General features: G+C 46.4%; 1 protein-coding gene across 1 annotated transcript; it reads left to right on the top strand.

Annotated features, from left to right (window-relative positions):
- Positions 1–31385: 31385 nt before the first annotated feature.
- LOC123078890 (ABC transporter B family member 4) lies at positions 31386–38363 on the top strand. Its single transcript, XM_044501535.1, has 12 exons — positions 31386–31675; positions 32413–32467; positions 32903–33078; positions 33175–33396; positions 33514–33752; positions 33841–34366; positions 34453–34726; positions 34827–35457; positions 35547–35775; positions 36624–36890; positions 37021–37284; positions 37375–38363. Exons 1-12 carry the CDS (start codon positions 31433–31435, stop codon positions 38017–38019), a joined length of 3771 nt encoding a protein of 1256 aa, XP_044357470.1. The 5' UTR covers positions 31386–31432; the 3' UTR covers positions 38020–38363.
- Positions 38364–72089: the final 33726 nt, after the last annotated feature.

Below are 72089 nucleotides of genomic sequence, written 5' to 3'. Positions count from 1 at the left end.
GAGATAGGTGTAATGCGTCTGACAAAAAGACTAGTCTATAACTCGCCACGAGGCTATTCCTGTCGAACGCCCCAATAACCGTAAGATATGTATCCGATGGTGCCAGTTATTGCATGTACACAGCAGTAGAAAAAGAATTACCATGGCATATGCTACACCACGACCGAGAACACGTGCCCACGTTACGCCATCCGGGAATAGTTCGAAACCAGAACCGTCAATAAATTTTGAGCTTGCGTCTCGTCACATTCCAAATTACTACTACCACGCTATATTTAATTGCAAACCCGTTCACACTGATCACAACCTAAACGGTTTCCACTTAGGAGCATATTAGTACTCGGTTATAAATACTACTATGCCAAGATGACTGCACATTCCTCCTCAACTCCTCATCCACAAAAACAAACAAGTCATTCAGCATCCTTCCCTTGCGTCTGCCATGGCCGGCGTGAGTTCTGGGTCGAGAGATTACCACCAGGGAGAGGCGAGCATGGAAGCGGAAGCACGAGAGATGTCCCACCTCGCCGCGAAAGCAGCCGACATGTCCCGCCGCGTGGAAGTTGCAGCACAGAGGTCCTGCCGCGCCGTCGAAGCAGCATGGAGGTCCCGTCGTGCCGTTGATGCAGCAGAGATGTCCTGTCACACCGCGAATGCAGCAGAGATGTCCCGCCGCGCCACGGTGGCCTGGGAAAATGTCTCGCAGGCAGGCGACGACTTTTACAGGAGCATGCATGCGATCGTCCATAGCCAGATGCATTAGATCTCTGGCTGGGTGAGGTTGCAAGACAACATGAAAGCCTTGTTTGAACAGGCTACCGGCGTCATCCGGCAACTAAGGGAGGGCAATGAGAGGCCCCGGACCGAGTGCGACCTACCGAGGGCGAAGATCGTCCGAAGTGCAGAGCAGCAGGAGGAGACCAGTGCCTTGTTGAAGAGGACCGGCGTCATCGTCAAGAAACTTATGGACGAGAATGACATGCTCCGCATCGAGCGACAAAGGCCGGTGGAGGAATCAGTGGATTCTCTCAAGCAGCATCTTGAGGACACAACAAAGCACATCGCCGCTCACCGGGGAGACTAGTTCCCGCGGCTTGCAGCAACGCATCAAGAAAGTAGAGATCAGCGAGCCAGATCATTGTCTTCCTTCTTCTTTTGCCCTTGTGTATTTTGGGCGTAGCCGCATGTGGATTTTTTAATTATCTTCCTAATTATGTAAGACAATTATTATCCACTGTCGTCGTCCTTATATATTCTTCAGTCTTGCTATAAGTCGTAGTAGATACTATATAGGTCCGTCGGATCTTACATCAAGATCTATGCAAAATTTTATTTTTCTCTCTCTTAAACTCAGTCGAGTGAGACATAGCCATGCCATTAAACAGAGGCTCGGGCGCCATTAATGGAGACCTTGAGAGAGAGGTGGACGGCAGATGGAGGTCAAAGGGATCTCATCCTGATAAGCACGCGTAGGGGTCTGATAGCACGCCTCCCGTACTCAAATAGCTACCCTGCACGGCGCCTCCTAGCTAATAAAAAAAGGGGACGCGTGGCGGCACGTAAATGGTAAATAGAATGCCCACGGTTTCAATAATACTTGTGTTTCCAATTGTAACATGATAGCACTTGTTCCAAAATGACTTTGTTGATTGTTAATGTGTGCGCTTTCGCAAACCGGACAACAAAATTACCACAACATGTTGGTGCCTTGTCATGACACCAAGCCAAGTTTCATGATTTTCATGCGTGTTTTGAATTTACAGGAATTAAAAAACCAAGTTTCTCAATGTTTCCAGCCGAGCCACGACGCCCAGATGTTTGAATTTCATTCCCATTTCTTGCATGGGACCTAGAAATTTACCCGAGGACACACATGTGATTTTTCAACCAACTTTGGTGCACTAGAGCATGTGCTTGTATTTCAAATTTGAATTATGCACACAAAGGTGACACGTTCCCTCTCGGAACCACGAGCCTTCTTGAGAGAAGCTCCGGTTTGCAAGAAGCTTATACCAAAATTTGTTCCTATTCGGCCAATTTTTTTTACCACAGCATGGTAGTACCATGACATGACACCATGCCAAGTTTCATGATTTTCAGGCATGTTTAGGATTTACAAGAATTTTAAAACCAAGTTTCTCAATGTTCTCGGCCGAGCCACGATGCCCAGATGTTTGAATTTCATTCCCATTTCTTGCATGGGATCTAGAAATTCACCCGAGGACACACATGTGATTTTTCAACCAACTTTGGTGCACCGGAGCATGTGCTTGCAGTTCAAATTTGGATTATGCACATTAAATGTCCAGAAACTCAATTAATGTATAAAAAAGGCCAAACGAACCCGTAATAATTCCAAAATTTAACAGGGCACTCATATAGTTATATGTTGCCTCTGTAAGGAAAATCAGGGGGGAGGCAGCGTATATCGTTTCGCACACAAAGGTGACACGTTCCCTCTCGGAACCACGAGTCTTGTTGAGAGAATCTCCGGTTTTGCAAGAAGCTTATACCAAAACTTGTCCCAATTCAGCCAAAAATTATACATATGAAAACAGGGTTTAGATTATCCCGAACATCTTGCTACCTAGACCAATGTACTCTGATTTGAAATCAACATAAAATTGATACACATATTTGAATTGGAGATCGTATGGTACATGTAGTTCATAGTGAAATATGATTACTGCTATATGCATGTTTTTTGTAATCAAGATAATATTTAAATGATTGTATAACTTGACAACAACCGTATTCAAATAAGGAAAATTGATTCAAATTTAGTCCATATGGTAGATGACAATATATATGTTCATAGGGTGGAGTAAAATGTTCATATATGATGGAAGATCAAAATGTAGGACTACATCCATTATAAACCGCAAGGTCACCTAACGATATACTCGAATTCAACATAACGTGGATTCAAAAATTGAAATTCGAGATCCTGGCATTTGTAGTCATATAAATAGGGACATGACTCTTTTTTTGGTGGGAATTGATTTGTTTTTTGTTGTTGTTGAGGGAAGTGCGAATCTATTTGGTACTGTACAGGGTAATCTTGTTCGCCCGACTTTTTTTACATTTTTCTTGTAGTTTTTCAATGACATTTATAGAAATATAGTAAAAGGGGACATGACTCTCTTGTGTCATGTATGAATTGTTTTTTTGTACACGTTAAGTTTGTTCTGCCGAACAAGGAATCCGCGCCTTGTTATCCCGAAAATTTCAAGCTCGAGTATCTTTTGTCTCATCTGCTTTGAAACTCCCGCCTCTTCAACCCACGCCGCGCCTTGTTATCTTGAAACTTCGACGCGCACGAAAACTCCCTCCTCATCCGAAATCGGTCCCTCAGCCCAGAGACGCGAAATCCCCCTTCTACCCCTCAGCTGGAAATGTCGGCTTGACGTCGCGGTGTCAAAACCGGTGGGGGTACGCTGGTAACTTACCCTAAATTTCGGACAAGCACGTCCCTAAGTCATGGCTCCCCCCTACCTTCCCCTTCGCCCCCCCATTCGTACACCGAGGCCACCAAAACCCGCGAAACCCCACCCTCCTTCGTCGGCCTCCCGAACGCCGCCCAGCCAGAGACTCTTCCCCGACGACGTCGTCCACCGCAACAGCTCGTTGTCCCACATCCACCGCACCGGATGGGAATCCGTCGTTGATCTCTTCGTCCCGCCGGATCAGCCGCCCCGTCCTCTACCTCCAAGGAGCTGCCCCGACGTTCGCCTCGTCTATCACGCCACCTCCATCCCCACAGCCCCGTCTTGACCTGCCCCACCAGAACCGCAGCACCCTCACCAATTCCTCCGATGAAGTCGAGGCCAAGTCGGCGCCACCAAGGAGGTTCTGCACTCACCACTGCATTTTATCTTTTATTCGATCTCACGGGGCTGCTGGTGCTCGATACCGAGCAGCCATGGCGGGTCTCCATCGACGGTGCCGTCGCCGGCCACTTCATCCACGGCGTCTCTCCCCATGTCGTTGCTTCCTCGGCGATGACTTCCACACCGGGACTAGTTGCAGCTCCTCCGGCTCTCGCTCGCGCTACTGCTGCTTCGGCTCTCGCTCGCGTTGCGGCTTTGTTCTTGCTGTCGGTCGCGCTGCTGCACTGCTCTTGCTTTCGTTCATGCTGCTGCTTTGCTCTGCTATTGTTGTCGGTCGCGCTGCTGCTCCTCTCTTTCTCTCGTTCGTGTTGCTGCTCTGCTCTTGCTCTCGCTCGCGCTACTGTTGTTGCTGCACGACCTTCGGCAGCTACAGGAGTTGCTGCTTTAGCACTCGCTCGCGGTGCTGCTGCACGACTTGCTCTCTGCTAGTGTGTTCCCTGCTCGAGCGTCTACTGATTTAGATTACTACTTCTCTGCTACTAGTGCTCGAACGCCCTAAACATCTATTGCAATGCTCTGCTACTAGTTCAATCAGTTTCGACAGTAAAATTCAGTTTTGACTGTAAAGTTCAGTTTCTTCAGTTAAGTTCAGAGTGAACAGTATTTACAGCATCTGTCGGAGCGGCCATGGCACGGCTGATGCGTTTTACATCTAGCACTTTTTGGTGATGTATTTTACATCATCTATTGTAGATGATATTAGAATCCCACTTCAGATTAATGTTGTCTGTCTTGTCCTGCTTTAGCCTCACCGCCGTACACCTCACCGGAGCTGCTCCAACAACGGAACCGTCCATCATAGCGAAGCAGTACCCTCGGCGCCGTTTCCAGAGGCCTCGGATCTTCTTCCCCGCCTCCGAAAGTCACACCAGCATCACCATCCTCCACGTCCAACCCAATGATGTTGAGGTCGACAAGGCTATGCCAAAGAGGTTGTACACTCGTTGCATCACTTTGTTACTCTGCATTCATGTCGATCGCTCAGGGATTCTTTGCTATGGAACTACTATGGTACTACTATTCGTGCATTTGGTTAGAAGGAGTGGAGCAAAGAAAAACTGGAGGATATTTTTCCTTTGGTGTCTCTTTCAAAGAAAAAATGTAGGAATTTTAATATCCACTTGGGCGTCCTTTTCAAATTAATATGCATGAAGAACAGGACTAATTGCATTACTGGCATAATAAGATTCTTATTTTTTCATTTTCACGTGGTTTGACTTTAATTTGACCATGTTTCTCCATTCTTGTGTTCTTCCAATTCATGTGAACCAAACACCCAGGTTGACAGAAATCCTATGTTTCCAAATGCTCTGTTTTGCACGTGCATTCCTATCCTATTCATGTGTTTTTCATGTCCCTGCGTTTATAGACTCCTCCAACTCTAAGGAGACCTTACAGATTTACTTCATTTTCAGATAGGCGTCAAATAAAACTTTGTGTGTTATGTCCTGCTCATGTCGTGCCGTCATCCACCCCACCTGAGGTGCACCATCGACAGAAGCGTTCACTGCAGCAGAGATTCCCCCTGCAGACTTTCTTTCGCTGCCTCATATCATCTTCCCATTGCCGGCAGCCACGCCAACTGCATTACCATCATCGACTGAGCAGATGAACCTGCGGACTACACAGTTCCGGAAGAGAGGTCGCAGTCTTTCGTGTTTGCTTACGTTATACATCGGTTATTATTACCTGCTACTTTATCGTTCAAACTTGAGTTTTAAAATGCCCGTGGGTCCCATATCGAGGCAGCAACGAATAGTATATGTCTACTATCTGGTTCATCTGGGGTCTTCTATGTGGTTCATGTTGGGTGGGCAACAAACAGTAGATGATCCATTGTCTGTCTTTTTAAACTTAAGCTATAATCTACCTGCTATCATTAGTTATCCACTCGTTCGCTACCATCAGTCTTGATTTCTGCATGCACCCCTTAGGCCTTACAAAATCTAACTAATTTTTTTATTATGCATGTCAGTTATTGTACACAATTGTACTGAACATGTAGAGAAAAAGAGAAGACCGTTGCGTGGGAATATAATGTCATGCAGACACCGCTCCATGGTGGGCGTAGTGCCCCCCCTCCCGCCATTCCAGATTGTATTCCAGAGGAAGATAACTGTTCAGATGGGGATTCAGAGGGAGCCGACCACTCCTATTTACCACCTGAGGTGTTTGATCTAACCTAGCATGCTGATGTTGGTCATATCATGCATATGGCGCCTCGCATTGCTTACATTATACATCTTATATGTCATCAGCTTAGTTTATATTTGCTTTGTGTGAATGCCACCTGTTTGGTTTCTATATCATACTCCCACCATTCCTAAATATTTGTCTTTTTAAAGATTTCAACAAGTTACTACATACGGAGCAAAATGAGTGAATCTACACTCTAAAATATGTCTATATACATCGTGGTAGTCCATTTGAAATCACGGAGGGAGTATATGGGAATTATGCAATGACATCTTCTTTAGCCAGGCATCATATACGTGAATCATGCAATGCCATCCTGTTTAGCTAGTCATCGTATATATGAATTGTATTGTGCCATTTTTTTCATAATGTATTCCATTTGTCAACAATGTTTATACATTCATCTACTCTTCCTGTGCATCAGCCATTTGAGTTGGTCATGGGAAAATCTAGAGTGAAAACAAGGTCTTCTGAGTAGTCGGTGCTACCTGTCGATGCAGATTTCTTGCTGGTTACAGATAGCTCCTCAGAGGAGGATTCAGAGACAGATGATCAGTCGTATCCCCCCCTCCCCGAGGTGCATGCTCTAACTTGCCAGGGTTAAATTGCTCATATCATGCATATGGTGTCTTGCATTGCCATGCCATCTGCTTAGATTAGACATGCTTTGTGTGAATGCCTCCTGTTTGCTTTCTATATCAGATATGTGAATTATGCAATGCCATGTTTTTCAGCCAGTTATCATATATGTGAATTATGCACCGCCATGTAGCCAGGCATCATATATGTGAATTATCTCATGCCATCTTTTTTTTCATTACGTATTCCATTTGGACAATCTGTGTATATTGAACTACTCTTCATGTGTATCAGCCATTTGAGCCGGTTATGGAAAAAATCAGGAGTGAAAACAAGGTCTTCAGAGCAGGCAATGGTACCTGTTGAAGCATATATCTCTATGGTTACAGGGAGCTCCTCAGAGGAGGATTCAGAGACACATGACTGGTCATATATCCCACCTGACGTGTATGCTCTAAGTTGCAATGTTTATATTTCTCATATCCTGCATATGGTGTCTTGCATTGCTTAGTTTAGACATCATATGCACAATATTGAATTCCATCTCCTTAGTTTAGAGATCATACATGCGAGTGCCAGCTGCTTAGTATATGAATCAATTATGTCAATTATATCATGCCATCCTGTATACTTAGACAACATGTATGTGAATTATTTCATCCCAACCTATTTTAGAAAGACATCATATAGTTTTGTCATGTCATCCTGTTTAGATACTCATCATATGTTGAATTATGCCATTATATCCTGTTAAGTTATCCATCATATATCTGAAACTGTGTTATGCTATCCTGTTTAGTTAGGCATCATATATGTGAAACTGTGGCATGCTGTCCTGTATGGTTAGACAACATATATGTGAATTACCACATATGTCTATCATACAATGTCTGTACGTTCTATTTCTTTTCTTGTTTATCAGCCATTTGAATTGGACGTTGTGATGGCACTATCTAAGGGAGAAAAAACCCGTTCTTCACAAAAGACAGTGCTACCCGTCGATGCAGATAGAACCATGGTTGTACTGGCCCACAAACTAGCCCACCACACATAATCGAGACTCTTCGAGATTGCACACTTACACCATTGGGCAGAGAACCAGCTACAACCCATCTAACCCCAACCCCAGCGGATAGTAACCCACTTCTAGTTGACAAAGCACCATGTCCACCACAGAGTACCCCCACACGAGCAGTTTGTAAAGCAACTGTAGTGCCCAAAGCACGAAGACCACCACAGCGAACCCAAACTCCATGTTTAAAGCAGAAGAGCAATTGTTCTCAGGTCAAATTCTGTAGCTATGGTCCATACTCCTTTGCTGTTGCATCACTGTATTTACTCATACCAACTACTTTCGAATTTGAAGGATCTAATTGAAACTCCAATGGCGCAACAGGTATGTTTTAAACCTATTCCTTTAACTAGATTGTTGTTCTAACTTCTTGCTCTATGTTGATTTCAGTTTCAGTTGTGTAAACAGTTATGTTATCATGTGATGCACATTACAAGTGTTGCCAATCTGTGTAGTTTCTCACACTTATATTCTGTCTATGTTGCTGTGTCTTAAAAATATATGAGTTGAACTGTGTCTCTATCTTGATTTGGCAACATAAACTAGAACGATATGGACAATACAGTGACCATAGTACATAGATATATGTTTGTTTCATGCTGTTATCCTGTCCACCTTACTACTGAACCGGTTTACTAAAATGAGTTTCGTATACTACATGCTAAACATGTGATGTGTCTGCTTGTTTCTCTTGTAGTATGTGAACAGAATATTGGAGAAGAGCACTCCACTATGCAATAGAAAGTAATGCAGATAAGGTTCAAGATAGTGAGACAACCCTGTTGGTCTCCAAGAAAGGTGATAAAATGATCTTGTAGACAGTGAGAAAACCCCACAGTCCTGGGTTGATGTAGTGTTCGAGTTACTGGCCAGTACCATTGGCACAAGCTCTTCGAACTCGCTGCCTAAATCACTTCGGCTTCTTCAGTCTCAGCTACAAGCTGAAAGGCATCAGTCAGCTGTGCTGTGGCAAGAAGCCGAAGGACTGAGGAAGTCCCTGCAGAATTCAGATGCATACTTTCTTGTGCAACAACAAGTGCTGGAGGATTTAAGCGCCAAACAAGAGAAAGTTAATAAGCTTGCTAAGCATGTTGCCAACATATGGGTACCCAGGATATTGTTTCTTGAGCTCTTCTGAAGTGGTTTCAGTTCTGGACTTGTTTTGCTGCGGCGTTTATTTGCACTGGTCGCCAACTTTGACAACCAGTGTATATGATATGCTGCTTTGTTCCCTATATTTGCACTGGTGGCGAACTTTGATGCCTAGTGGATGTAATATGTGTAATAGCCGTGATAGCCTAGCGTAAGTTGCTTGCTTATTTATTTCCTTGTTGTCTTGTTTATTTGTTTGCTTGTAGTCAGTGCAGTTCTTTTTCCGCGGTTTGCTAGTGGCCGCAATAACCTATTTTTTAAAACTAGGCCACAATAACCATGGGCTACATATTTACTGTAGTTACCATGGGCCTCCTACGGGCCGTAGAAACAATGGGCCTTCTAAGGGCCGTAGAAACAATGGGCCTTCTACGGTCCGTAGCATCAATGCGCCTTCTACAGGCCGTATGATCGATCGGCCAAACATGGGCCAATAACGGACCGCATTATGGGCCTTAAACAGGCTAGAGTTGGAATCGTCCATTCATGGGCCGTCGTTAATCGATTGTATTTGATGACGCTATGAAAACGACCCAACAGATTAACGGGCCGCAAACGGGCCGATTGTAACCACGGTCTGAATTTGGCCCACAAGTAGAAAAGGCCACTAACAGGCCGTAAGTAACCGAATGCTGGAAATGAGCCCAAGAATAAATGGGCCCTGAGAAGGCCGAAAGATAACACGGGTTGGAAACGGCACAATGGAATAATGGGTCATTAATGGGTATAAGTGGTACACTGTTCATTGCGGGCCAGATTCACCACGGGCCGGTAATGGGCCAAGAGTTACAAATGGCCTCGTATGGGTCGAAAGACATCATGGGCCATACATGGGCCGGAAGTTACAACGGGCTGGAATCATATTGGACGGCCTAGATGAAGCTATTGGGCTTAATTTCGATAGGCCATAACGGGCCGTGAGTTAGCGAGCCGTAAATGGGCTATATACGAACAGGCCGTTAACAGGCTTTCCGTGGGCCGGCCCATTACCTTTTAACCAAGTCAAACGGGCTGGCCTTTTCACTGGAATGGGCCTCTGTTGGGCCGTGCCACATGTCTACGTATCATAGGTGCCTCCCGTCCAATGAATGGATGACATCTGTCCCAACGGTGAGTCAGCACGTGTTTCCTCCGGCCAATGAGAATTTTACACATGGAAAATCCTCATTGGTCCGGGCTGTTAGCGGGTTATCGAATCCACAACCGGACCCGATAGCTTAACGGCGACCCGTTACGGTGGATGCCACGTGTCAGTCACCCTTGACGAAAGCACTTCTATGACGTGTGATTTATCGTCATGGAAGTGTACACTTCCGTGATGATAATTTTGGTAATGTCATGGAACACTTCTACGACAGCACAGGTATGACTATCTTGGTTCTGTCATAAAATCGTCATGGATGTACATGCATGATAGAAAACGTGACCTACTGTGACAAACACGTATCATCACGGAAGTGTATTTTTTTTGTAGTGTTGTGTTGAGCCAAGAGAACAAAAACGTTTCACATAAACAAGATGTGTGTAATACGCGGCAAACATCCAATTACATAGGTGGCTAGTACACACATGACATTTCCACACACCAAAGTAACTATTACATGCATAATTAACTAGGATAAACAATCATCTAATCATCATCTACTTCTTGTGCTAGCTCGATGTTCCTTCTATGCTAAGTTTCCATTAATTGATGGTGTTTTATGAACACACCACCGTTTCCCGCCATTTCCTCACTGGTTTCCCGCCACCCGGCGATATTGTGCATAAACCTAGGCGGCGCGTGACGTACGGAGGCAACAAGCCCAACCTGTAGCACATCCACCTTTTCCAAGCATGCCAACCAACCAAAGCGCCGCCTCTGCCATCAACCTCGTCTATGAGGAAAACGAAAAGGCGCCACAGCCCGTCGAGGCTGAAGCGCTCCTCGATAACACGATGGACGACGCCGTGATGCGCGTCATCGGCAGGGTTGAGCAGACCCTTGGCGCATGGCGCTTTAGTGCCGCGGATCAAGATAGGCATGTCAGCGCCGAGAGGCTGCAGCTCGCCTCACAACATGATCAATGGCGCGCCGCAAAGCAAGCTAGGCGTGTCCGTGCTGATAGGCTGCGGCTCGCCGCACGACGAGACCGTTGGAGCCCCGCACAGCGAGAGGCACGGCGCGCCGCACAGCAAGAGTGGATCCATCGGCGCTTGCCTGCTATCGACAGGGCGTCAGTGCCCCCATTCCTCGCCAGGAGTGGGTAGAGGCCCTCTGCACCGTACTTGCACCAGAGGCCAGCTGCGCCATACTTGCACCGGACGCCCGCCGCGCCATTCGCATGGGTCGCGTCGTTCGCCTTATCCGCGGCCCGCTCGATGCCAATGCGCTGGTCGCTAGGTTCAACCACATCCTTGGCCCATGTGTCCACCTGGGCGTAGTAGAGGAACATGGTCGTCGCATCCTCGAGTTGGTGATCTCCGATGAAATAGCCAACTTGGAGCTCGAGATCACGCTCGAGATGTACCACGAACATGTCGACCGCTTGGACGAACGCCTGCACGAGTTCATGTAGAGCCAAGAGCTACTGTAGGCAAGGGCTGTCGATCATGGTCTCATGGACGCGTTTTATTTTATTGAGTCATTTCGACGTGGATCGCTATGTATTCACAGAAATCATGATATTGCTCTGTTTCAACGTGGGTACTCTGTTTTCTGTTCTTATATGTTCTGTTTCAATGTGTATATATACGCTTTCCATTCTGTATATGTGAATGATAACAGCTAGATACAAACTAGTATACAAAAACAGATAGAAAATGGAATTCATAATATATATATATTAATTGTTCATTACTTCATCACAGAAGATATATAATATCATCACATATATGTGATGATACTTAACTACTAGGTACAATGCATAAAATTGAAAACGAACAATACTAAAACTACTAATCCCTCCTGGGGGCAGTATTCCGGCAGCCCCTCGCCGGTAGCTCCCTGGTGCGCGGCGTCTTCCCAGTGCGGAGGTAGTACTCTGCCTGCTCCGCCTCACAGCGCTTGACGTACCGATCTGCCTCTTGCTGGCGGACGAGTGCGAACGATCTTGCCATTTTGTTGGGCGCCTACCAGAGCTCCTCGTTGGTGGCATGCTGGAGCTTATCGGCCCACCTTCATGCAACAATGAGGCACCTAGAGCCTTTGACCTTCCTCGCGAAGTACCCGTCTTCGTACACCTCCTCCGCACGACGACGCGCCTGCCCCCAAAGCTCCACCGCCTCCTTTTTCCAGGCGGCATCACGGGCTTCACAGGCCGCCTGGTACCTGCCTTCCTCCTCTGCCATCTCCTTCTTGAACGCCACTTGCCTGGCTTTCTCAGCCGGCAGCAGCAACTTCCGTAGACAAAGATTCTACTGGCCCTAAAACCAATCCAAAGTTGGGGGGTCCGGCGCAACCTTGTCCGGCGGTGCGTAGGGGTCCTCCTCGTCACTGCTCTTCGACTGAGCGTCCTCGGGGAGGGGGCGGCGACTCCTCATCAGCGCGTAGGCAGATCGGCGACACCATGGCAGAGATTAGAGAGAGAGAGGGCGAGCGAGGGGAGGATGTAGATGAGAATGCAGGCGGGATGATGTGAGCAAGGTAGTATTTATTTGCGGCCGGAATCTACATCGACGGGAACAGTACACACGCCGGTCACCGGAATTTACGAGTTTGAATTACACTCGATTCCCGTAGCAAAATCCGTGTGTGAACTTAATAGCTGACGGTGTCCAATACAAAGACGTGTCTGATTAATAACCCCCGCCACTCACCTTCCAAACCTCGAGGCGCGAAATAGGGTGCCAATTGTGTGGGGGTCGGTTGTCTTGCCAGGTCTTTACATTTTCTTTTTTGAACACCAGATATTTACATTGTTTGATGATTTTTTAACTCGCAGACAAGTACACAAAAATATGATTTTTCAAACCGTTATGGTTAGCCGTTGCATGAAGATGTAGTTCAAATTTGAATTACGGTCATTAAATGGCTAGAAAATCACTTAAATGTCTTTAAAAGGTTAAATGACCCCTAGAATTTTCCAAATTTTCACATGACAGTTGTATTAGTGCATGTTAAATGTAGAAAAAATTTGAAGGCCATAAGAGGAAGCTATCTCATGTTCATCATCAAACATACATTGTTCCCTCTCGGAAACACGAGCCTTCTAGTGAGTTGCTATGGTTTGTGAGGGGTGTGTGTCCAAACTTTTGTCAAACAGGCCAAATTTTTAACCACATCATCTTGGTGGCATGACATTATATCAAGCAAGGTTTCATTTTTTTGATCATTTTTTATTTTATTTTTGAATTAAAATGCCGTGGCGCTCCATGCATGTGTCCATGCGATGACACCAATATGTTTGAAAATTCCTTCTAATTTACTGCACATGGAATTAACTCGCACACAAGTACACAAATATGATTTTTCAAACCGTTATGGCTAGCCGTTGCATGTAGATATAGTTCAAATTTGAATTACGGTCATTAAATGGCTAGAAAATCACTTAAATGTCTTTACAAGGTCAAATGACCCCTAGAATTTTCCAAATTTTCACATGACAGTTGTATTAGTGCACGTTAAACGTAGAAAAAATTTGAAGGCCGTAAGAGGAAGCTATCTCCCGTTCGTCATCAAACATGCATTGTCCCCTCTCGGAACCACGAGCCTTCTAGTGAGTTGCTCCGGTTTGTGAGGGGAGTGTGTCTAAACTTTCGCTAAACGGGCCAATTTTTTTACCACATCATCTTGGTGGCATGACATTACATCAAGCAAGGTTTCATGTTTTTCTCATCATTTTTTAATTTTTTGGAATTAAAATGCCATGGCACTCTCATGCATGTGTCCATGCCGTAAGACCAATAGGTTTAAAAATTCCTTCTAATTTACTGCACATGAAATTAACTCGCACACAAGTACACAAATACGATTTTTCAAACCGTTATGGTTAGCTCTTGCATGTAGATGTAGTTCAAATTTGAATTACGGTCATTAAATGGCTAGAAAATCACTTAAATGTCTTTAAAAGGTCAAATGACCCCTAGAGTTTTCCAAATTTTCGCATAACAGTTGTATTAGTGTGTGTTAAACATAGAAAAAATTTGAAGGCCGTAAGAGGAAGCTATCTCCCGTTCGTCATCAAACATGCATTGTTCCCTCTCGAAACCACGAGCCTTCTAGTGAGTTGCTCCGGTTTGTGAGGGGTGTGTGTCCAAACTTTCGTCAAACAAGCCATTTTTTTACCACATCATCTTGGCGGCATGACATTACATCAAGCAAGGTTTCATGTTTTTCTGATCGTTTTTAAATTTTTTGGAATTAAATGCCATGGCACTCCATGCATGTGTCCATGCCGTGAGACCAATATGTTTGAAAATTCCTTCTAATTTATTGCACATGGAATTAACTTGCACACAAGTACACAAATATGATTTTTCAAACCGTTATGGTTAGCTGTTGCATCTAGATGTAGTTCAAATTTGAATTACGGTCATTAAATGGCTAGAAAATCACTTAAATGTCTTTAAAAGGTCAAATGACCCCTGAAATTTTCCAAATTTTCACATGACAGTTGTATTAGTGCACATTAAATGTAGAAAAAAACGAAGGCCGTAAGGGGAAGCTATCTCCCGTTCGTCATCAAACATGCATTGTTCTCTCTCGGAACCACGAGCCTTCTAGTGAGTTGCTTCGGTTTGTGAGGGGTGTGTGTCCAAACTTTCGTCAAACATGCCAAATTTTTTTACCACATCATCTTGGTGGCATGACATTACATCAAGCAAGTTTTCATGTGTTTCTGATCTTTTTTATTTTTTTGGAATTTAAATGCCATGGCACTCCATGCTTAATTGTGCATAGCCGTGAGACCAATATGTTTGAAAATTCCTTCCAATTTACTGCACATGGAATTAACTCACACATAAGTACACAAAATATGACTTTTCAAACCATTATGGTTAGCTGTTGCATGTACATGTAGTTCAAATTTGAATTACGGTCATTAAATGGCTAGAAAATCACTTAAATGACTTAAAAGGTCAATTGACCCCTGAAATTTTCAAAAATTTGACATGACAGTTGTATTAGTACTACAAATTTTCTCGTACATTCAAAACACCATTCGTTGCCACTTTACTCCAAATTTGTCTTCCATAGCTAATAAAAAATATCAACAACATCACACACAGTTTTTTGTAGGAACCGTCTGCGATGAAAATTCCTGGGTCTATTTAAGTCTTCCTCCTTAAGCTTCGCCGGCTAGTCTGCTCCAGTGTCGGCAACCCCCGAATCCACGAATCCCGATCCCCATTAACGCAACCCCTTCTTGCAAAGATGCGCCGTGGAAATGCTTCGTGAAGGCCCATACGGTGGCCGCGTCCTCCCCGAGCGCCGCCACCTGGGCCGAGAGCGCAGCCGCCTACGCCGGGAGGGCCGCCGCATCCGCATTGAGCGCGGACGCATCCACCGAGAGGGCATCTACGGCAGCCGATAGGGCAGCTGCAGCAGCCGAGACGGCTGCAGTTGCTGTTGCGACAGCGGCTGCAAACACCGAGAGTGCTTGAGCTGCCGTTCGTGCCGCCGATGTCTCCTTGGCCCGGGTCGAGGCCATCCACGCCAAGATCGAGGACGCACATGCCAAGATATTTCAGGCCACCTCGGAATCCATCATGCAACCTCATGAGATCGAAAAGCGGGAGCTAGAGATGTAGGAGGCGGCGGAGATCGAGGAGCGCCAGGAGGAGGAGTTGCGCGTGGCCAAGGTCGAGGTAGAGAAGAGTGTGTCCGTTGAGGAATCGGCGGTGGAGTACCAACGCGAGCTCTGGCACAGCCACTACTACGAGTACTACAACCTTGAGGGCGGCGCCGAGGACGAGGACAAGGAAGAGGACGCGGTCGACTTCAGCAGGGGGGACACGGAGTCCACCAATGGCGGCATGTCGCCAGGACAAGTCATCGACGTCTCATCTCACACCGGCGATGCATAGGCCGACGCAGCGGCGGATTTGTTAAAATTATGCGTACTTAGGCTTTGTTTTTAATGCTGGTATTTTGTTAGAGCAATGTTTAGGTCAACTGGCTTTGTTTAATTACTAAAATTGCTCGATTCAGTAAGTGTGGTCTGTGTGCTATACGCTCTTTTGTGTGCCCAAATTAGCAAGCGATGTTAAATTATGCAATGACGTGGATGAGGACAGTACCCGGGGAAAATTCCACAAAAATTTGAATTATCAAACTCATCCCATGCGCGTAAAGCAGAAGAATCGTTTGCGATGCACACAATCGTTCAAAGTGAATGGTGTCCGACGGCACGGCGCGCAAAGTTTCCCTCCACATTTCGAAATTTTTGGCCTACCGCCGAAATATCTACCCCCGCCCCCCTTCCCCACCCCCTTTTCTCCCCTACCACAAGTCACATTTCCCATGTTTCCTCCTTCCTTCTTTCTTTCCCAAGCTATAGCCCCTTCCTCTCTTGCTTCCTCGCTCTCGCCGTCTCGCATCCTACCGCCGAGGTCACCATGGTCTTCTTCAATGACCTCTCCAGCGGTTCCTCCTCCTCCGAAAACTCCTTCACCACCCTAGTATGCCTCTCTTCTCTTCTCTCGGGCTATGACTTGGAATAAAGGATTTTAACCCGACAGTCCATTTGAGTCATTTCTTCCTCTTGTAGCTCCCTAGGACCATCAGTTGCAACGAATGGAGCGGGGTGGCTGAAGATATGTCTGCTCGTTGTCACCATCAATCTCCATGCGTAGTACTAGTTGCGTTTGAATCTATGGACAGTGGGAGGAAGTTTCTGGCATGTGCAGAGAAGGTTAGTCACTCTTTCGTTGTTACAAATCATTTGTTAGATGTGATTCAGACACTGTCAGGGTCCTAACCCATTCATACCACACCTTCAACCAAACGCATCCTAAGACAGTGTCACAGTTTGTACCTAGTATCTAAAATTGTTGCCATCTCATCAGCGGTGCCATTAGAAAATTAGTTGGCACCGCTTCAGCAGTTTGTGCACCCAACTTTGGTCCACCCATCCGAGAAGCCAAGCAGTAAAATACTAAATCTTTATGGCACAAAGGAACTGGGCATCGGAGCAACTAGGTGCTCCGGAGTCCGGGTCCCTGATTTTTTTCGCTGCATCGGCTCGCCAGTGCAGGGCACCGGTGCGAGATGTAGAAATAGTTGTCTTTACACCAGTTTTGGCATACATAGTGGACGGCCTTAGTTCTATTAGTTCTATGTTAGTAAATTTGTGCATGTACACACCTATTAGTATCAATTTGCTGTCATCCAAACACTGTCGCTATGCTGTTGCAGTTATATTTACCTTCCTCATAAAATGTTCAATTTGTTATTTATTGTACATGAGTAAGAACTTGTAGCGTTGTTGTAGTTAATTATAGCTTCTGATGTTCCAAAATTTGGTTGTTGTCTCAGTAGCAATTAATTCATTTGCACATTGATCTTTTTGAGAAGATATGTCATAATTAACATGTTTCTTCAGTTTTTCAAAATAAGCATTGGTGATTTTCTATGTTGCTATAAACCCATTTCCCCTACAATTGTTACTAATCTAGTTTTAAATATTATAGGATGAGCGGAAGTGTTCTTACTTGGAGTGGGTTGATCAAGAGTGGCCACAGTCTTTGAAGATGTGCCTAGCGAAGCTCTGGAGCATGTATGAGGAAGAGAACATAGAAATGTTGTCAACGCTGAAGAATATTTGAAGATGCGGGATAAAAAGAGAAAGGTGGAGAATGAGCTCATATTTTTAAATCAGACTTTGCTAAGATGGTGTTGGCGAAGGAGGAGGCACTTTCCTAGTTGGCCAGTGCAAAACAGGTTCTTACTGAACTGAAAGCAGAGGTGGATAAGACGAGCCTGGATGATCTCGATTAGGGAAATGAATATATTGTTCTAATATTGTTCTTATGAAGTTGAACTAGCTATATGTTGTACTGTGTTGTTTTCATGTAGCTATCGTACTGTGATGTTATAATATATTTATGTGCCTGGTATGAAATTGGCAAACAGCTGTTCGATATGAAATGTGAATTTGCGTAATACTGGAATTATTAATTGTAAACTAATAAACCTGCTAAATGTGTCATGGAACTTTGCAAACGGTTCTAGCAGTAAAAGCGCTTGTGATGTATAGCCCAATGCCACACAGTTTTTTTCATCAAATTGTGTGTGATGTAGTTGATAAAAGCAAACGGTTAACCAAGGCAGAGCGTGTGTGATAGTTACACCTTTCACACATGAGCCTACACATAAAACTGTGTGGGATGTACATACGAACAGAAATATTTTCCCTGAATTGACTGTGTGGGATGTACATAAGAACGGAAACGTATTCCTTGGATTGACTGTGTGTGATATACATACCTACGAAAATGTTTTTCCGGGATTCACCGTGTGGGATGTACATACCTACGGAAATGATTGGGTTTCGATGCCTCGCCTGATCGCACACGAGCTCATTTGGTGTCCCAGGAGGGCCTATCCCCGACAATTTTTGGGTCGTGTGGGAAGGACCCCCTATCACCCACATTCACTTGGCGACGGTTCCAAATGTCATCGCGGAAAGGGGTTAAAAACCGTTTTTATAGCACCGACGCGTACCAGTGACTGTTGAGAGATTGCACTAGTGAAGTATGAACCCTAGGCATTGTTTCTAAGCATTGATATACCGTTTTGCTCGCTGTTTTCTACTTGATACCTTGCTGTTTTTAATTGTTCAGCTTATAAAAACCTATTTCTACCATCCGTATTACACTTGTATCACCATCTCTTCGCCGAACTAGTGCACCTATATAATTGACAACTGTATTGGATGTGTTGAGACACAAGAGACTTTGGGCGTGTTCGGTTGCAGTTTGCTATAGTAGCTGCATTGCATGTCCATCTCCAGCCAGCCTGGTTCTTCATATGCAGCCTCATATGCAGCAGATGCAACCTGTTTGGTTGCCTGCATCGCATGAAGGGGCACTTATCTTCCTGCTGTTTGGTTGCCGTTTTTGTGCTTAGTGTGTGAGCAGATGCAAACTTCAACTGTTTGGTTGCAAACAGCGTTTGTGTTCTGCTCACCCCCATTCAAATGTGGTGGCCTTACCACCACATGATCAGCACAACGGCAAGCACAAATGATATCAAACAAAACAAGCAACCAAATGAGATCAAACAAAGCAAGCAACGGAAATGACAAAAAACTACTTGGATTAACAGCAGGGGCATCCTCCTTCCCTGCTCCACGTCAGGGTGCTGCTCCTGGCCAAAATATTAACAAGTTCACAACACAAGTACCATAAGTTCTAGCGGTAGACCATAACAAGTTCAACACTCACACCTTGGTTAACTACATTGCATGCTCAATGTTACCAACACAGCTGTGCCTGGTGCAACGAAACCTGCACATAACCGAGGAGTCGTGGTTGTAGATTTGGACCTTCAGTCCAAGTCCTAAGATGCGCACAATGACGAGGTCGCCGGGGACGATCCGGTGGCGGCGGCAGAAGTAGTTCCAACCCCGACCAAGCACCATGTGCCCCTCGAAGTTCTGGACCTGCACCCAGAACGCGCACCGCTTGTTCACCGACAGCCTGACCACGCGGGGGAGCCGCTTGATGACCAACCACTCGTTCATCACCTCCACGAACTTACGAGGGATGATGAGCATGGCGAGGTCCTCATTGTCCTTGATCTACTGGTAGAAGCGTAGCGGCTCCCGGGCCCCCTCCTCGTGGCCGGTCCTTGGAGATCGTCCCCTTGAACAAGGCAGGCTCATGAATGCGACCCTGCCAGGTAGGTCCACCCTCTTGAGCCACCTGTTCGTGGGGATGAGATCCTCGGCGCCCTCAGCTCCGGCCACCACCTGATCTCCTCCACCCGCCACCCCAGTCACTCTTCAATATCTTGTCAGGTAAGATGACAAGTATTAGAGGTGCTTGCAAAATGAACAACCACTGATCAGTGCGATTAGCTCTTCTGCAAATGCCACTGATCAGTTGCACTAGCACTACAGCAAATGGCACTGATCAAAGACATTTGCCCAAGAGCAAATGCCACTGATGTGCACAAACTCTTTGCCAAATGCCACTTATCAATGGCACTTGCTCTTGGGCAAATGCCACTGATCAGTGCCATTTGCTCTTGGGCAAGTTCCACTGATCAATGGCACTTGCTCAACTCAATAGCAAGTGCCACTGATCAGGGGACTTGCCCAAGAGCAAGTGGCACTGATCAGTGGTAGTTGCCCATGAGAAAATGCCACTGATCAGTGGCATCTGGTCTTCTGCAACTGACACTCATCAATGCACATCTAAAAATAGCACCCATGTGCACCCATGCACATTTGGCAGCATCCTAAAATGGTCCTACCACATGCACGTATAACAATCTAGAGCATGCAACATAAACCCTAGCTTGAACATGTATGTAGCAACATGAACAGCAACGTGAATATGATCCTAGCTTGAACATGAACATGCCATTTGCATGAACACAGATCCTAGCAAGACCCTAGCATGAACACAGATCCTAGCAAAGCACACTAGCATTGGGGATTCTAGCATGAACACACATCCTAGCATGAACACACGTCCTAGGAAAGCACTAGCAGAAGAACATTATCCTAGAACACACACTGTAGCAAACAAGAACAGATCGGTCGGATTCGATTTGATTGGGATTGCATCAAACCGGATCTACTCGAATCCACTAAGTACTAGCACATGCCAAAGAAAGAAACCCCTAATCTACATCTACGATCAAGCATTGGGGATTCTTTGGCTAACCGGAGCTTACGTAGTCGCAGCGAACCGAGGCCGGGGTGAAAACCCCGGCGGGAAGGAGAGAGGTGGTGGAGCAGAGGAGGAGCCGGCCCTAGCGACGGCCGGTGGCATTGGCCCCGTGCTCATGGCCACGCCGGAGGTCGAGGAGGACGACGCACCGACAGGAGAAAACCCTTGGACGGGGGTCAAGAAAACCCCCTTGCCCAATGGGGTCCCAAGAAGCGGCGGCTCCGTGGACGGCGCCGGCGCTGAGCCCAGGAGCACGAGGTCCGGAATCGGCGGCGGAGCAGGAACGGCCGGCGCCGCATTGGCCGGCCCTCGTGGTGGCCGGCAGCAGATGGGGGACGGCGCTCGCAGCGCCGACACCAGGTCCCTGCCCGAGTTCTGCAGCCCGGCCACCCAGCGCTCTTGGATCTTGGCCATGCGCTCGTCGAGGGGGGTCAGAGGACGGCGCGATGGTGGGCGAGGCGGAGCCATCGGAGGAGTGGAGAGGGAGGGGCGGTGAGGCAGAGAGGAGCGATGGGAACAGTGCGGGCGGGGCGGTGACAGGAGAGTGGAGGAAGTTATGAGACGTCCCCTCCGTCTCCCGCGCTGACCGAGGCGTGCAGCCTCCTCGCACGTGTGGCCACGCTGGGCCAGGCTCGCGAGAAACTGCCGATTCGGCAGTTTCCGCCGGGCAAGGCTGAGGCCTACTTTAAGGTTCATGCGGGCCACGAATCGCATGCAGCCCAGCCAACCAAACAGGCCACCCACATCCCGCGTAGGCCTGGTAGGGCTGCATGCGGGCAACCAAACGCGCCCTTTTTTGTATTTGGATTGCATGATTGTTTGAGAAAGACCATCTTCATCCTACACCTCTCGTGGATTGATAAACCTTAGGTCATCCACTTGAGAAAAAAATGTTGTTGTCCTACAAAACTCCGTGCTTGGAGGCCCAACCGAGTCTACAAGAATAAAGTTGCGTAGTAGACATCAACGTTAAATGGGTGGAGATGTTCCCGTCAACTACGAAGGTGTATGTGATGACTTCGTCAATCTCAAGATGATGTGCCGACTCAGTCTCTCGGAGGTGCTCATAGGGATAGGGTGTGCGTGTGTACGTTCATAGGGGTGAATGTAATTGCGTATGTATGAGCATTTGCGGATGTACGGTGTTGAAAAATAAAGTTAGATCATTCCGATTTACACTACTCTTGATCGGCGGCGGTTGCTGTTCCGGTGCGCTGGTCCTATAGGACCTTAGCACGATGACTTCCTGACTGTCTACTATAACAAAGTTTGCCCGGCTCCGACGAGGGTGGGGCAATGACGGCGGTGCGCCTTCGCCTCGCTTTAGTGCTTGTAGTCGTCGCTAGACGGTCTATCGATCTAGATGTAATTTTATTATCTCTGATTTATGTTGTATTGTCATGATTGAAGATTAATAGATCAAAAGTTTTTTTTCAAAAATAGAATGTTTTGATAATATCTTTTCAGGGAGGGGCTTTTTTAGTGAGAACAACCAATACTTCATCAATATTGAGAAGTCACTAAAAAGTAATACCCTCGTTTTAAATTATACGTAAGATGTTTTGAATATTTCAAGACAGACCACATACTGATTAAAATGAGTAAACAATTACACTAATATATGTCTATATACATCTGATTCCGAATAAAATTGAAAAATCTTATAAAAGTGAATGAATAGGGTATATTTCTGATGAACACTGTAGGCCCATCACGAGAACTTAAAAGAAAGTGTTCAGAAGATGTAGCAAGAAACTGTGCTGTAAAACAATGACACGGAGATTAACGTGGACAGAAGTGCAAGAACTTTTCTTGTCAGAATAGAAGAACACATGACAACAAAATCTAGATTTGTGTTAGAGGTAAATACACTAGAAGTCACAGAACTTGCACGCAACGTTCTGTTTAGTATATAAACTTGTAAAATACGTGTTTCTAGTCATCTAACTTGTCATCTCGTTCATATACAGTGCTTCCTACCGTATCCCTACGCGTGCCAACGTGGCAGGGCTACCGTTAGTGGCTGAGGCTGTTTTTTTTTGTAAGAAAGGACCCATACATTCTATTTATTTTTACACAAAAAATCCTCAAATAAAATGAAAGAAGCTGTAGCGCATGATGGGATTCAAACCGAGGAGCTAGCAGATCCGCCTAGCATAGAGAGCCACTAGACCAACTAACAGTTGACGCTAAAATGCATAGTAAAAGCTACTATTTAACACGTACTGCATAAATAAAAATAGAAATTAAAACGACAAAAGGGTTTGCTGAAAAGGGAAAGCCCCAGTTTGATACTATGGCATCGTGTACAAGTGCCAACCATCAGGCCACAACTACACTTAATAACATAAACAAATTTTATCTTGTGTATTGTTTTTTTCTATGTAAGATAGATTTGATTTTAGTTTATCAGTGATAAATAGAGATAGAAAAAGATAAAAGTGCTATGTATTGTACAGTATAAAATTTATGTATTCCAATGGCAGCAAGCTATGTTTTATTTCTTTACGCAAAGATAGATTTTTTTTTTGCACATAGTACCTAACTTTAAATGTATATTCCCGCAAAAAATAGTGCAGAATGAATGAATGCAAATTATTTTGGACAAACCAACGAAATTTTTGGTTGAATTTGATTTTCTAAAATTCTAAAGTCTGGATAAAGGAAATAAAATGTAGAATGAATATACGTAAATTATTTTGGACAAATCAACGGAATTTTTGTTTGAATTCGAATAATTCTAAATTTAAATATTTATATAAAAGGAAATATAGTGCACAGTGAATGTACGTATGTTTTCGGACAAATAAACTCAATTTATGCTTGAATTCGAATAAATGTAAATTTAAAAATCTAGATAAAAGAACATACAGTGCAGAATGGATGTACATAAATTCTTCTGGGCAAATCAAATATATTTTTATTTGAATTCGAAAAAATTAAAAATTAAAATCTAGATAAAAGGAAATATAGTGTAGAATGAATGTACGTTAATTTTTCGGACAAATCAACAATTTTTTTTTGAAATGGAACAATTTTTATTTTAAAATCTCGATCAATGAAAATATAGTGCATAATGAATGTACCTAAATTCTTTTGGATAAAAACGACATTGTGTTTTGAATTTGAATAATTTGAAAATTTAAAATCTAGATAAAGAAAAATATAGGTCAAAATGAATGCACATAATTTTTTTTGACAAATCATAAAAAATTCTTTGAATGTGAATATCTAGATAAAAGAAAATATTGTTTAGAATAAATGTTTACAAATTTCTTTCGGACTACGTCCTCGAGGCCGAGGTCTGAACTTTTTCATAATAGTAGTCCAAGTAACTTCGGTTTTAGTAATGAAAAAATTCGGACAAATCAACGGGAATTTTGTCTGAGTTCAAATAATTTTAAATTAATAATCTAGATAAGAGAAAATATAGTTCGGAACGTGTACTTTTACACTTGGATATATATCTTAGTAGTCTCAAATAAACATGAAGTAACATTAGGTGGTTGGTTTGGACGCCCGCTTTAGTGCAACAGGTCGCCGGTTTGAAGTGGGGTTTCCGTTTTTTCCCGGTTTGATTTTTACTTTAATTCGTATGGTCTATGTTATATAAAGAAAATTGTATACATTTAGTGTAAAACTTCAGCTGGTCGAGTGGCTGTCTATCTTGGGCGAATCACAGCAGGTCGTGGGTTCAAATCCAACAAACGTTCCAGTGTTTTCCATTTATTTCAGAATTTTTTACGTCAATAAATAAAATACAAGGGTGCTATCTAAAAAAGTGCATGCGGACTGGATACCGTAGAAAGCATCGTATATAAATAAGAGGACAAGTTAGATGACCAGAAGCACGTATTTTACAAGTTTATGCACTAAACTGAACGTTGCGTGCAAGTTCTTGGACTTCTAGTGTATTTACCTCTTTGTGTTAATCGAACTATCCGTCCCTTCGCTAGGGGGACTCTCTCTCTCCCTCTGGTTTCCTCCCTTAATTCTAGGCAGTTGGGGCAAAAAAATTCATTCAGACTTCATCGATGGGTTCATGTATTCGCATCCCCTCTGCCTGTTGCTCCAGCGGCCGGTGGCGGGAGGAGAATCCCGATATCTTCGCTTTGGTTAGTAGTTTATTTTATGGTTTTTTAGTCCTCGTACGTGCGGCGCTCGGGCTCATGGCGACACTTCTTTTTTGAGTTTGTCTTCCGGGCTTCGATACCCAATATATTTGTTTGGACGTAATCGACGGAGCTCTGATGTAGATTTCTGCAGTCTCCTTGGATGGTAGGGTTAGGATTTATCGTCATGTGGCGAAATTTGGTGTCAGGTATTTCAGATCTATGCAAGAGTTCAACGACTACGACTCTAGGGTGTTGACTTCCTAACTGTCATTGACAAGGTCAAACCAGCTCCGATGAGGGAGCGGCGACAGCGGCGCATCAGCGACTTGTTCTAACGACAGGTGGTCGTTCGGGTGTCGGAATCTCAATGTCATTTTTGTTACGTTTATGATGTTTTGTATTTTTGATACACTTTTATTATATAATACTAGATCTGATCTTTTAGAAAAAAAATAGAAGAATACGAACTATTCTAAAGGCATTCGAAAAGAAAAAAAGAATAAGGGCGCCACGAAAGCCCAAGCGAAACCTGTTGGATCTACAGTCCTCGGTTCCGGCGCCGCCGACCCCGCCCTCGTGTTCCATCTGTGACCCAGGGTCACACCTGATTCCGTCATTCTATTCCATGTTCATTTTCCTTTTTGGGGGGCTATTCCATAAAACAAGTCTATGCCAGAACGGCGGAGCCCCCGCTCGAGCCGTTGACCACTGCGCGGTGCCCAAGCGGCCAGGCCTGATGTGCCAAAACGCAATATTATAGGCTCCACTTGCTTGACGCAGGCAGTGACATCACCGCCACCTGATGTGTGCACCACCACCACATACAGGGAATCGACTTCCACTCCTCTTACCGACACATGCGGCCCATGTGACTCCCAACATGACAGCATCTTCAGCCGCGCCCTAACAGGCCCTTTCAGATAATTTTTCAGCGCCGGCGTAAAAAATAGATCTAGTCGCGTTTTCAGGAGTCTGTTTTTCGTCGATTTAGGCCGAAATTGGCGCCGGTGGATCCAGGCCGAACCCGGCGTGTTGGGGGAGGGGGGGTGCCCGGTGGTGCCGGGGCAATCGATTTTGGTGCGAAAGAATGGCGGGCCTGTTAAGTCAGCGACCCCTGAGCCTCGTCGTCCTCATTGCCTCGGTTTCCCGCGGGAATCAATGCGAAGGCTGCCGCCGGTTAGCCTTTCATTGATTCCTCACGGACGGCGCGGCGACGCCCCCTCTCCCTCTATGCGTACACACGGCAACCACCCCCCGGCCGCTATAAAGCAACGCCTCCCCCTCGCCTGTGACCACACACCGCCCACAGCCGTCGAGCTCTGCCTCTCTCTCCCCGTGCGCAGCCGCCGCCGACGTTCCTCCCCGTGCCCAGCCGCGGCGATGGGCGAGCGCTTCCCCGGCGACGGCGCGGCGGCCAATGGCTTCGGCCGCCGCACGTTGCCCGAGTGGGAAGCCTACTTGTTGTTCGAGGCGAACATCCCGGCGCCTCCCGACATGCGCGCGTCGGGCTGGTGGAAGCTCAGCGCCGGTGGCGTCGCCATCCCCCCACTGCCCGACGTCGACGTGCGCCCGGACTACTTCGCCGAAGAGGTCGACCACGTGCGGGCGTCGCTGACGGAGGAGCAGCGGGTCCTCCCGCAGTACGCCAACGGCAACCACTAGGCGTGGGCGGCGCACTTCTAGCACCGGCAGGCGCAGCGGCTTGCCTCCACCAACGGGACGCCGGTGGTGCGGGGTACTAAGAACAGCGAGGGGCGCCACCTGTGGTGGGGCTCCCCCGGCCGCACGCTCCACGCCATTCTCTGGCACCTCGAGGGCGGCAGCCACCCGCCGTTCACGTACCCTGCCGTCCGGAGCGGCGGCCAATGGATGCCGAGAAGGGTGGCGTCCTCTTCTTCCTCCACATCCCGCTCCTCCTCACACTCCTTCGGGTCATCGGCGCTATTCAGCGTCAAGGCCGAGCCCGCGGAGATGCCGCTCGGCCGGCGCACCCGCAGCGCCGTCATCGTCATCAACGAGGGCGGGCGCGCCTCCTCCTTGGCTCCTCCCCGCTTCGTCAGGCCGAAGACGGAGCCGGCCGCCGTGAAGACGGAGCCAGGGCTCGCCTCCGTGAAGACCGAGCCAGGGCTCGCCGCCGTGAAGACGGAGCCGGGGCTCTCCAACGAGGCGGCATTGAAGTGGGCGCCCGAAGACTGGGAGCGGACTGAGCTGGAGCGCCAGTGCCGCGCCTATGAGCAGTTCGCCGCTCGGCGCCGTGGCCGCGACGAGGGAGGCGTCGTCGTCCTCGACGACGACAGCGACGATGACGCGCCTCCACCGGTACGCCAGGGCGACCCCAGGCAGGGGTCTAACAGGGGCGGCCACGTGAAGGACGACGACAACAACGGCGATGGCGGTGACATCGGCGACTTCGCCGCGCTCAGCGCGTTCTTTGGCCTGTAGTTGTGGCCTCTGTTTTTTTAGTATTTCAATTTCCCTATGAAAAACCTATTTAAGTCGCCTAAGTAATGTCATGTTCGCCGAATTTTTGTCGAAACTTTGTCCCGTTTGCCGAATTCATTTTCAAAAAAATATTAAATACGCCTTCTGGGGACCCAGGGGCCGGCGGCTGGGAACCCGAAAGACCCCAGGCCGATTTTAGCGCTGGTTCGCCCCCAGGCGGCGATTTTACGAGCTGCCTGGAGGGCCAACGGCTGGATATGCTCTGACTGCAGTCCCATCTGTCGGTGAACATTTTGTACCGACGAGTTTGTCTACTGACATCTCCAACGGGCAACACATAAAAGAAAATCTCCCCTAATATTAGAGCAACTCCAATGCGTCGACCCATTTCGTCCACGCGCGTCTGTTTGGGTCGGCGCGTAACGGACGCTCGTCCGTTTTTCGTCCGCCTTCTGACGCATTCTCGGCCCAAATTTGAGCCACATTTACGTCGGCATGGACACAAAACGGACATGCGCGACGTGCGCCTACTCCTCCCCCGGCCCGTCAACCAGTGGCACAACGACCACTATTTTCCTCCGCTTTCCCAAAACCCTCATGCCCACTCGCGCTCCCAACCATGGTCGATGAAGCGCCAACCCTCGATGTCGCCGCCGTCCTCGCCTCGTCCGGCCTCACCTCCGTCGCCTCCACGAAAGGCAATCCCCGCGCGCCCCGTAAGACCGCGGTGCCGCCCAAGAAGAAGAAGAAGCTGACGCCCGAGGAGCGGGCCGTGTAACCGGCGAAGGGGAAGGACCAGAGGCACGCGGCGGACGCAAGGGACGAAGCGGCGACCGTCGCCGCTCTCTCTGCCGCCGCACAACAGGAGGAATCCAACACCCGCTGGTAAGTATGCCAACATGAACTGTGTGGTGGCTTTTTTTTAGGCTGGCATTGTATGTCGGCCGCTGGCATGGCGCTGACATGAACTTTGGGCGATGGCATAGCCGCTGGCATGATCTATGGCCGCGGGCCTTTTAAAATTTATGCATGGACATGAAATGGGTCGCGCGCGTTAGGCGCACAGTCGACCCAAATCAAAAAGAGGACGGACGCCGAGCGGGCGGCCGATCCAAACGAACAAACTGCACGTCTATTTGGGTCGGTGCATTGGAGTTGCTTTTAGTTCTCAGGTCATGAGGATGGATGCTTTCGCAGATCCTTAGGCCAACTCCAATGCGGCGAACCGAAATGGATGCTCATTTTGTCCCACTTGGATCGGCCGAACGGATGACCGTGTTCGGTTTTGGTCGGAGGCAGCAGACGCTGCCTACACATTTCAGACAATGTCTTTTTTTAAACTTAGTTTTAGACAAAAAAGGATAAAAAGAATTAAAACTTGAACTTATATACTACATTAGGTCCAAAAGTCATGGTTGTACTCGCCACCGTACACTAAACTTAAACTTAAACTAATAAAATATAAAAAAGAAAAGAAAACCCTAGATCTGTTGTAGCGGCCATCCTGAACGTCTTCAGTGCATGCCATCGCCATCGTCTTCGTCATCCTCGGTGAGGTCGATGAATGGCGGTGCTGCCACACGTGAGCAGGGCAGCGCTTGCGGCTACTGATGCACCACCGACGGTGGATGCATCTTTTCAAGCGCCGGGGCGATGACAACGGTTCGGCGCCCACCCAAGAGGGCGGGGCAGATATGAACTCCAGCGTGCAAGGCACCGTCGACGTCTAGCTCTAGGACTACCCCACCAAAGCCGGCTACCAGGGCGCGGCCGGCGGCTCCAAAACGACAAAGATGTTGTGGGATTATAAATCTTGGGAAAATCCACTTCCCCCTATACTTGACTTGTAGTAGTAATAATGCTTGTAGAGTAAACTAGTAGTTGTGTATGTGCAACACACATTGATACTTAGCAAAATACTAGAAGTGTTGTGCGTGCTTTGCTGCGCCGTTGATGTTGTTGGGTTTCTTTAAAAAAACTCACTCATTTTCAAAATATAAGGTGCATGAAAAGTCACCTTTTAAGTTTGATCAAATTTATAGATAAATATATATCAAAATTCATAATATAAAATTGGTATGATATAGATTCATTATGAAATGAATTTCCATTTTTTATTTAATATTATGGATGTCGATATTTTTTGCTATGAATTTGGTCATAGAAATTTGACTTTTCAAAAAACTAATACTGCATATATATTGGAACTGATGAAATATTTAGTTCGGCGGGTGGGGGAGATGATGGAGTGTGTTTTATTTTTGTTTATAATGCGGTGATTTGGTGGGCCTTTCGAGGTGTGATTTTGTGTTATCTGCAACCAACCTATATTTATGTGGGGAAATTTTTGCGTCGCAGCATATGCTATATTGGTGCTACAATACCACATGGTGGCACTTCTTTTTTTCTAGGTGATGGGAGGTGCCGGTGGGGGGGGGGGTGATATGCTTTTATAGGCCGGTTGTTGTTGATTGATTTGTAAAATCGTTGGTCCGGTCAAAATCGTAAACCAAAATCCAAAATTGAATACCTCAGTTGAACGAAAATGAGCTACAAAATTATGGAATATAGTGAATTAAAATAATTGAATGGAGGGCTCCTTGAGAAATTGTTGACCTAGTCAAAATCGAGTGACTCAATCTAAATTGAAGGCCTCAATTAATTTTGATGCCTTAAATACTAGGAAGCATAGTGTATAGTATTCAAGAATTGAATGAAAGAGCATTGAGGAATTGTTGATCCGGTCAAAATTGGGTGACCCAATTTCAATTGAAGACCCCAACTGAGTGTAGCTCTTTAAAACAAGGAAGCATAGTGTTATAGAGGATTAATTATATTGCACATTAATATTTAGATAAAATATAAATTACATGTTAATATTTGGCAGGATATAATACTTGTTTAATGTTGATACTGATATTATGTATGATGTTAAGGAGGGAAACTACATGTAAGGTTGGATGAAGAACGAGGTAGGTGGCAGAACATTACGTCTTTCTTAAAGTAGGAGAGATTTTATTTGACAAGTCAAGAAAAGGCGGGTTTCAATGAAAACTGGTAAAAAATATCCAAAAACTGAAAAGAAAGAATGAAGTCACAACCGAGATAGGGAGGGGAAAACGCACTAAGGTTGGACGAAGGACGAGGTAGACATAGAACCTTAAGTTCCTTTTATTTAAGTAGGAGAGGTTTTATTTGGTAAGTCAATAAAAGATGAGGCAATTAAGGTGGTTTTCAATGAAAACGAGTAAAACATCTAGAGATGAAAAAATATATTCAAAACGGAGATAGCGAGTTGATAACGCACATAAGGTTCGATGAAGAACGAGGTGGACAACAAAACCTTACGTTTTTTTATGGAAATGATAAATCCCTAACATTCGGGATTTGACCATGGCAAATCGAACTTTTCAATGGCAATTCTAGTGACGCGAGGATGACAAATTAGTTGGCACGCACGACAATTTTCTGGCCAAAAATACACTGAGCACGCATTTATCATGTTTGCCAACTGAATTTACATCCTCGCGTCGCTAAAATTGCCACCGAAAATTTTCAGTTTAACATGGTCAAATCTCGAACGTTCGGGATTTATCGGGGTCCTATTTTTAAGTAGGAGACATAGATATAAATAACATTGGGCTGGTGACAGAAGAATTATCGTCCTTGTGATGTAAACCCAGATAAGTTAAGTTATGCTCGAAGGTGACATCACTCGGACTAAAAAGTTTGATGAGATCAGTGTCCAGCATTCGAATTTGCATGCCCTTTGCATGAAACTGTTGTACACGCTTCAAAATTACTACTATGATTTTCAAGAAAATTCGAAGCATATGAGATGTATGCCCCCCAAAAAATAATGTCTTTGTGCCATACATTATTAGTCTAACTGGTTAATCTCAAAATGCGTATTAAACCTTATGAATTGGAATGGAGGGAGCAGAACCTACGTATTTGCGTGATACCCCTGCTTTGGCAACGGTGGGATACAGTTGTATAGTAGTACTCCTCCGCCTTTCCTCCCATTTATACCCTACTTACTCTAAGCATTGACCAGCCAAAAGCAGCCAGCCACCCCATAAATACCCCGCGAAGTAGAGCCGTAAGAATCAGGCTTAAACAAAAGCCGTGCGTTCTCTTCTGTACACACCAAGCTGCCAGCAATGGACGCCGCCGCGAAAGGGAGGGACGGCGAGGAGAAGAAGGAGGGCGGGCACGGGAAGAGGGTGTCCTTCACGGGGATGTTCCGGTACGCCGACCGCACGGACCAGCTGCTGATGCTGGTCGGCACGCTGGCCGCGCTGGCCAACGGCGTCTCGCAGCCGCTCATGACGGTCATCTTCGGCGACATGATCGACGCCTTCGGCGGCGCCACCAGCGACAACGTCCTCCACCGCGTCAACAAGGTGAGCTGAGCTCACCGCGCCCGTCTCTCTGGTCAGCGGCCACCTTTCCGATCACCTCGGCTTCTCCTCGCCATCCGTGACAACGCACCAGAGCCGCGTTCCTTTCGGGCTACTCTGCTCGGCCGATTCCATTTCTACTTCCGAGAAAGCCCCGGCGAATCTTGTCGCCGTTCTGCTTCTTCTGCCATTAATTTTCTTGATTCTGAAGCCCAGTTTAGAACGAAAATTTGCAGCGGTTTTACATGGTGCTCTGTATTCAAATCTATCACGTTTCTGAGGTAGCTTGCGGATCACTCCAGTTTACTGCAGCTTGCAAGTTTAACAAAGAGATTTCACGTAGATTAGCATTAATTAACATAAGAGATAGGGGTAGCTGCCACCTACATGTTGGGATCTCTCCTGATAAATAAAGGATCTGAAGCTCTGGCCCCGAGATCCGTGCGGTTTTTTTTCTCGCTTCTGAAACCTTTATTTTTTACAATACTCTCATCTGAAACTCTGAAACGGGATAGAGGTGATCCGCACTGTCACGTTTGTCGCATTGCACTTTCTTTGTCACTGTCAGTTGGCCATCAGCATCATGGATACCAAAGAGGAAAAAAAAACTGCAACAATTTCTAGCACCTGAGTTTTACCATAATATAGTTAGATTTATTTCCTTGCATATAGTATTACATTGCTGCAAGACAGTAAAGACAGGAATAAATTTTCACCCTGTTATCATTTCGTTCTTGCAGGCGGTTCTGAGCTTTGTCTACTTGGGTATCGGAACAGCAGTGGTCTCCTTTCTCCGTAAGAGCATGAGCAGACTTTGTCAACTTCTCCACATGTCTTCGCACCACCTGCATCCTTGCTGGAGTACTTAACATGGCTGCTATCTTTCTTAGAGAAATAATGAGAGTAATATATGTTTGACTAAACTGAAAAGGACAGCTGACACCCTACTAGTATTTCAAAATTGCGAGTTGTCCTCATGGTGCAAAGTCCAAGTTGTGTTCCTGAAATTCTTGTCCAAAGAGTATAGCAAAACAGAGTATAAGGAAAACAGTGTCCACACGTTTTATATTTCAACTGAAAAGTGACACACGAAGAAATATACTGTAGATTATTTTCTTTACATTGCGCAACTGAAGGAAATTGTAAACAGAATTCCGCATGTTTAAGTCATATAGTTCTCGTGTCAAGGTAATTGAGAATAACTGTCAAGCCAACCTGTTGTCTGTGCAGAGGTGGCATGCTGGACAATTACTGGAGAAAGGCAGGCCACACGCGTTCGATCTCTATACCTCAAATCTGTCTTGAGACAGGATATATCATTCTTTGACGTAGAAATGACAACTGGGCAGATAGTTTCAAGAATGTCTGGTGATACTGTGCTAGTTCAGGATGCTATTGGTGAGAAGGTAAGGATTTTCTCCCAGTCAAATGAAGAGCGCATAAGCAACAGTGTGTTCATTACATTCCAAATCATATAAAAATGACATAATTGACTACTGCAGGTTGGCAAGTTCTTACAACTTGTGGCTACTTTCATAGGCGGTTTCGTGGTAGCTTTTGTGAAAGGATGGCTTCTATCTCTTGTCATGTTGGCATGCATACCTCCAGTTGTAATTGCAGGAGGAGCAGTGGCAAAAGTGTTATCTACAATCTCTAGCAAAGGTCAAGAATCATACAGTGATGCAGCGAATGTTGTTGAACAGACAATTGGATCCATAAAAACAGTAAGCTCAGTTTGCACATCAATTTAAATAATGGCTAGTTGAAACGTTCCTACGAAAAAGGAGGATGTGATTTCTTGAGTACTCACAAGTTATCTTGTTGCTACATCTGTAAAACAGGTTGCCTCTTTCAATGGGGAGAAACAGGCCATCGGAGATTACAATAAACTCATAAACAAAGCATACAAGACAACTGTCAAGGAAGGACTTGCCAATGGTTTTGGCATGGGTTCTGTTTTCTTCATATTCTTCTCTAGCTATGGCTTAGCCATATGGTACGGTGGAAAGTTGATACTTACCAAAGGATACACAGGCGGAGAAGTCATCAGTATCTTGTTCGCTATCATGACTGGGGCAATGTGAGTTATCCACCTTCAAGTGGAATTCATATCATAATGATGCTTCACATCGCATCGTTGGTAGTGATAATTTCTGATTGTGTTGCAGGTCTTTAGGTAATGCAACCCCTTGTATGACAGCCTTTGCAGAGGGACAATCTGCAGCACACAGATTGTTCACAACAATCAAGAGGAAACCAGAGATTGATCCTGATGACAAGACTGGTAGGCAGTTAGAAGATATCAAGGGTGATGTTGAGCTGAGAGATGTGTATTTCAGCTACCCAGCAAGGCCTGAGCAACTGATATTTGATGGATTCTCCTTGCATGTGTCTAGTGGCACTACAATGGCTATAGTTGGGGAGAGTGGAAGTGGCAAGTCAACTGTGATTAGTCTTGTAGAGAGATTCTATGATCCGCAGGCTGGTGAAGTTTTGATTGATGGGATCAATATCAAGAGTTTACAGCTTGATTCAGTAAGAGGGAAAATTGGTCTTGTTAGCCAAGAGCCCTTGCTCTTTATGACCTCAATTAAAGATAACATTACATATGGCAAAGAAGGCGCAACAATTGAGGAGATCAAGAGAGCCGCTGAGCTCTCCAATGCAGCAAATTTCATTGATAAGTTGCCCAATGTGTGTCAAAATTTCAATAATTTGTCCTAATCCAAGTTCTTACATTTTAGTTGAGTGCTAAATATTTTATTTTTATTTTGTACCAGGGTTATGATACAATGGTTGGCCAACGCGGTGCTCAGCTTTCAGGGGGGCAAAAGCAAAGGATCGCAATTGCAAGAGCAATCATTAAAAACCCCAAAATACTTTTGTTAGATGAAGCTACTAGTGCATTGGATGTGGAGTCGGAGAGGATAGTTCAGGAGGCACTGAATAGGATCATGGTGGACAGAACGACGCTTGTAGTTGCTCATCGTCTAACTACTGTCAGGAATGCTGATTGCATATCAGTTGTTCAACAAGGAAAGATAGTTGAACAAGGTCAAGATTACATTCTCATCACTCACCTTTTATTAATCACTTCTTTGGCATATTTTGACTAAACTGATCAATTTTCTACACAAATGAATGTTTCATATAGGTCCCCACGATGAATTGGTAGTAAACCCAGATGGTGCATACTCTCAACTAATTAGGCTTCAAGAACACAATGAAGAAGAGCAGAAAGTAGACCATAGAAGATTGGATCCGAGGTCTAAAAGTACAAGCTTGTCATTGAAGCGATCGATTAGCAGAGGTTCTGCAGGGAATAGTAGTAGGAATTCTTTCAACCTCTCCTTTGGGCTTCCTGGCGCAGTTGAATTGCCTGAAGGAAATGATACACATGGGGAGAATCATACAGAGCAGGATGGTGAGGTTCCAAAGAAAGCTCCTATGGGACGGCTGGCACTTCTTAATAAACCAGAGGTACTTATTATTCTGTTAGGATCCCTAGCTGCAGCAGTTCACGGAGTGCTTTTCCCAATGTTCGGCGTGATGATTTCCAGTGCCATTAAAACTTTCTATGAGCCACCAGATAAACTCAGAAAGGATTCTAGCTTTTGGGGTTTGATGTGTGTGGTGCTGGGTATCATTTCGATAATCTCAATACCCGCAGAGCTCTTCTTGTTTGGAATAGCTGGAGGGAAGCTTATAGAGCGTATCCGTGCTATGTCATTTCGAAGCATTGTGCACCAAGAAGTCGCTTGGTTTGATGATCCTAAAAATTCCAGGTTTGTTACAGTTTTTCGCTTGGTTTCTTCTTCCTCTAGAATCTGTGAGCTTTACTTTTAGGTACTAACTGCCAAATTATATCTTACAGCGGAGCACTTGGTGCACGACTGTCAGTTGATGCTTTGAATGTACGGCGTTTAGTGGGAGATAACTTGGCCTTAACGGTTCAGATTATCTCTACACTTATCACAGGGTTTGTCATTGCTATGATAGCTGACTGGAAGCTCTCTTTGATCATCCTCTGCGTGATTCCATTAGTGGGCCTTCAAGGTTATGCCCAAGTGAAGTTCTTGAAGGGTTTCAGTCAAGATGCCAAGGTAACCCATCAAAAGAAGCCATCAGGCTGTTTTTCTAGCAATGTGATCTTTTGCAAATAATTACTAAAACTAAATGATACTCCATGCAGTTCCATATAAGTTGTTACTTAGGACAGAAGTTTCGTGTGATATATTTCATTAGCGGGTCTTCTGTTAGAACCACTAATTTATTGTAACATATTTAAAAGGTCCAACAAAAATTCTGCCTCTGTGCAAAACGACACATTTGGGAAACTGGAGGGAGTAACTAGTAGAGCATTCAGTTTCTAACTGTGAAGCTAGAACTACAATCTAAATACATGTGCTTTGCCGCCGGTAACAAGAAACTGTTCACGTTAAGCCATTCATCGGCTCAGCCTGCCTCAGGTCTCCCCTACGCCGTCATCCCATCCGACTTCTGCCTTGGCCAAAGTCACGCCTCCACATTCTTGCTCAGCTTAAAACCTTACTCTGTGCCCCCCTTGGCTCCACAGTGACACCTAGTCATACTCTCTTTTTGACCCGTGCCATGCTCCATTTTTGTCTGAGAATTTTTAGGAGGTGGTCAAATTAGTTCATTAAGGTCGATGTGTTCAGTTAGTTAGCTTGTTTTTATTTTTTGTTATAGATTTTTAGCGAGGTGGGAAACATGGGTGTGAACAACCATTAGAAGCTCCCTTTTTTCTTAACACACAAACTCCTATTTATGTAACAGTAAGATAAGATAACCATTATTCAGTCAAGGCTATAAAGTGAAGTCATTTTGTTAAACTTTCATCGAGTAATAAGAATCTGAGTTTACTCTAGATAATTAGTTTTCACATTCTGAAAATTGTTATGTCAATGATAATGAATTGCTGGTTCTCCAGATGATGTATGAAGACGCGAGTCAAGTGGCCACTGATGCAATTAGTAGTATTAGGACCGTAGCTTCATTTTGTTCTGAGAAAAGAATTACAAGAATATATGATGATAAATGTGAAGCCTCAATGAGTCAAGGAGTCAGAACAGGAGTAGTTGGAGGCATCGGATTTGGTTTCTCATTCTTGATGCTGTACCTTACGTATGGTCTTTGTTTCTATGTTGGAGCACAATTTGTGCGCCATGGCCAATCAAGTTTTGGTGACGTTTTCAAGGTACGTAATTGCATCATTTCAGAAGAGTAATAATTATTTCTTCTTCATATTAAGTTTTTCAGTCTTAATCCCTCCATCCTTAACCAGTCACTACTTCCACGAGGTTCACATAGTTAGTCATACTTTGCAGGTTTTCTTTGCACTGGTTTTAGCAACTATTGGAGTATCTCAAACAAGTGCAATGGCCACCGATTCAACAAAAGCAAAAGATTCAGCTATTTCCATATTTGCTTTATTGGACCGAAAGTCTGAAATAGACTCAAGCCGCAATGAGGGTTTGACATTAGATGAGGTCAAGGGCAACATCGATTTCCAGCATGTCAGCTTCAAGTACCCAACCCGCCCAGATATTCAGATCTTCAGTGACTTTACCCTGCACATTCCCTCTGGCAAGGTTAGCCCACTTTTTTCTATCCAAATCACTATTGTTATATCTTCTACAGTGATTTACATATAAGCTTACTTTCATTGTGGTCTTATATAGACTGTTGCCCTTGTTGGAGAGAGTGGTAGCGGCAAGTCAACGGTAATTGGACTGTTGGAGCGATTCTACAATCCTGATTCAGGCACCATCTCATTGGATGGAGTGGAAATCAAGAGCTTAAACATCAATTGGTTGAGGGACCAAACGGGACTTGTGAGCCAAGAGCCTGTACTCTTCAATGATACAATCCGTGCCAACATAGCCTATGGTAAGGATGGGGAAGTTACTGAGGAGGAGCTAATTGCAGCTGCAAAGGCATCCAATGCGCATGAGTTCATATCAAGCCTTCCCCAAGGATATGACACCACAGTTGGGGAGAGGGGGATACAGCTGTCGGGTGGCCAGAAGCAGCGGGTGGCAATTGCAAGGGCCATACTGAAGGACCCCAAGATACTACTACTTGATGAGGCGACTAGTGCCTTGGATGCCGAGTCCGAGCGAATTGTGCAGGATGCATTAGACAATGTGATGGTCGGCAGGACCACGGTTGTTGTGGCTCACCGCCTCTCGACGATCAAAGGTGCTGATATCATTGCGGTTCTCAAGGATGGTGCAATAGTTGAGAAAGGAAGGCACGAGGTGCTGATGAACATAAAAGATGGTGTGTACGCTTCACTAGTAGAACTTCGATCAGCGTCATCATAATACCTAGGATCAGTTTTGGTTCCGATCTCTATCCACATTGTACATCTTCCCTGACCACCTTTTGTTGCTGTTCCTGTAACTGTGCCGCATTATTCTTTGGGGCTTGAAGAGGAATTCGAAAACTAGAATGAAATTTATTGTGTCTATGTAGCGTAAGATTGTAATCATTTAGAAGGAAATCTTGTGCTTCTGATTTTGATTTTGATTTTTGAAATGTGCATTCCCCCCGTCGATATGTAAACGAGTGTAATATCCTGCTGTACATAATGCCTAACACAAATATTTCAAGACCGCATTGTAAAATGTGGGCATGTCCTGTATAATATGAAGACTCTACCCTGTCATCTTAAGATGCTCTAGGCATCTTCTGTTTAGAAATTGATCATACTGCAGTTAAATTTGTATGAGTGTCTGACAAGAACCAAGGCTTACCACCGCACCAGCTGTGTCGTTACAGTCGGGAACTCCGAACAGCCGCGCCTAGCGAGATCCTGACCGGAGCCTGTCAAGCCAGGACTTGGGGGCGGAGCAGCGGACTTCCTAGGCGGGTCGGCAGTACCTCAGCGGAGCGGGGCCGGCGCCCGGCGCGGGGGGAGGGGGAGCGGGGGTCTCATACGAGGCGGGCGGCGGGGCAGGCGAGCAGGGAGGGGGCGGGACGGTGCGCCGGTGCAGTGCCTGAACTGTTGCCGGTGTGGCGCACGCAGGGTAACTCTTCGTTTGATCCAGTCCCTGGGGTTCGATCGATCGCTCGCATGGGTACTACCCTACTACTCCCTCCGTTTCTAAATATAAATTTTTGTAAAGATTTCAATACTTAAAATATATCTATATACATCCGTATGTGATTCATAGTAGAATCTCTACAAAAACATATATTTAGGAACGGAGGAAGTAGTAGGCACTTTTCTTCTGCCGATTGTTTGTGTTTTATTTTTCTTTCAAAACCGAGCGATTTGTGATTTCTTTTGTAGACGCTGAGGCCTAGTTTGGCAATGCCGTTTTCCAAAGACCATAATATTCCAAAACTTCAGTATTTCAATAGATGGGCAACAAATACTTCTGAAAAACATAGATTTTCTCGGTTTTGATAAAACTGCTCAGGTGGCAGTTTTTCTCTATTTCTTTGGTTTGTACAGATTGTTACATTGTTGCATGCATGCTCAGCAACACTCACGGATCAGCTTGTGCTAATGGCCACTGTATGCATGCAGCCTTGCATGGGCATGTTCTCTCTTAGTAAATGCTAGGATCTGTAGTAGTTTTTTCGTGAATACGCTGAGCGGCGTATCATTTCATTGATAGGTGGAAGAAGAATACAGAGTGCTAACTAGGCGTCCGAGAGAGTGCATAGCGGCAGCGGATGAGGATGCTCGGCCTCGGTACAAAGATCAAGTTACAGGGATGATCCTATCTAGACCTCTGTCGCCGGCCTTAGCCCAGCGGCGAGCCTCATCTTTGATCAGCTGCACAAGCTCGTCAGTGGAAGGACGGGCACCGTCAAAGATGGCTGCATTCCTGTGTTTCCAGATCTCCCAAGCCGTGAGGGCGATGATGGAGTTTAGTCCGCGTCTGAGGCCGCCTGGGGAAGCCGTCGTGGCCTGCAACCACCAGTCGAAGAAGGGGGTCGAGCCAAGCATGGGGGATGCAACAAGTCGACACCAAGAGAGAATCTCATGCCAAGTGATCCGCGAGAAGACGCACCCCACTAGGAGGTGGTCGATAGTCTCTAGCTCCTGGGAACACAATATGCACTCCGGATCGTGTGCAAGGCCGTGACGCGCACGACGCTCCACAGTCCATTACCGATCAAGGGATGCGAGCCAAAGGAAGAACTTGTAGGAAAGGGGAGCCCACCCCTTCCAGATCAGACGCCAAGCGGGCGGGGACGTGGAGCCGAGGAAGAGTGCCTTGTAGCAGGATTTGGCAGAGTAGATGCCATTCGCCGACCATTTCCAGCTGATGGTGTCCGGGGTGCTAGAAAGCTGGATTCCATGCAAGCGGCGCCAGAGGTCGATGTATTGGACCACCTCGACGGGCCCCAGGCTGCCATGGATGTCACGGATCCAAGCCTGCTGGGAAAGACCGTCGGAGACCAGCGCCTGCGCCGCGGCACGAGAGCAAGCAGCTCGGGGATGAACTCGGAGATGGCTTGCCCATCAAGCCAATGGTCACACCAGAATCGGCAGGTTCTTCCATCGCCAAGGGTCCAGGAGGTCGATGGACGGAAGAATTGCCTGGTCTCTACGTCGCACGGCACCTCCAGGTGGTGCCAGGGGCGGTCGGGATCTGTGGCCTGAAGCCAAAGCCATCTAGTGCAAAGGGAGATGCCGGTGAGGTGTAGATCACGCACACCCAGCCCACCATACTCGAGAGGGCGGCAAACACGCCTCCAGTTGACGAGGCAGCAGTCGGAGTTGGCGTCCTTCCGCCCATGCCATAGGAAGTCGCGAATGATCCCATGGACTCTTTTGAGGATCGACGGGTTGATGGCCATGGCGAGAAGGATATGAACAGGCATAGCCGAGAGGACATGCCGCACGAGGGCGAGCCGCTCAGCGCGCGAGAGGAGCGCGGCTTTCCAGGTAGCCAGCTTCTTGGTGAGCTTGTCCGGCAAGGGGAGGAGGGTTGAGGTGGGTGTCTTGCGGAGCGAGAGAGGGAGCCCAAGGTAGACGATGGGGAAGGTGGTGACCACGCAAGCCAGGGTAGAGACCACAGCCTCGGCCACGGTATCATCGCACCGAATGGGAGTGGCGGAGCACTTGAGGAAGTTGGTGCGGAGGCCCGAAGCTTCTCCAAACACGCGGAGCAGCTCGCGGATGGCTGTCAAATCCTGGGTCGTTGGATGGCAGGAAATGACCACATCGTCAGCAAACATCGAGATGCTAGATGCCGCATGACGGGGCGTGAGCTGCTGGAGCAGGCCGGAGCGCACGGCGTGCTGCAACAGAGAGTTAAGGGTGTCGATGACGATCGCGAAGAGGAGCGGGGAGGCCGGGTCGCCTTGCCGAAGGCCGTGCGCGTGGTCGACCGGGGGGCCTGGGTTCCCGTTGATGAGAATGCGCGAGGAGGCAGTGGAGACAAGAATGCAGATCCATTCACACCACCTTCTCTTGAACCTAGGATGTCGGAGGACCTCGAGGAGGAAGGGCCATGAGACAGTATCGAATGCCTTCGCGATATCCAGCTTGAGGAGTAACCGAGGTAGTTTGAGATTGTGCAGTTGCCGTGCCGTCTGTTGAACCAACAGGAAGTTGTCATGCATGCATCTCCCAGCGATGAAGGCGCTTTGGTTGACGGAGACCAGCTGGGGCATGCGCGGAGCCAGGCGGAGGGAGAGCACTTTCACAAAGAGCTTGGCCACAAGATGTATTAGGCTAATGGGGCGGTAATCGGCCAGCGTGGAGGCGTCTGGTTTCTTAGGGAGCAAGGTCAGGAAGGCCTCATTGAGCTTGTAGAAACCGCGCCCATTCATCGCATAGAGCTTGTCGAAGGCGGCGCAGATATCTGCTTTGATGATAGGCCAGCATGCATGGAGGAACTCAGCGGTGAAGCCATCCGGGCCCGGAGCCTTGCCCGCCGGCAAGAGTTTGACGGTGCTCCAGATCTCCTCTTCTGTAAATGGCTGGTCAAGGGCCGACAGGTCAAAGTGGCACTGGTCGATGCCCTCGAGGTTCATGGAGAACGGCCTGTCCGCGGACGCTCCGAGAATGTTGGAGAAGTGCTCGAAGGCGGCCCGCGCCATGGCCACCTCGCCAGAAACACACAGGGGGCCAACCTGGAAGCTATCGATATGGTTCTTCTTGGCCCGATGAGCAGCGTGGATCTTCAGGAAGGCGGTGTTCGTGTCACCCTTGCAGAGCCAATTGAAGCGGGCTCGCTGCCGTAGGATAGAGCTCTCGAGGGAGGCCAACCCTAGGTAGGAGCGACGAAGCTCCTGACGCAGCCACTGCTCGGACGGCGACAATGGGCGGGCATCACGTGCCACATCGAGTCTGTAAATGAGCTCCCTAGCAATCATCAGCTGGAGGGAAATGTTCCCAGTAGAGCGCGCTCCCCAGCTCTGGTGGGAGCGAGCGGTTGCTTTCAAACGCGCGTAGATCGTGCGGAAGGGGTCCTGATCAGGCGACACCGAATTCCAGGCCGCGTCCACGGTGTCAAGGAAGCCATCTAACTTGGTCCAATAACGCTCAAAATGGAACCGCATCTTGGCACAGCCCCTGGGAGAGTAGTAGTAGTAGTAGTAGAGTTATTGAAAGGATCGATATAGTTGACTAGAGGGGGGGTGAATAGGTAACTATACAAATTTTATCTTTTCTTTACCAATTTAAACTTTGCATCAAAGCAGGCTAAATGGGGGGTGCTCCAGAAGCTTTGTACCATCACGAGGACTACGGCAGGGCGATCCGTTATCTCCTTACCTTTTTCTATTTTGTGTTGAAGGTTTCTCGGCGTTACTCAAAAATGCACAAGTGGAAAATGAACTGAAGGGTGTCTCCTTTGGGTGCACTGGCCCCAATGTTACACACCTCCTATTCGCAGATGACAGTATTGTGTTTCTTGAGGCCTCCCAGAGTAATTTTGAAGTGCTCAAAAATATTTTAAATGTGTATGAGGAAGTGTCTGGGCAGAAGGTAAATTTAAATAAGTTGTCGATCTTTTTCGGAAAGGGCTGCCAGGACAATGAGAAGGATGTATTGAAGGCAGTCATTGAAGTACAATCTGAAGCATTAAGTGAACGCTATCTTCGCCTGCCAACGGTGGTGGGTAGATCAAAAGATGGCACGTTCAAAAACGTGAAGGAGGCCTCTAAGGGCAAAGTTACAGGATGGAAGGGGCAAGGACTATCAAAGGCTGCTAGAGAGGTGCTTGTTAAGTCCGGGCTTCAGTCTACCCCGACGTATCCCATGAGCTGTTTTCAACTCCCAAAGAAAACGTGCCGGAACCTGACTTCGATCTCTTCGAACTTCTGGTAGGGTGCAACCAATGGAGATAGAAAGGTACACTGGATTGCTTGGGACAAGATGTGCACTACAAAACGTGAGGGTGGTATGGGTTTTCGTAATTTTGAAGTGTTTAACCAAGCACTGCTGGCCAAACAAGCTTGGCGGATCTTGAGGAACCCGTCTTCGCTGTGTGCGCGAGTGTTGAAAGCTAGATATTTCAGAGATGGATCCATTATGAACGCAGCATGCCCAAGCAATGTCTCTTTTACGTTTAAAAGCATCATTCATGGAAGAGATTTGCTTAGAGAGGGAATTATCTGGCGGATTGGCGATGGAAGCAGTATAAATATTCATCATGATCACTGGATCCCGAGATTGGGTAGTCTTAAGCCACTGGGCGAGATATATGAACCCGGTGTCACCAAAGTGAGCGATCTGTTAAACTCACATGGCACAAACTGGGACATACCTAAGGTTACAAAGATGTTCACACCGGAGGATACACATGATATCTTGCAGATTCAAATTGGAGGACCAAACGTGGAGGATTACTTAGCCTGGAACTTCACAAAAAACGGTATCTTTACTGTTCGATCGGCGTACCACCTGGGGATGTCTATCCAACGTGCGAAGACAGGACAGCCTGGGCCTTCGTCCTCAGTATTACATCATAAAGGGTGGCTTGCGCTGTGGGACACTTGCGCACCAGGCAAAGTCAAAATCCACACATGGAGGCTGATGAGAAATGGTCTGGCCCTAGGAAGGGAACTAGACAGACGCAAGATTAAGAAGGGTGTGGTCTGTGCTGCTTGTGGAAGAGAGGAGGATGTGATGCACAGGTTTTGGAGATGCCCTCACTCGGCATGTTTCTGGAAAATGATGCGCTCGGAAATGGGTGTTCCGGTGGCGATCCTGCCGGTGTTTGTTGACTCCCAGAGCGCGTTACAGAGTTGGATGATTGAATGGCTAGCGGAAGCATCGTCAGATCAGAGAGAGGTGATGATCCAGAGCTTGTATGGCTTATGGCTTGCAAGGAATGAGGCAAGGGATGGGAAGAGAATAGTAGAGCCACTTGTCATTGCAAAAACGGTGTGCTCATATATGAAGGAATGGCGAGCTGTGCAGGTCATTCGGGAGAAGACTCCTGTGCAACCCAGCCCCACATGTTGAATGACCAGACCAAGAGCTTAGGTGCACCTGGACTGATGGTCGAAGAGATTAAGGGAATGCTTCAAGATTTTAAGGCTCATAAGATTAGTTGGACGAAAAGATCAGCGAATAGCGCTGCGCATATTCTAGGAAAACTTGGTGTTAGCGATGAGATTTGTAATGTGTGGTTCCAATCCCCGCCGGACTGCATTCTGCAGGTCGTAGCGGCGGAAATCCCAGACTTGGTGGAATAAATGAAACAGGTTTCACCCCTCAAAAAAAAGATATGCAACTAGGTGGGCAACCTATATGATGCAATAACAACAAGCACACAAGCAAGCAAGAGATATAACACAAATAAGCTTGTACAAGTAAAGGCACGAGATAGCCAAGAGTGGAGCCGGTGAAGACGAGGATGTGTTATCGAAGTTCCTTCCTTTTGAGGGGAAGTACATCTCCGTTGGAGCGGTGCGGAGGCACAATGCTCCCCAAGAAGCCACTAGGGCCACTGTATTCTCCTCACACCCTCACACAATGCGAGATGCCGTGATTCCACTATTGGTGCCCTTGGAGGCGGCGACCGGACCTTTACAAACAAGGTTGGGGCAATCTCCACAACTTAATTGGAGGCTCCCAACGACACCACGAAGCTTCACCACAATGGACTATGGCTGCGCGGTGACCTCAACCGTCTAGGGTGCTCAAACACCCAAGAGTAACAAGATCCGCAAGGGATGATGGGGGAATCAAATTTCTCTTGGTGGAAGTGTAGGTCGGGACCTTCTCAACCAATCCCTAGAAAATCAACAAGTTTGATTGGCTAGGGAGAGAGATCGGCGAAAATGGAGCTTGGAGCAACAATGGAGCTTGGGGATGGAAGAGGTAGTCAACTCGGAGAAGAAGACACCCCTTATATAGTGGAGGGACAAATCCAACCGTTATTCACCAACTCAGCATGCGCAACACGGTACTACCGCGCCAGGGCCGCGGTACTACCGCAAGGGCATGCGGTACTACCGCAGGACCCCGCGGTGCTACCGCCCGAGCAGCACAAACCGGGACAGCCCAAATGCACTGAAGCAGAGGGCGGTAGAACCGCTGGCGCGGTACTACCGCTCCCCCTTGCGGTACTACCGCAAGGCAGGGATGTTCCAGATTTCGGGAAGGCACGGACATATAAAAATACATCCGTGGCAACTTCCGCTGAGTTGGAGTCAATGCAAAAATTGGCACGGTAGTACCGTAAGCCAGGAGCGGTACTACCGCGCGGGGTGCGGGTGTAAAAAATTACATCCGCTCCTACTGCCGCGTAAGATGCTGAGCCAGGCCAGAACGCACGGTACTACCGTGCACTGGGCGCGGATGTAAAAAATTACATCCGCCCCTACTACTGCAGCCGCAACAGCGCCTGATCTGGGGTCACGGTAGTACCGCTCGTGGGCGCTTGTGGTGCTACCGTGCCAGGGCCCGGTACTACCGCTCCTAGGAGCAGTACTACCGCATGCCCAAGCTCAGCAAACACGACAATTTGCATAGACGTGAAAAGACGGAGGACACTCCAAAGTGCCACAGGAAAGGAGGTGCAAATGGAGTAGACGTGTCCGAGATGATTCCACCCAAACCTTTCCAAAGCGGACCCCCTCTTAATAGTACGGCTTTCCTACGACTCAAATCCACCGAAAAGAAACATAAAGAAACGCCGTCTTCAATAGTCTACGAGGGGCACCAAATCGTCTTGTGCATAGTGATGAAATGCCTGAAATACTCAACGCACACGATTAGTCCGCAAAAGCATTGTCATCAATCACCAAAACACCTTAGGGATAAATATGCCCTTACAATCTCCCCCTTTTTGGTGGATTGATGATAATACGGGATTTGCACAAGGGAGATAACATAGAACATGAGCAAACCCAACATCTCTAAAATATAGGCGGGCTCCCCCTAGATGTGTGCTATCTAGATAAGTGCTTTGGACTGCACGGCACACATACTAGGATCAACACTCCCCCTATATTTTATAGACAAGGCATATCTTGCAATAATAAGGCAAACATTAAGCAAGATAGTAAATATGAGCAATATAAATAGCACAAGCTCAATAAGGTGCGATAGACGATAGAGTGCATATGTCTTACACCATATGATAGAAAAGTCTCACAAGCGCAAACTAAACCAAAGCAAACGAGGTTCAATGGAGCAAAAGCAAACGACACAACGAAACAAACACGACTCGCAAATCCTACACTCTCTCCCCTTTGGCATCGAGACGCCAAAAAGGCAGAGAAGACACCTACAACACACGTGGTGGCTCAAGTGGAGTAATCACTCGCACGCTCCTCGTCAGACTCGGCAGGCTCCTCCTCAGAATCAGTCCACTTGTAGCCATGTTTTGCCATCCACTCAGTCTCTGGAGTGATGTGCTCCTCGGAGCCGCCGGAAACTTCCTCTCCAAAAACCCTCATGATCTTCTTGTCGCGGCGGCGACTCTCCTTGGAGGCAACGTGAGTCCGGTACTGTCCCTTTGCTTGCATGCAAAACAAGGCCTTCATCTTGGCCTTCAGCTTCTTAGCCCATGAGGGCTTAGAGGAGGGAGGAGCATACCCAGCAGAGCGGTCCTCATCTGCGTCCTCCTCCTCATCAACATCCATCCTAGCAGCCTCAGCCTCAGTGCGAGTAGTAGTGTTGGACCACTGGGGCTTGACCCGGAGCTTGATGGGCTCGTGACGAGTCCAGTCAGGAGCAAGAAACTCATCACCGGGAAACAGCTTCTCCCAAGTCTTCGAGATCAACAGAAACAGGTAAGGTCCATAGATGGGTACCTTGCGGTTGAACACCGCGAACCGAAGCTCACACCACATGATATGTGAGACATCAAGTGGTTGCGTCTGAGAAACACGCGCCTCCTCACAAAGGAGCATCATATCCACAAGATAGGAATGCACCTTGTCCTTGTCACCAATGCGGGGAAAGAGGGAGTTGCGGAAGATGCGATGCATGATGTCCAGGAATGAGTTCAGCACCCACGTCTTCTTGCCACTGGGAAGCAACTTCTCAACATAATACTGGTGGAGCTTGTTCTTGTTGGCTGACTCGGAGTTGGCATGAGGCGAACACCAACGGGCGTGTTGAGCCCCTCATCAGGTACGTGAAGCAAATCCATGAAGTCCTTCCATGTAGCAGTCAACTGACGTCCATTGGTCATCCAGGTCATCCTCCGTTCCTCATCAGAATGAAAGTGAACCGAAGCGAAGAGCTGGGCCACAAGCTCGAGATCAAAGTCCAGGTGAAAAGAGATCACATCCTCAATGGCAAACTGCTCCACTAGATCCAAGGCATCACCAAAGTAGGCACAGTGCTTCTCGTCCCTCATGTGATTCATATCAATCAAGTGCACGTCCACATATGTGTTCTGCTTGCCCTTGATCACATCCAAATAAATGAGATTCTGCTGCTTGGTCCAGAACAGATCATTCCCTCTGAAGTTGGCACGAGGGTTCACATAGGGGTTGATCTTCCTTCGAGAGATGAACTCAGCAAGTGGTATCTCATCCATGCCCATGGAGGGCTCCTTCTGCTTGGTGGCAGTGGTCTTGGTCCTGCGTTGGGGGGCATTGGAGCCCTCTGGGGCGTCATCTTGGTTGCGCAGACGCTTGGAACCCGTGTCACGGCTGGGATTGGAACGGCGAGTAGGTACACCGGAGCCACCACCTAAGACACAAAACACAAAAACACACGCGAGAAGCGAGAAGGATCAATGCAAAGACCACAGCAAAACAGGTGAAACAAGTAGAATGCGCACTTGGTAATTGCCATGAAGAAGATTTGACAACAACGGTAGTACTACTTGTTCGCGCGGTACTAAAATTTTAGTCCCGCTCCTAGTCGCGGTAGTACCGCGCGGGGGCACGGTAGTACCGGGGCTCGGAGCGGCAGTAGAACTTTAGTACCGCGGCTCGCGCGGTAGTACCGCTCCCGAGGAGCGGTAGTACCGCACCTGAGATGCAGTAGTACCGCATGGCGTCAGATATGAAACAACTAAATCTAAGAACAACCGTGACAACGAGGCGGTACTACGGTTGATCAAATCTACCACGAGACAACAAAACAAGTACAATCTCTACGCATCACTACTCCCCTACATCCTACTCTTGCAAAGATTTGGCCTAAAATCTCAAGAACAACATGCATCTCCCCAAAAACCTAGAAGTGAAAGAACGAACAAAAGAGAGAGGGATTTGGGGAGAAACCTTGTTCCATGGCAAGAGGAAGTGGTGGGGAATGATCCCACCGGTCGAAATCCGAGGAGAGTGGCCGGAGACGGAGATCCGGCGAGGGTCTCTAGCGCCGTTCTTGAGCGAGAGAGAGAGGTGGCGTGGAGAGAGATAGACGAATGGGTATGGGGAAGTTAGAACTCCCCTGCCCGCTCTTAACCCCCACGCGCCCCCGACACGCGGTAGTACCGCACGTCATCGCGGTAGTACCGCCCGGGCGGAAGTACCGCACCGTGGGCGGTAGTACCGCTCCCCCAGGCGGTAGTAAAAAATTACTACCGCGCTGGGTGCGGAAGTACCGTGCGCTCCTCGCGTGGTAGTACCATGGCAGGCCGCGGTAGTACCGTGTGCTCAAGAAGATGCAAGTTTCAAGAACACGGGAAAACAACGCCTTTGCATGGCAACCTACAAGCGAACGAACACGCCAAAAAGCTGACACACGAGACAACACACACCAGAACGACACGACGAACGGAAGACAAGAGACAACAAGGACTAAGACACTCAACACAACCTCTCTTAAAGAGAGGGCGGTGGCCGGAGCCACCTATGTTTGAGTCAATTGGTATGGCACCGCGAAGAATTATCCTTGGGCCCATGACCAAAACTCGTCTTTAAAGCACAAGTACCATCAAAAATGGCTAATGTGAAAGAGTTGATCAATTTATGCATAATGGGGGGAGGGAGAGTTCATTGAGAGAACAACACTCCCCCTATGTCCATGCCTACACCTAAACACGATAGCAAGCTGAGTATGGTGGGGTGTGCAAGGGTTCAAGCAACATTGCTCGAATCAATGATATTTAGCTCATGCCTTAACTCGCGAAATCTTGCTTCATCCAAGGGCTTCGTGAAAATATCTGCAAGGTTATCATGAGTGTTGACGTAGTTGAGCTCAATCTCCCCTCGCCTAATGTGATCCCGAATCTCAATATGCTTCGTCTTGAAGTGTTGAACCGGATTAAGAGAAATTTTGACGGCACTCCCATTGTCACACCAAAGAGGCACTTTGTCACAAATGACACCGTAATCCTTTAAAGTTTGCCTCATCCAAAGAAGTTGTGCACAACAACTACCGGCAGCCACATACTCCGCTTCGGTGGACGAAAGAGACACACAACTTTGCTTCTTAGAAGACCAACTTACCAAAGAGCAACCAAGGAATTGGCACCCTCCGGAAGTGGACTTCCTATCCACTTTGTCTCCCGCCCAATCCGAGTCCGAATATCCTGCAAGCTTGAAGTTTGCTCCTCTTGGGTACCATAAGCCAAAGTTTGGGGTATGAGCTAAATATCGAAAGATTCGTTTGACCGCCACAAAGTGGCTTTCCTTAGGTGCGGCTTGAAACCATGCACAAATTCCCACACTCAACATGATATCCGGTCTAGATGCACAAAGGTAAAGCAAGGAGCCAATCATGGAGCGATATACCTTTTGATCCACCGCTTTACCATTGGGATCAATGTCAAGTTGGCACTTGGTGGGCATTGGAGTGGAAGTCGGCTTGACATCACTTAGCTTGAATCTCTTTAGCATGTCTTGAGTGTATTTGGCTTGGTTGATGAAGGTTCTTTCTCTTCTTTGTTTGACTTCGAATCCAAGGAAGAACTTCAACTCTCCCATTGAAGACATCTTGAACTTAGAGGTCATGAGAGCGGCAAATTCCTCATTGAAAGATTTTTTAGGGGAACCAAAGATAGTATCATCAACATATAGTTGGCACACAAACAACTCCCCTTTGACCTTCTTAGTAAAAAGAGTGGGGTCGATTTTCCCAACTTCAAATCCACGATCTCGCAACAACTCGGTAAGGTGGTCATACCACACACGTGGGGCTTGCTTAAGGCCATAGAGTGCCTTATCGAGTTGATACACATGATCAGGGTGTTGGGGAACGTAGTAATTTCAAAAAATTTCCTACGCACACACAAGATCATGGTGATGCATAGCAACGAGAGGGGAGAGTGTTGTCCACGTACCCTCGTAGACCGACAGCGGAAGCGTTATCACAACGCGGTTGATGTAGTCGTACGTCTTCACGATCCGACCGATCAAGTACCGAACGTACGGCACCTCCGAGTTCTACACACGTTCAGCTCGATGACGTCCCTCGAACTCCGATCCAGCCGAGTGTTGAGGGAGATTTTCGTCAGCACGACGGCGTGGTGACGATGATGATGTTCCACCGACGCAGGGCTTCGCCTAAGCTCCGCAACGGTATTATCGAGGTGTAATATGATGGAGGGGGGCACCGCACACGGCTAAGAGATCTCAAGGATCAATTGTTGTGTCTCTGGGGTGCCCCCCGCCCCCGTATATAAAGGAGCAAGGGGGAGGCAGCCGGCCAAGGGGAGAGGCGCGCCATAGGGGGAGTCCTACTCCCACCGGGAGTAGGACTCCTCCTTTCCTTGTGGGAGTAGGAGAAGGGAAGGGGGAAGGAGAAAGAAGGAAGGGTGCGCCCCCCTTCCCTAGTCCAATTCGGACCAGACCATGGGGAGGGGTGCGGCCACCTTTTGAGGCCTTTCTCTCCTTTCCCGTATGGCCCATTAAGGCCCAATACGAATTCCCGTAACTCTCCGGTACTCCGAAAAATACCCGAATCACTCGGAACCTTTCCGAAGTCCGAATATAGTCGTCCAATATATCGATTTTTACGTCTCGACCATTACGAGACTCCTCGTCATATCCCCGATCTCATCCGGGACTTCGAACTCCTTCGGTACATCAAAACTCAATAAAACTGTCATCGTAACGTTAAGCGTGCGGACCCTACGGGTTCGAGAACTATGTAGACATGACCGAGACACGTCTCCGGTCAATAACCAATAGCGGGACCTGGATGCCCATATTGGCTCCCACATATTCTATGAAGATGTTTATCGGTCAGACCGCATAACAACATACGTTGTTCCCTTTGTCACCGGTATGTTACTTGCCCGAGATTTGATCGTCGGTATCTCGATACCTAGTTCAATCTCGTTACCGGCAAGTCTCTTTACTCGTTCCGTAACACATCATCCCGCAACTAACTCATTAGTCACAATGCTTGCAAGGATTATAGTGATGTGCATTATCGAGTGGGCCCAGAGATACCTCTCCGACAATTGGAGTGACAAATCCTAATCTCGAAATACGCCAACCCAACAAGTACCTTTGGAGACACCTGTAGAGCACCTTTATAATCACCCATTTACGTTGTGACGTTTGGTAGCACACAAAGTGTTCCTCCGGTAAACGAGAGTTGCATAATCTCATAGTCATAGGAACATGTATAAGTCATGAAGAAAGCAATAGCAACATACTAAACGATCAAGTGCTAAGCTAACGGAATGGGTCAAGTCAATCACGTCATTCTCCTAATGAGGTGATCTCGTTAATCAAATGACAACTTATGTCTATGGCTAGGAAACATAACCATCTTTGATTAACGAGCTAGTCAAGTAGAGGCATACTAGTGACACTCTGTTTGTCTATATATTCACACATGTATTATGTTTTCAGTTAATACAATTCTAGCATGAATAATAAACATTTATCATGATACAAGGAAATAAATAATACTTTATTATTGCCTCTAGGGCATATTTCCTTCAGTCTCCCACTTGCACTAGAGTCAATAATCTAAATTACACAGTAATGATTCTTACACCCATGGAGCCTTGGTGCTGATCATGTTTTGCTCGTGGAAGAGGCTTAGTCAACGGGTCTGCAACATTCAGATCCGTATGTATCTTGCAAATTTCTATGTCTCCCACCTGGACTAAATCCCGGATGGAATTGAAGTGTCTTTTGATGTGCTTGGTTCTCTTGTGAAATCTGGATTCCTTTGCCAAGGCAATTGCACCAGTATTGTCACAAAAGATTTTCATAGGACCGGATGCACTAGGTATGACACCTAGATCAGATATGAACTCCTTCATCCAGACTCCTTCATTTGCTACTTCCGAAGCAGCTATGTACTTCGCTTCACATGTAGATCCCGCCACGACACTTTGTTTAGAACTGCACCAACTGACAGCTCCACCGTTCAATGTAAATACGTATCCGGTTTGCGATTTAGAATCGTCCGGATCAGTGTCAAAGCTTGCATCAACGTAACCATTTACGATGAGCTCTTTGTCACCTCCATATACGAGAAACATATCCTTAGTCCTTTTCAGGTATTTCAGGATGTTCTTGACCGCTGTCCAGTGATCCACTCCTGGATTACTTTGGTACCTTCCTGCTAGACTTATAGCAAGGCATACATCAGGTCTGGTACACAGCATTGCATACATGATAGAGCCCATGGCTGAAGCATAGGGGACATCATTCATCTTCTCTCTATCTTCTGCAGTGGTCGGGCATTGAGTCTTACTCAACTTCACACCTTGCAACACAGGTAAGAATCCTTTCTTTGCTTGATCCATTTTGAACTTCTTCAAAACTTTGTCAAGGTATGTGCTTTGTGAAAGTCCAATTAAGCGTCTTGATCTATCTCTATAGATCTTGATGCCCAATATATACGCAGCTTCACCGAGGTCTTTCATTGAAAAACTCTTATTCAAGTATCCCTTTATGCTATCCAGAAATTCTATATCATTTCCAATCAGTAATATGTCATCCACATATAATATCAGAAATGCTACAGAGCTCCCACTCACTTTCTTGTAAATACAGGCTTCTCCAAAAGTCTGTATAAAACCAAATGCTTTGATCACACTATCAAAGCGTTTATTCCAACTCCGAGAGGCTTGCACCAGTCCATAAATGGATCGCTGGAGCTTGCACACTTTGTTAGCTCCCTTTGGATCGACAAAACCTTCTGGTTGCATCATATACAACTCTTCTTCCAGAAATCCATTCAGGAATGCAGTTTTGACATCCATTTGCCAAATTTCATAATCATAAAATGCGGCAATTGCTAACATGATTCGGACAGACTTAAGCATCGCTACGGGTGAGAAGGTCTCATCGTAGTCAATCCCTTGAACTTGTCGAAAACCTTTCGCAACAAGTCGAGCTTTATAGACAGTAACATTACCATCAGCGTCAGTCTTCTTCTTGAAGATCCATTTATTTTCAATGGCTTGCCGATCATTGGGCAAGTCAACCAAAGTCCATACTTTGTTCTCATACATGGATCCCATCTCAGATTTTCATGGCCTCAAGCCATTTTGCGGAATCTGGGCTCATCGTCGCTTCTTCATAGTTCGTAGGTTCGTCATGGTCTAGTAACATAACTTCCAGAACAGGATTACCGTACCACTCTGGTGCGGATCTTACTCTGGTTGATCTACGAGGTTTAGTAATAACTTGATCTGAAGTTTCATGATCATCATCATTAACTTCCTCACTAATTGGTGTAGGTGTCTCAGAAACTGGTTTCTGTGATGAACTACTTTCCAATAAGGGAGCAGGTATAGTTACCTCATCAAGTTCTACTTTCCTCCCACTCACTTCTTTCGAGAGAAACTCCTTCTCTAGAAAATTTCTGAATTTAGCAACAAAAGTTTTGCCTTCGGATCTGTGATAGAAGGTATACCCAACAGTCTCCTTTGGGTATCCTATGAAGACACATTTCTCCGATTTGGGTTCGAGCTTATCAGGTTGAAGTTTCTTCACATAAGCATCGCAGCCCCAAACTTTAAGAAACGACAACTTTGGTTTCTTGCCAAACCACAGTTCATAAGGCGTCGTCTCAACGGATTTTGATGGTGCCCTATTTAACGTGAATGCAGCCGTCTCTAAAGCATAACCCCAAAACAATAGCGGTAAATCAGTAAGAGACATCATAGATCGCACCATATCTAGTAAAGTGCGATTACGACGTTCGGACACACCATTACGCTGTGGTGTTCCGGGTGGCGTGAGTTGCGAAACTATTCCGCATTGTTTCAAATGTAGATCAAACTCGTAACTCAAATATTCTCCTCCACGATTTGATCGTAGAAACTTTATTTTCTTGTTATGATGATTTTCAACTTCACTCTGAAATTCTTTGAACTTTTCAAATGTTTCAGACTTATGTTTCATTAAGTAGATATACCCATATCTGCTTAAATCATCTGTGAAGGTGAGAAAATAACGATATCCGCCACGAGCCTCAACATTCATCGGACCACATACATCTGTATGTATGATTTCCAACAAATCTGTTGTTCTCTCCATAGTTCCGGAGAACGGTGTTTTAGTCATCTTGCCCATGAGGCACGGTTCGCAAGTACCAAGTGATTCATAATCAAGTGGTTCCAAAAGTCCATCAGTATGGAGTTTCTTCATGCGCTTTACACCGATATGACCTAAACGGCAGTGCCACAAATAAGTTGCACTATCATTATCAACTCTGCATCTTTTGGTTTCAATATTATGAATATGTGTATCACTACTATCGAGATTCAACAAAAATAGACCACTCTTCAAGGGTGCATGACCATAAAAGATATTACTCATATAAATAGAACAACCATTATTGTCTGATTTAAATGAATAACCGTCTCGCATCAAACAAGATCCAGACATAATGTTCATGCTCAACGCTGGCACCAAATAACAATTATTTAGGTCTAAAACTAATCCCGAAGGTAGATGTAGAGGTAGCATGCCGACCGCGATCACATCGACTTTGGAACCATTTCCCACGCGCATCATCACCTCGTCCTTAGCCAATCTTCGCTTAATCCGTAGCCCCTGTTTCGAGTTGCAAATATTAGCAACAGAACCAGTATCAAATACCCAGGTGCTACTGCGAGCATTAGTAAGGTACACATCAATAACATGTATATCACATATACCTTTGTTCACCTTGCCATCCTTCTTATCCGCCAAATACTTTGGGCAGTTCCGCTTCCAGTGACCAGTTTGCTTGCAGTAGAAGCACTCAGTTTCAGGCTTAGGTCCAGACTTGGGTTTCTTCTCCTGAGCAGCAACTTGTTTGCTGTTCTTCTTGAAGTTCCCTTTCTTCTTCCCTTTACCCTTTTTCTTGAAACTGGTGGTCTTATTGACCATCAACACTTGATGCTCCTTTTTGATTTCTACCTCCGCAGCCTTTAGCATTGCGAAGAGCTCGAGAATTGTCTCACTCATCCCTTGCATATTATAGTTTATCACGAAGCTCTTGTAGCTTGGTGGCAGTGATTGAAGAATTCTGTCAATAACGCTATCATCCGGAAGATTAACTCCCAGTTGAATCAAGTGATTGTTATACCCAGACATTTTGAGTATATGCTCACTGACAGAACTATTCTCTTCCATCTTGCAGCTGAAGAACTTATTGGAGACTTCATATCTCTCAATTCGGGCATTTGCTTGAAATATTAACTTCAACTCCTGGAACATCTCATATGCTCCATGACGTTCAAAACGTCGTTGAAGACCCGGTTCTAAGCCGTAAAGCATGGCACACTGAACTATCGAGTAGTCATCAGCTTTGCTCTGCCAGACGTTCATAACATCTGGTGTTGCTCCTGCAACAGGCCTAGCACCCAGTGGTGCTTCCAGGATGTAATTCTTCTGTGCAGCAATGAGGATAATCCTCAAGTTACGGACCCAGTCCGTGTAATTGCTACCATCATCTTTCAACTTTGCTTTCTCAAGAAACGCATTAAAATTCAACGGAACAACAGCACGGGCCATCTATCTACAATTAACATAGACAAGCAAAATACTATCAGGTACTAAGTTCATGATAAATTCAAGTTCAATTAATCATATTACTTAAGAACTCCCACTTAGATAGACATCCCTCTAATCCTCTAAGTGATCACGTGATCCATATCAACTAAACCATGTCCGATCATCACGTGAGATGGAGTAGTTTCAATGGTGAACATCACTATGTTGATCATATCTACTATATGATTCACGCTCGACCTTTCGGTCTCCGTGTTCCGAGGCCATATCTGTTATATGCTAGGCTCGTCAAGTTTAACCTGAGTATTCCGCGTGTGCAACTGTATTGCACCCGTTGTATTTGAACGTAGAGCCTATCACACCCGATCATCACGTGGTGTCTCAGCACGAAGAACTTTCGCAACGGTGCATACTCAGGGAGAACACTTATACTTTGATAATTTAGTGAAGGATCATCTTATAATGCTACCGTCAAACAAAGCAAGATAAGATGCATAAAGGATTAACATCACATGCAATCAATATAAGTGATATGATATGGCCATCATCATCTTGTGCTTGTGATCTCCATCTCCGAAGCACCGTGCTTGTGATCTCCATCTCCGAAGCACCGTCATGATCACCATCGTCACCGGCGCGACACCTTGATCTCCATCGTAGCATCGTTGTCGTCTCGTCAATCTTATGCTTCTACGACTATCGCTACCGCTTAGTGATAAAGTAAAGCATTACATGGCGATTGCATTGCATACAATAAAACGACAACCATATGGCTCCTGCCAGTTGCCGATAACTCGGTTACAAAACATGATCATCTTATACAACAAATTATATCACATCATGTCTTGACCATATCACATCACAACATGCCCTGCAAAAACAAGTTAGACGTCCTCTACTTTGTTGTTGCAAGTTTTACGTGGCTGCTACGGGCTTAGCAAGAACCGTTCTTACCTACGCATCAAAACCACAACGATAGTTTGTCAAGTTGGTGTTGTTTTAACCTTCGCAAGGACCGGGCGTAGCCACACTCGGTTCAACTAAAGTGAGAGAGACAGACACCCGCCAGTCACCTTTAAGCAACGAGTGCTCGCAACGGTGAAACCAGTCTCGCGTAAGCGTACGCGTAATGTCGGTCCGGGCCGCTTCATCTCACAATACCGCTGAACCAAAGTATGACATGCTGGTAAGCAGTATGACTTATATCGCCCACAACTCACTTGTGTTCTACTCGTGCATAGCATCAACGCATAAAACCAGGCTCGGATGCCACTGTTGGGGAACGTAGTAATTTCAAAAAAATTCTTACGCACACGCAAGATCATGGTGGTGCATAGCAACGAGAGGGGAGAGTGTTGTCCACGTACCCTCGTAGACCGACAGCGGAAGCGTTATCACAACGCGGTTGATGTAGTCGTACGTCTTCACGATCCGACCGATCAAGTACCGAACGTACGGCACCTCCGAGTGTTGAGGGAGAGTTTCGTCAGCACGACGGCGTGGTGACGATGATGATGTTTCACCGACGCAGGGCTTCGCCTAAGCTCCGCAACGGTATTATCGAGGTGTAATATGGTGGAGGGGGGCACCGCACACGGCTAAGAGATCTCAAAGATCAATTGTTGTGTCTCTGGGGTGCCCCCCTGCCCCCGTATATAAAGGAGCAAGGGGGAGGCAGCCGGCCAAGGGGAGAGGCGCGCCATAGGGGGAGTCCTACTCCCACCGGGAGTAGGACTCCTCCTTTCCTTGTGGGAGTAGGAGAAGGGAAGGGGGAAGGAGAAAGAAGGAAGGGTGCGCCCCCCTTCCCTAGTCCAATTCGGACCAGACCATGGGGAGGGGTGCGGCCACCTTTTGAGGCCTTTCTCTCCTTTCCCGTATGGCCCATTAAGGCCCAATACGAATTCCCGTAACTCTCCGGTACTCCGAAAAATACCCGAATCACTCGGAACCTTTCCGAAGTCCGAATATAGTCGTCCAATATATCGATTTTTACGTCTCGACCATTTCGAGACTCCTCGTCATATCCCCGATCTCATCCGGGATTCCGAACTCCTTCGGTACATCAAAACTCAATAAAACTGTCATCGTAACGTTAAGCGTGCGGACCCTACGGGTTCGAGAACTATGTAGACATGACCGAGACACGTCTCCGGTCAATAACCAATAGCGGGACCTGGATGCTCATATTGGCTCCCACATATTCTACGAAGATCTTTATCGGTCAGACCTCATAACAACATACGTTGTTCCCTTTGTCACCGGTATGTTACTTGCCCGAGATTTGATCGTCGGTATCTCGATACCTAGTTCAATCTCGTTACCGGCAAGTCTCTTTACTCGTTCCGTAACACATCATCCCGCAACTAACTCATTAGTCACAATGCTTGCAAGGCTTATAGTGATGTGCATTATCGAGTGGGCCCAGAGATACCTCTCCGACAATTGGAGTGACAAATCCTAATCTCGAAATACGCCAACCCAACAAGTACCTTTGGAGACACCTGTAGAGCACCTTTATAATCACCCATTTACGTTGTGACGTTTGGTAGCACACAAAGTGTTCCTCCGGTAAACGAGAGTTGCATAATCTCATAGTCATAGGAACATGTATAAGTCATGAAGAAAGCAATAGCAACATACTAAACGATCGAGTGCTAAGCTAACGGAATGGGTCAAGTCAATCACGTCATTCTCCTAATGAGGTGATCTCGTTAATCAAATGACAACTTATGTCTATGGCTAGGAAACATAACCATCTTTGATTAACGAGCTAGTCAAGTAGAGGCATACTAGTGACACTCTGTTTGTCTATATATTCACACATGTATTATGTTTCCGGTTAATACAATTCTAGCATGAATAATAAACATTTATCATGATACAAGGAAATAAATAATACTTTATTATTGCCTCTAGGGCATATTTCCTTCACAGGGAAGTAGGGATCCTCGAACCCGGGGGGTTGTTTGACATATACCAACTCATTAATAGGACCATTAAGAAAAGCACTCTTCACATCCATTTGTTGCAACTTAAAGTTATGATGAGAAGCATAAGCAATCAACAAACGAATGGATTCAAGGCGAGCAACGGGAGCAAAGGTTTCACCGTAGTCGATACCCTCGACTTGGGAGTAGCCTTGTGCTACCAGTCTTGCCTTGTTGCGAACTATTGTCCCATGAGCATCTTGCTTGTTCTTGAATATCCACTTGGTTCCAATGACATTGTGGTTCCCTGTTGGCCTTGGCACCAATCTCCACACCTTGTTGTACTCGAAGTTGTTGAGCTCTTCATGCATGGCATGAGCCAATCCGGATCTTCGAGTGCCTCATAGACCTTTTGGGGTTCAACACAAGAGACAAACGCGTGATGTTCACAATAGTTTGCCAATTGTCTACGAGTGCTTACCCCCTTTTGAATGCTTCCAAGCACATTCTTCATGAGGTAACCCTTGGTGGAGAGCTTGGATGCAATCTTGGCGGCACGACGCTCCAATTCCTCCTTGGGGGTGAGATGAGGAGCGGTCACTTGATCATCTTGAGCGCCGTCTTGGGCTTATTCTTGGTCTTGAGCTTGCTCTTGACCTTGAACATGCTCGGAGGAGAGAACTTGATCTTGGGCATCACTTGGTGATCCAACACCGTCTTGAGATTGATCTTGCCCTTGGTCTCGTTCATGATGTTGAGGGCCTTCACTTTGTTCTTCGGAAGCGTGTGGGCCTTGGGTTGGTGATGGCTCCACTTGAGTGGAGCATTGTCCTTCTCCTTCAGCCACAAGGGGTTCCTCAATGGGTAGGATAAAACCAACTCCCATTCTTCTTATGGCTTGAGGAGGAATTTCATCACCTACATCACAAGTGCCACTTTGCTCCACTTGGGGGCCGTTATTCTCATCAAACTCCACGTTACACGTCTCCTCAATAAGTCCCGTGGACTTATTGAGGACACGGTAAGCATGAGAGTTTGTAGCATAACCAACAAATATGCCCTCATAAGCTCTAGCCTCAAATTTAGACAAACGAACACCTTTCTTGAGAATGAAACACTTACACCTGAACACCCGAAAGTACTTGAGGTTGGGCTTGTTACCGGTGAGTATCTCATAAGGAGTCTTGTTCAAGCCCTTGCGGAGGTAGAGCCGATTGGATGCATGACAAGCGGTGTTGATGGCTTCGGCCCAAAAGTTATATGGAGACTTGAACTCCGCCATCATGGTCCTTGCCGCATCCATCAACGTCCGGTTCTTCCTCTCTGCTACACCATTTTGTTGAGGGGTGTATGGTGCGGAATATTGATGCTTGATCCCATCATCACTAAGAAACTCATCCAAGGTGTAGTTCTTGAACTCGGTGCCGTTGTCACTTCTTATGGTCAAGATCTTTGCATTGTGTTGACGTTGGGCTTCATTTGCAAAGTCAATGACGGTTTGTTGGGTCTCGCTCTTCCTCTTGAAGAAATATACCCAAGTGTATCTTGAATAGTCATCCACAATCACCAAGCAATACTTCCTACCCCCAAGGCTATCAAAGGATGGAGGCCCAAAGAGATCCAAGTGAAGGAGCTCCAAAGGCCTCTTCGAGTAAATGATAGTCGTGGGAGGGTGAGCCTTTTCATGAAGCTTTCCTTCGATACAAGCACTACCCACGATCTTTAGCAAAACTAACATTTGTTAGTCCACGGACATGGCCCCCCTTTAGAAGACTTTGCACAGATCTCATATTGACATGGGCTAAACGGCGATGCCAAAGCCATCCCACGTCAACTTTAGCCATTAGGCATGTCGCGGTCTTAGTGGGTCGTTCCGAAAATTTAATCACATAAAGACCGTTCTCGACATGCCCAACAAAGGCTACTTTAAGAGTCTTGCTCCATAAGAGGGCCACGGTATCAATATCAAAGAAAGTGGCAAAGCCCATGAGTGCAAGTTAACGAACGGAAAGTAAATTGTATGCAAGGGACTCAACAAGCATGACCTTCTCGATCGTGAGATCATGAGAAATGACAACCTTGCCAAGTCCCAATACCTTAGAAGACGAGGCATCACCCCACTCGACATTGGTGGGCATAGATGGAATCTTGTGAACATCCACCACCAAGTCCTTGCTTCCGGTCATATGATTTGTAGCTCCACTATCGAGCAACCATGATCCTTCGCCGGAAGCAAACACCTACAAGAGATCAATGCTTGGTTTTAGGTACCCATTTTGTAATGGGTCCTTTGATGTTAGTGACAAGGGTCTTAGGAACCCAAATAGACCATTCAATATACTCATAAGGATAACCAACAAATTTGGCATAAACATGCCCATCACTAGCACGCCACAACACATAAGAAGGATTAAAGTCGCCGGCTTTGTTGGAAGGGGTGGCATTGCCCTTCTTGACACCACCACCCTTCACATTGTTCTTCTTCTCCTTGGATGCATCCTCTCCCTCCTTCACAAAGGTTTGCTTGAGAGGAGGAGGTTGTTTGGTCTTGTCATTCTTCTTCTTGTTCTTGGACACGGGTGCGAACCCAATCCCTTCCCTAGCCACAACTTCTTTTTGATTGCTCAAAAGGTCGTTGAGGTTCTTCTCTCCTTGTATGCACGACACAAGGCCTTTCTCAAGTTGCTCCTTCAACTTGGCATTCTCCTCAATAAGATGCACATGCTCACAACAAGGGTTAGTAGAATTTGCATTATCAATTAAAACCATATGAGCAAAGGTGGCTTTCTCCTTGGTTAGCTTCACTTGAAGTTGATCATGAGATTCCTTGAGACTAGCATGAATACCCTTCAAGGCCTTGTGAGCCTTGTCAAGTACATCAAACTCCTCCTTGAGTCTAGCAAGATCAACCCCAAGTTTGGCCTTCTTAGAATTTAGCACACGAGATACAACAAGAGCATGATCAAGATCTTTCTTTAATTTAGCATGGTCATCGTTGTATGACTCCTCAAGAGCCAAACGAATACCTCGCTCTTCCTCAAGAGCATTGGAAAGATCCGAAATCTCATTGGCACAGTCACGACTATGCCCTTCCATCTTAGAGATGGTATCTTCGTGAGCCTCGATCATGTCATTGGCTTCACCAAGTTGTTCCAAGAGAGCAGCGAAGTGCTTCTTAGATTTACCCTTAAGCTTAATCATAAAAGACTCAAATTCATTCTCCTCCACATTAGACCCCTCATGTTCATCAATGCAATCCGTTAAACAAGGATTATTAATGATGGTAGTTTTGATGTTGGGGGTTACCTTGTTGGTGGCTTTAGCCATGAGGCACTTGGCGGTGATGTTCTCATTGGGTGAGTCTAAGAGAGACACCCGTGGAGTTGTTGCAATGGCAATGGAGGCCACGGCAACCGACTCACCATCTTCATCATCATCATCATCCTCATTGTACTCTTCTTGTGCCACCAATCCCTTGGGTGGAGTCTTCTTGGTAAAGTTGCTCTTGTTGGGGAAAGACTTGGCCTTGTCCTTCTGGATGAGCTTGCCACCATTGTCTTCCCTCTTCTCATAAGGACATTCCGCAACAAAATGGCTCACACTGCCAAAATTATAGCAAGTCCTCACTCGTTGCTTGACCTTCGCGCCACTTGAGTTGTTCTTGTTGAAGTTGGGCCTTGAGTTCTTCTTACTCCAAAATTGCCTTGAAGCAAGAGCCATGTGTTCATGATAAGCATACTTTGTATCTTCGGGATTGCTCTCCTCTTCTTCCTCTTCATCCTCTTATTCCACACAAACCTTGGCCTTCAATGCAAGGTTGGGCTTCTTTGCTCTTTGAGAACGTAACACTGCATTGTCGGCGGTTTTGTCCAAGATACTCATTGCCACGAACTCATCCAATACTTCACTCGAGGACAACGTGTGGAAATCCGGCCTTTGACGAATAACGGAGGACATGGCCTTGTTGTAAGGCATCATGGCCTTGAGGAACTTGCGCTTGATCCAATTGTCATCCGTATCCTTTCTTCCATGATCTCGAAGAGAGACCGCGAGAGTAGTTAATCTCCGATAAAGCTCACGAGGTTCTTCATCCTCTTTCATTGCAAACTCATCGGCTTCATCTTGCACCACTTCATAGTTGGAGCGTTGAATGCTTGCGCTTCCCCTATAGAGCGAGACAACTTGGCGCCAAGCATCCTTGGCCATGGAGTAGGGCCGGAGATGAGCAAGATCTTCAGGTGGGATTGCATCTTGGATGATGAAGAGAGCATTCTCATTGAATTGATTATCTGCGGCTTCTCTAGGAGTGAAGTTGCTTCGATCATGCGGATAAAAACCTTCTTCAATGATTCTCCAAAGATTAGTATTAACATGGTTTAAATGGCGCTTAAAGCGATAGACCCAAGAATCAAAGTCCTCATTTTTCACAATCTTAGGGGGAGGACCGGCATGATTCAAATGAGTGGAGGGAATCGGTTCTCCATAAACAAGTGGAGGTTCCACATGGGCAAAGATGCCGGTGCCATTTTTACCACTAGAAGAAGGAGCCTTTTCACTAGTAGCTTCCCCCTTGCCGGAGTTAGCATCCGTCACCTTGTTAGTGGGATAACCCACTTTCATCGGTGCGGTGGATAATTTAAGCCCTTCTATGAACTTATTAAACATGCTTTCAACCTCGGTCGTCATGGAGGTTTTCAATGTGTCTAAAGCCACATTGAATTCCTCACAAGAGACCGCGGTTCCCCCATCGCCCGTAGACGAGACCGGATTCGCACCGGAGTGCTCCTCCACACCGTCTACGATGTCAACCATACTCTTCGGACGACAAAGTCCTTGATAAAGAGACGAGGCTCTGGTACCAATTGAAAGGATCGATATAGTTGACTAGAGGGGGGGTGAATAGGCAACTAACAATTTTTATCTTTTCTTTACCAATTTAAACTTTGCATCAAAGTAGGTTGTCTAGATATGCAACTAGGTGGGCAACATATATGATGCAATAACAACAAGCACACAAGCAAGCAAGAGATATAACACAAATAAGCTTGCATAAGTAAAGGCACGAGATAACCAAGAGTGGAGCCGGTGAAGACGAGGATGTGTTACCAAAGTTCCTTCCTTTTGAGGGGAAGTACATCTCCGTTGGAGCGGTGTGGAGGCACAATGCTCCCCAAGAAGCCACTAGGGCCACCGTATTCTCCTCACGCCCTCACACAATGCGAGATGCCGTGATTCCACTACTGGTACCCTTGGAGGCGGCGACCGGACCTTTACAAACAATGTTGGGGCAATCTCCACAACTTAATTGGAGGCTCCCAACGACACCATGAAGCTTCACCACAATGGACTATCGCTCCGTGGTGACCTCAACCGTCTAGGGTGCTCAAACACCCAAGAGTAACAAGATCCGCAAGGGATAAGTGGGGGAATCAAATTTCTCTTGGTGGAAGTGTAGGTCGGGGCCTTCTCAACCAATCCCAAGAAAATCAACAAGTTTGATTGGCTAGGGAGAGAGAGATCGGGTGAAAATGGAGCTTGGAGCAACAATGGAGCTTGGGGATGGAAGTGTTGGGGAACGTAGCAGAAATTCAAAATTTTCTACGCATCACCAAGATCAATCTATGGAGTAATCTAGCAACGAGGGGAAGGGGAGTGCATCTACATACCCTTGTAGATCGCGATGCGGAAGCATTGCAAGAACGCGGATGAAGGAGTCGTACTCGTAGCGATTCAGATCGCGGTTGATTCCGATCTAAGCGCCGAACCACGGCGCCTCCGCGTTCAACACACGTGCAGCCCGGTGACGTCTCCCACGCCTTGATCCAGCAAGGAGAGAGGAAGAGGTTGGGGAAGACTCCGTCCAGCAGCAGCACGACGGTGTGGTGGTGATGGAGGAGCGTGGCAATCCTGCAGGGCTTCGCCAAGCACCGCGGGAGAGGAGGAGGAAGAGGGGTAGGGCTGCGCCAAGAGGGAGATTGTCTCGTGTGTCTGGCAGCCCCAAAACCCCCACTATATATAGGGGAGGGGGAGGGGCTGCGCCCCCATCTAGGGTTCCCCCCCAAGGGGTGCGGCCAGCCCTAGATGGGACTTGGGGGGCGGACAAGGGGGGAAGAGAGGGGGGCGCCCCACTAGATGGGCCTTAGGCCCATCTGAGCCTAGGGTTTCCCCCTTCCCCCCCCCCTTCCTGCGCCCTGGGCCCCTTGTGGGAGGTGCACCAGCCCACCTAGGGGCTGGTCCCTTCCCACACTTGGCCCACGCAGCCCTCTGGGGCCGGTGGCCCCACCTGGTGGACCCCCGGGACCCTCCCGGTGGTCCCGGTACATTACCGATAGCACCCGAAACTTTTCCGGTGACCAAAGCAGGACTTCCCATATATAAATCTTTACCTCCGGACCATTCCGGAACTCCTCGTGACGTCCGGGATCTCATCCAGGACTCCGAACAACATTCGGTAACCGCGTATATCTATTCCCTATAACCCTAGCGTCATCGAACCTTAAGTGTGTAGACCCTACGGGTTCGGGAACCATGCAGACATGACCGAGACGTTCTCCGGCCAATAACCAACAGCGGGATCTGGATACCCATGTTGGCTCCCACATGTTCCACGATGATCTCATCGGATGAACCACGATGTCGGGGATTCAATCAATCCCGTATACAATTCCCTTTGTCTATCGGTATGTTACTTGCCCGAGATTCGATCGTCGGTATCCCGATACCTTGTTCAATCTAGTTACCGGCAAGTCTCTTTCCTCGTTCCGTAACTCACATCATCCCGTGATCAACTCCTTGGTCACATTGTGCACATTATGATGATGTCCTACCGAGTGGGCCCAGAGATACCTCTCCGTTTACACGGAGTGACAAATCCCAGTCTCGATTCGTGCCAACCCAACAGACACTTTCGGAGATACCTGTAGTGCACCTTTATAGCCACCCAGTTACGTTGTGACGTTTGGTACACCCAAAGCATTCCTACGGTATCCGGGAGTTGCACAATCTCATGGTCTAAGGAAATGATACTTGACATTAGAAAAGCTCTTAGCAAACGAACTACACGATCTTGTGCTAGGCTTAGGATTGGGTCTTGTCCATCACATCATTCTCCTAATGATGTGATCCCGTTATCAACGACATCCAATGTCCATGGTCAGGAAACCGTAACCATCTATTGATCAACGAGCTAGTCAACTAGAGGCTTACTAGGGACATGGTGTTGTCTATGTATCCACACATGTATTTGAGTTTCCTATCAATACAATTTTAGCATGGATAATAAACGATTATCATGAACAAGGAAATATAATAATAACCAATTTATTATTGCCTCTAGGGCATATTTCCAACAGTCTCCCACTTGCACTAGAGTCAATAATCTAGTTCACATCACCATGTGATTAACACTCACAGGTCACATCACCATGTGACCAACATCCAAAGAGTTCACTAGAGTCAACAATCTAGTTCACATCACTATGTGATTAACACTCAATGAGTTCTGGTTTGATCATGTTATGCTTGTGAGAGAGGTTATTAGTCAACGGGTCTGAACCTTTCAGATCCGTGTGTGCTTTACGAATATCTATGTCATCTTGTGGATGCTACCACGCGCTACTTGGAGCCATTTCAAATAACTGCTCTACTATACGAATCCGGTTTACTACTCAGAGTCATCCGGATTAGTGTCAAAGTTCGCATCGACGTAACCCTTTACGACGAACTCCTTTTCACCTCCATAATCGAGAAAATTCCTTAGTCCACTAGATACTAAGGATAAGTTCGACCGCTGTCATGGGATCCATTCCCGGATCACTATTGTACCCCTTGACCAACTCATGGCAAGGCACACTTCATGTGCGGTACACAGCATAGCATACTGTAGAGCCTACGTCTAAAGCATAGGGGACGACCTTCGTCCTTTCTCTCTCTTCTGCTGTGGTCAGGTCTTGAGTCTTACTCAACACTCACACCTTGTAACACAGCCAAGAACTCCTTCTTTGATGATCTATTTTGAACTCTTTCAAAATCATGTCAAGGTGTGCGTTCTTTGAAAGTATCATCAGGCGTCTTGATCTATCTCTATAGATCTTGATGCCCAATATGTAAGCAGCTTTATCCAGGTCTTCCTTTGAAAAACTCCTTTCAAACAACCCTTTATGCTTTCCAGAAATTTTACATCATTTCGGATCAACAATATGTCATTCACATATACTTATCAGAAATGTTGTAGCGCTCCCACTCACTTTATTGTAAATACAAGTTTCTAACAAACTTTGTATAAACCCAGAAACTTTGATCACTCCATCAAAGCGTATATTCTGACTCCGAGATGCTTGCTCTAGTCCATGGAAGGATCGCTGGAGCTAGCATACCTTTTAGCATTCTTAGGATCGACAAAACCTTTCTGATTGTATCACATACAACCTTTCCTTACGAAAACTGGTAAGGAAACTTGTTTTGGCATCCAACTGCCAGAATTCATAAATCCAGCTAATGCTAACATGATTCCGACGGACTTAAGAATCGCTACGGATGAGAAAATCTCATCGTAGTCAACTCCTTGAACTTGTGAAAATACTCTTTGCCACAAGTCGAGCTTCAGAGACGGTAACATTACCGTCCACGTCCGTCTTCTTCTTAAAGATCCATTTATCTCAATGACTTGCCGATCATCGGGCAAGTTCACCAAAGTCCATGCTTTGTTCTGATACATGGATCCTATCTCGGATTTCATGGCTTCTAACCATTTGTCGGAATATGGGCCCACCATCGCTTCTCCATAGCTCGTAGGTTCATTGTTGTCTAGCAACATGACTTCCAAGACAGGATCACGCATTACTCTGAAGTAGTACGCATCCTCGTCGTCCTACGAGGTTTGGTAGTGACTTGATCCAAAGTTTCATGATCACTATCATAAGCTTCCACTTCAATTGGTGTAGGTGCCACAGGAACAACTTCCTGTGCCTTGCTACACACTAGTTGAAGTGACGGTTCAATAACCTTATCAAGTCTCCACCATCCTCCCACTCAATTCTTTCGAGAGAAACTTTTCCTCGAGAAATGACTCGTTTCTAGAAGCAATTACTTTTACTTCCAGATCTGAAATAGGAGGTATACCCAACTGTTTTGGGTATTCTTATGAAGATGCATTTATCCGCTTTGGGTTCGAGCTTATCAGCCTGAAACTTTTTCACATAAGCATCGCAGCCCCAAAATTTTAAGAAACGACAACTTAGGTTTCTCTGAACGGTGTCGGCTCAACGGAATTGCGTGGTGCCCTATTTAAAGTGAATGCGGTTGTCTCTAATGCCTAACCCATAAACGATAGTGGTAATTCGATAAGAGACATCATGGTATGCACCATATCCAATAGGGTGCAGTTATGATGTTCGGACACACCATCACACTGTGGTGTTCCAGGTGGTATTAATTGTGAAACACTTTCCACAATGTCTTAATTGTGTGCCAAACTCGTAACTCAGATACTCATCTCTATGATTATATCACAGACATTTTATCCTCTTGTCACGACGATCTTCAACTTCACTCTGAAATTACTTGAACCTTTCAATAATTCAGACTTGTGTTTCATCAAGTAAATACACTCAGCATCTACTCAAATCATCTGTGAAGTAAGAACATATCGATATCCACTGCGTGCCTCAGCACTCATTGGACTGCACACATCAAATGTATTACTTCCAACAAGTTGCTCTCTTGTTCCATCTTACTGAAAACGAGGCCTTTCAGTCATCTTGCTCATGTGGTATGATTTGCATGTCTCAAGTGATTCAAAAATCAAGTGAGTCCAAATGATCCATCTGCATGGAGTTTCTTCATGCATATATACCAATAGACATGGTTCGCATGTCTCAATCTTTTCAAAAACGAGTGAGTCCAAAGATCCATCAACATGGAGCTTCTTCATGTGTTTTATACCAATATGACTCAAGTGGCAGTGCCACAAGTATGTGGTACTATCATTACTATCTTATATCTTTTGGCATGAACATGTGTATCACTACGATCGAGATTCAATGAACCATTCATTTTAGGTGCAAGACCATTGAAGGTATTATTCAAATAAACAGAGTAACCATTATTCTCCTTAAATGAATAACTGTATTGCGATAAACATAATCCAATCATGTTTATGCTCAACGCAAACACCAAATAACAATTATTTAGGTTTAACACCAATCTCGATGGTAGAGGGAGCATGCGATGCTTGATCACATCAACCTTGGAAACACTTCCAACACATATCGTCGTCTCACCTTTAGCTAGTCTCCGTTTATTCCGCAGCTTTTATTTCGAGTTACTAACACTTAGCAACCGAACCGGTATCTAATACCCTGGTGCTGCTAGGAGTACTAGTAAAGTACACATTCATATAATGTATATCCAGTATACTTCTGTCGACCTTGCCTGCCTTCTCATCTACCAAGTATCTAGGGTAGTTTTGCTTCAGTGACTGTTCCCCTCATTACAGAAGCACTTAGTCTTGGGTTTGGGTTCAACCTTGGGATTCTTCACCAGAGTAGCAAATGATTTGCTGTTTCATGAAGTATCCCTTCTTCCCTTGCCCTTCTTAAAACTAGTGGTTTTACCAACCATCAACAATTGATGCTCCTATTTGATTTCTACTTTCACGGTGTCATACATCGCGAATAGCTCAAGAATCATCATCTATCCCTAATATGTTATAGTTCATCACGAAGCTCTAATAGCTTGGTGGCAGTGACTATGGAGAACCATCACTATCTCATCTGGATTATTAACTCCCACTCGATTCAAGCGATTGCAGTACTCAGACAATCTGAGCACACGCTCAACGATTGAGCTTTTCTCCCTTAGTTTGCAGGCTTAAGAAACTTGTCAGAGGTCTCATACCTCTTGACGTGGGCACTAGTCTGAAATCCCAATTTCACTCTTCGGAACATCTCATATGCTCTGCGACGTTTCAAAACCGTCTTTGGTGCCACAATTCTAAACCGTTAACATTACGCACTGAACTATCACGTAGTCATCAAAACGTGTATGTCAGATGTTTCGCAACATCTACAGACGACGCTGAGGTTCAGCACACCGAGCGGTGCATTAAGGACATAAGCCTTCTGTGCAGCAATGAGGAGAATCCTCAGTTCACGGACCTAGTCCGCATAATTGCTACTATCAACTTTCAACTAAATTTTCTCTAGGAACATATCTTAAACAGTAGAACTAAAGCGTAAGTTATGACATAATTTGCAAAGACATTTTGACTATGTTCATGATAATTGAGTTCATCTGATTAATGAATGAACTCCCACTTAGATAGACATCCCTCTAGTCATCTAAGTGATACATGATCCGAGTCAAACTAGGCCGTGTCCGATCATCACGTGAGACGGACTAGTCATCATCGGTGAACATCTCCATGTTGATCGTATCTACTATACGACTCATGTTCGACCTTTCGGTCTCTTGTGTTCCGAGGCCATGTCTGTACATGCTAGGCTCGTCAAGTCAACCTAAGTGTTTCGCATGTGTTCCGAGGCCATGTTTGTACATGCTAGGCTCGTCAACACCCGTTGTATTCGAACGTTAGAATCTATCACACCCGATCATCACGTGGTGCTTCGAAACAACGAACCTTCGCAACGGTGCACAGTTAGGGCGAACACGTCTCTTGAAATTTTAGTGAGGGATCATCTTATTTATGCTACCGTCGTTCTAAGCAAATAAGATGTAAACATGACAAACATCACATGCAAATCATAAAGTGACGTGATATGGCCAATATCATCTTGCGCCTTTTGATCTCCGTCTTCGAGGCGCGGCATGATCACCTTCGTCACCGGCATGATACCATGATCTCCATCATCGTGTCTTCATGAAGTTGTCTCGCCAACTATTACTTCTACTAATATGGCTAACGGTTAGCAATAAAGTAAAGTAATTACATGGCGTTATTCATTGACACGCAGGTCATACAATAAATTAAGACAACTCCTATGGCTTCTGCCGGTTGTCATACTCATCGACATGCAAGTCGTGATTCCTATTACAAGAATATGATCAATCTCATACATCACATATATCATTCATCACATCCTTTTTGGCCATATCACATCACATAGCATACCCTGCAAAAACAAGTTAGACGTCCTCTAATTGTTGTTGCATGTTTTACGTGGCTGCTATGGGTTTCTAGCAAGAACGTTTCTTACCTATGCAAAAGCCACAACGTGATATGCCAATTTCTATTTACCCTTCATAAGGACCCTTTTCATCGAATCCGATCCGACTAAAGTGGGAGAGACAGACACCCGCTAGCCACCTTATGCAACTAGTGCATGTCAGTCAGTGGAACCTGTCTCACGTAAGAGTACGTGTAAGGTCGGTCCGGGCCGCTTCATCCCACGATGCCGCCGAATCAAGATAAGACTAGTAACGGCAAGTAAATTGAAAAAATCGACGCCCACAACTACTTTGTGTTCTACTCGTGCATAGAAACTACGCATAGACCTAGCTCATGATGCCACTGTTGGGGAACGTAGCAGAAATTCAAATTTTTTTACGGATCACCAAGATCAATCTATGGAGTAATCTAGCAACGAGGGGAAGGGGAGTGCATCTACATACCCTTGTAGATCGCGATGCGGAAGCGTTGCAAGAACGCGGATGAAGGAGTCATACTCGTAGCGATTCAGATCGCGGTTGATTCCGATCTAAGCGCCGAACCACGGCGCCTCCGCGTTCAACACACGTGCAGCCCGGTGACGTCTCCCACGCCTTGATCCAGCAAGGAGAGAGGAAGAGGTTGGGGAAGACTCCGTCCAGCAGCAGCACGACGGTGTGGTGGTGATGGAGGAGCGTGGCAATCCTGCAGGGCTTCGCCAAGCACCGCGGGAGAGGAGGAGGAAGAGGGGTAGGGCTGCGCCAAGAGGGAGATTGTCTCGTGTGTCTGGCAGCCCCAAAACCCCCACTATATATAGGGGAGGGGAGGGGCTGCGCCCCCATCTAGGGTTCCCCCCCCAAGGGGTGCGGCCAGCCCTAGATGGGACTTGGGGGGCGGCCAAGGGGGGAAGAGAGGGGGGCGCCCCACTAGATGGGCCTTAGGCCCATCTGAGCCTAGGGTTTCCCCCTTCCCCCCCCCCTTCCTGCGCCCTGGGCCCCTT

Source organism: Triticum aestivum, chromosome 3D, assembly GCF_018294505.1.
Source record: "Triticum aestivum cultivar Chinese Spring chromosome 3D, IWGSC CS RefSeq v2.1, whole genome shotgun sequence".
In the NCBI taxonomy this organism is placed as follows: domain Eukaryota; kingdom Viridiplantae; phylum Streptophyta; class Magnoliopsida; order Poales; family Poaceae; genus Triticum; species Triticum aestivum.
The sequence above is the reverse complement of the archived record's forward strand: the minus strand, read 5'-3'. Positions and strand labels throughout refer to the sequence as shown.

Excerpts from the sequence above, each read along its gene's own strand:
- LOC123078890 (XM_044501535.1), top strand. The coding sequence starts at position 31,433 with ATGGACGCCGCCGCGAAAGGGAGGGACGGCGAGGAGAAGAAGGAGGGC. Across the intron at positions 33,397-33,513 it reads CAATTGGATCCATAAAAACA|GTTGCCTCTTTCAATGGGGA; the intron begins GTAAGCTCAGTT and ends TCTGTAAAACAG. Across the intron at positions 34,727-34,826 it reads AGGAAAGATAGTTGAACAAG|GTCCCCACGATGAATTGGTA; the intron begins GTCAAGATTACA and ends TGTTTCATATAG.